Source organism: Hemicordylus capensis, chromosome 6 (genome assembly GCF_027244095.1).
Source record: "Hemicordylus capensis ecotype Gifberg chromosome 6, rHemCap1.1.pri, whole genome shotgun sequence".
In the NCBI taxonomy this organism is placed as follows: domain Eukaryota; kingdom Metazoa; phylum Chordata; class Lepidosauria; order Squamata; family Cordylidae; genus Hemicordylus; species Hemicordylus capensis.
In genome coordinates this window covers 32557837-32619596 of record NC_069662.1, presented here as the reverse complement: position 1 = coordinate 32619596, position 61760 = coordinate 32557837, and the positions used below count along the sequence as shown (strand labels likewise).

The 61760-nt window shown below is 43.2% G+C and overlaps 6 protein-coding genes and 1 pseudogene across 6 annotated transcripts in view; 4 read left to right on the top strand and 3 right to left on the bottom strand.

Annotated features, from left to right (window-relative positions):
• LOC128331258 (vomeronasal type-2 receptor 26-like) overlaps window positions 1–4473 on the top strand; it is a 12361-nt gene extending 7888 nt beyond the window's left edge. Inside the window, exons 4-5 of the mRNA XM_053264611.1 lie at window positions 1141–1267; window positions 3563–4473. Of these exons, the coding sequence (XP_053120586.1) occupies window positions 1141–1267; window positions 3563–4473 (1038 nt within the window). The remainder of the gene's footprint in view (window positions 1–1140; window positions 1268–3562) is intronic.
• Window positions 4474–14529: 10056 nt separating this feature from the next.
• LOC128331257 (vomeronasal type-2 receptor 26-like) lies at window positions 14530–25225 on the top strand. Its single transcript, XM_053264610.1, has 5 exons — window positions 14530–14817; window positions 14981–15697; window positions 21681–21908; window positions 23272–23398; window positions 24258–25225. The coding sequence occupies exons 1-5, from the start codon at window positions 14530–14532 to the stop codon at window positions 25223–25225; spliced, it is 2328 nt and encodes a 775-aa protein (XP_053120585.1).
• Window positions 25226–28184: 2959 nt separating this feature from the next.
• Window positions 28185–29117, top strand: LOC128330159 (olfactory receptor 10C1-like). The gene has a single exon (XM_053262560.1). The coding sequence runs from the start codon at window positions 28185–28187 to the stop codon at window positions 29115–29117; it is 933 nt and encodes a 310-aa protein (XP_053118535.1).
• A 7052-nt stretch (window positions 29118–36169) lies between these two features.
• LOC128331256 (olfactory receptor 6M1-like) lies at window positions 36170–37160 on the top strand (annotated as a pseudogene).
• A 294-nt stretch (window positions 37161–37454) lies between these two features.
• LOC128330160 (olfactory receptor 10A4-like) lies at window positions 37455–38512 on the bottom strand. The gene is made up of 2 exons (XM_053262561.1): window positions 38503–38512; window positions 37455–38386 (listed from the first exon to the last, which is right to left on the bottom strand). Exons 1-2 carry the CDS (start codon window positions 38510–38512, stop codon window positions 37455–37457), a joined length of 942 nt encoding a protein of 313 aa, XP_053118536.1.
• A 5468-nt stretch (window positions 38513–43980) lies between these two features.
• Window positions 43981–46752, bottom strand: LOC128330161 (olfactory receptor 10A7-like). Its single transcript, XM_053262562.1, has 2 exons — window positions 46742–46752; window positions 43981–44938 (listed from the first exon to the last, which is right to left on the bottom strand). Exon 2 carries the CDS (start codon window positions 44923–44925, stop codon window positions 43981–43983), a length of 945 nt encoding a protein of 314 aa, XP_053118537.1. The 5' UTR covers window positions 44926–44938; window positions 46742–46752.
• A 4899-nt stretch (window positions 46753–51651) lies between these two features.
• On the bottom strand, window positions 51652–59184 carry LOC128330331 (olfactory receptor 10A7-like). The gene is made up of 2 exons (XM_053263014.1): window positions 58975–59184; window positions 51652–52386 (listed from the first exon to the last, which is right to left on the bottom strand). Exons 1-2 carry the CDS (start codon window positions 59182–59184, stop codon window positions 51652–51654), a joined length of 945 nt encoding a protein of 314 aa, XP_053118989.1.
• Window positions 59185–61760: the final 2576 nt, after the last annotated feature.

Here is a 61760-nt window from a genome sequence, read left to right as displayed (position 1 = left end):
CTGTTATTCTGCAGAGCAAGAGCTAACATGTGGAGTTCCACAAGGCTCCATACTGTCTCCAATGCTTTTTAACATCTACATGAAACTGCTGGGAGAGATGATCAGGAGGTTTGGTCTGGGATGTTATCCATATGCTGATGACACCCAGATCTATTTCTCCATAACAACTTCAGCAGGAAATGGCATGACCCCCCTAAAAGCCTGCCTGGAGATTATAATGGGCTGGATGAGGGCTAGCGCTCCAACTCAGAGAGGCCCCATGACATCCTCTTTTCAGCAAACTAGAATGTGCTCAGGTCTGGTTGAGTCTGAGGGTGGCTCATGTGGACCTGTGTTCCATCAACGGTGGTGGCACCGATACTACCCATTGCTTGGAGTGCAGCTTTTCTGTGTTGTAATTCTTGCCCTCCATCTTGGCCACAATGTACTAAGCTTGGCATAGGATGGCTGCTGCAGAAGATAGGAGCCATGCTCTGACCAGCAGTGATGGTAGGAAGGAGATTTCCCAGAATTTCCCCCCTCATATTCACCCTCTGAGAAATTTTGGAGAATATTTTGGAGGTATATTCTCCCAAAGGCTCTTCTGCAATGTTGCTAATGTTTCTCATGTCTCCTAACAGCTCATTAGGTATTTTCAACTGTGTCTTGGCTAAAAGGTGCTAACTAACCATCTCCCTTCCTCAACAGCTAAGCATGGCCACTTTGCATAACCAGAATCAAGTCCAGAGTCACTACTGCTTGAAATGGAAAATCTCATACATCAATCCTGCCAACATCCTGGTTACACCACCCTTACATTAGTGTCATGTAGTTGGGACACTCTACCAGTCCAGAACAAAAGGGCAGGAGAAAAGAAGGGCTGAACGATACCTCAGAGAGGTGCAAGCCCTCTAGCCATTGTCCTAGCATCCATATCATGGCGATACATTTCCTATAAAACTAGCCATATATATTTGCTGGGCAGGTTATCAGTATTCTGCTTGGATGCAATGTTGTGTTGCAAAAAGGAAATTATATTTTCATGTATTCTGTATATGTTTTGAAAAAGTTAAAATGTCAGATTTCAGTATAGGATGTATAAAAATGAATTGCTGTTAAACTGAATTAAATTAATCTTCCTTCCCTTTTATTTTTGATTAGATGTTGCCTCAGTCCATCTGTACTGAGAGATGCCACCCTGGATACTATAGAAAAACTCAGGAGGGGAAATTGTCTTGCTGTTATGATTGCTTCCAGTGTCCAGAAGGGACATTTTCGAATGAAACAGGTAGATGATTCGAGCAGCCATTTCAAAGAAGGTGTATGAGGAAATCATAGAATGACTACAGTTCTATTCATCATTATCCTTTTCTCTTTTGTATTATACTTTCTCTTTGCTGTGGAATAATCTCTGACTGACCACACCCTTTTTTTCCCCCAATAGTGCCCACACTCCTCCTTCTATTTCTTCTGCTTGCTCCTTAGAATCTCCATTTTCCACTTTCAATCCATCCTGCCCTTACCCTTATTCCAAAGAAACAAACCCTTGGCCCATCATCCCACTTAAACTCCTGACAATTTAAACTCCCCTTCTATGCTTATCTCCAAAGCCCTGGAGCATGCTGCTTACTCCTGTCTCAACTCTCTCTCCTCCAGTTCTTCCTATGACCCTCTCCAAGTTGGCTTCTTTCTTCAATGCTCCACTGAAACTGTGGAGACTTCTCAGTGGCAATCTAAGCATTTCACAGACCTCATCCTTCCTGACTTTTATGCCATCTTTGATACAGTTGATGATTTATTCTTGCTTAACAACCTCTCTGCTCTAGATCACCATGATTCTGTTCCTTGTGTGCTCTCTTATCCTTTTAATCCTTTTACAATGTTTCCATAGAAGGAAGCTCCTATACTTTTCTTTCTCTTTTGATCCCTTAAGGCACTGTTCTTCACACTCTGCTATTCTTTTCCCAGAAACTATCCCCAGGTAACATCATAACATCCAGTGGTCTTCAGTGCAAACTGATGATTCCCAACCTCGGCTAACTTGGAAAAGAGGCACCTTTTAACATGGTGATTCTCTTTATTTAGCAGGGGGAGAATAACTGGCCCTGTCCACCCCCAGCACAGTACTTCCAGTGTCTGTTGCTGATGTTTATCTTATGTTTCTTTTTAGACTGTGAGCCCTTTGGGGACAAAGTTCCATCTTATTTATTTGTTATTTCTCTATGTAAACCACCCTGAGCCATTTTTGGAAGGGCAGTATAGAAATCGAATAAACAAACAAACAAAAAATAAATAAATCTTAGAAATTGATTTTGATATATATCTTACTAGAAAAGATCTTAATCCCTCCATCCAATACCAGAATTTCAAATGCTTCCCCTCCACCGCCCCACAATTTTCCACTTGCATGCTCCAGCTTGGGCTCAATAGTCTCACACAGCAGTTTCAGTAAGCTAGTCATGACGAGACCTCATTGAAATTACTGGGATTTAGATTAGCCATGACAAATGAGCCTCATTAATTTCAATGGTGCTTAATCATGACTATCTAAGGAGGAGGGGGGGAGGAGGAGGAGGAGGAGGAGGAGGAGGAGGAGGAGGAGGAGGAGGAGGAAGAAGAAGAAGAAGAAGAAGAAGAAGAAGAAGAAGAAGAAGAAGAAGAAGAAGAAGAAGAAGAATGCCAATGGTGCCAGAAGACATTGGCGCTGCCACCACTGTATACTCAGAAGAAGTAGCACTGTTCCCACTGTAGTAAATATGAGAAACAATGGGGATGAAGCTTGTGCAGCTGCCAGTTGCTGTAGTTTCATGTAAAGAGCAGCAGCAGCAGCAGTGTTAACGTCTTCTGGCACTCTTAGACTTGTGCATCATTTCAGCCACATCATGTGATGTGAAGTCAAAATAAGTTGGTTGTTTTATTTTTTCTTTCGGCAGTGGCTGACATTTATCCCCCACAATGCCCCTCAGAAAAAGGCTGCCATTCCCTACCGCCCCCGCAAATACTCCTTGGAAAATGGCATTGTGGAAATCAAAATGGTGTGCAGCAACTGAAGGGAGCTTTGGGAGCTCTGGTAACTTTGCCTAACTGAAAACTAAATCACCCTATCAACCTGAACCCAAAGAACTCCCCTGCCCCCCAATTAAATGGAGTGAAAAAATTCACTTCTGCTTTGCTTTAAATCTGTTTGGCATACAGTAGCACAAGCCAAGAGCCTCATACAATGGCCTGTTTCATGTTTGGAAACCACCCTGTTTTGTTTGTTTCAGCAGAAAGTAAAAATAGCAGTATATTATCATTCTTGCCCAATGAGCTGCATTTGACTATTTGACAAGTGATTACTCACCTAGCAATAACCCATCAATGTGCTGGTATAAGACTGGGATATACCTGAGTTCAAATTCCTTTTCAGCCATGAAACTTCCTGTGTGACTCTGGGCTTCTCTTCTCTCAGCCTAACTCAGCCTAACTGACCACAAAGGGTTGTTGTGAGGATAAACATCACACCACATTGCACTCCTTGGAGCAACAGCAGGATATACACGTAAAAATTAATAATCACAGAAAATCTCTCTGCTCCTTTCAGATGCCTATCAGTGTAAAAAGTGTCCTGAAGATGAAGATCCAAACAAGAATCAAGACTGTTGTATCCCTAAAGCCATAACTTTTCTGGACTACGATGAACCTTTGGGGATCAGTTTGATTACTGCTGCACTTGCTTTTTCTCTACTTACAGCTTTGGTGCTTGGAACTTTTATGAGCTATCAGAACACTCCCATCGTCAGAGCCAACAATCGGGATCTTACCTACCTTCTGCTGATCTCCCTCTTGCTCTGCTTCCTTTGCTCCTTTTTCTTTATTGGACGTCCCAGCAGGATGACCTGCCTCCTTCGACAAACTGCTTTTGGCAATATCTTTTCCCTTGCACTTTCTTGTGTGTTGGCCAAAACCATCACTGTAGTTCTGGCATTCATGGCCACAAGTCCTGGAAACAACATGAGGAAATGGTTAGGGAAGAGGCTGTCTTATTACATTATACTATTTTGCTCTATAATTCAACTTGCCATCTGTGTTATCTGGCTCAGTACAGCTCCCCCATTCCCAGATCTTGACATGTTCTCACAGGCTGGCCAAATCATCATTGAATGTAACGAAGGCTCCAGCACCATGTTTTACCTTGTCCTGGGTTACATGGGCATTCAGGCCAGTGTCAGTCTCACTGTGGCCTTCCTGGCCAGGAAATTGCCTGACAGTTTCAATGAAGCCAAGTTTATCACCTTCAGCATGTTGGTCTTTTGCAGTGTCTGGGTCTCCTTTGTCCCAGCCTATTTAAGCAGCAAGGGCAAATACATGGTGGCTGTGGAGATCTTCTCCATTTTTTCCTCCAGTGCTGGGTTGCTGGGTTGCATTTTTGCCCCTAAAATGTACATCATTTTGCTGAGGCCAGAAGTTAACACAAAAGATCATTTATTTAAGAAAAGGGGCAAAATGAAGTAAATTGCAGGGACATTTGGGATGATACAGGTTCCTTCCTGAGAATTACCTCAAAAGGAAGCAGCACAGGGGCATAACTATGATCGGGCAAGGGGAGGCAGCTGTCTAGGGGCCCTGGCCTCTGGGGGGGCCCTCCAGAGACATGTCACGTGCCTCCCCCCACCCAACGCCTGCCATGCCACAGCTCCGTCAATTTGAATTATTTTATTTTTTAAAAAAAATTCCTTCATGTTCGCGCGAGCGACATATTTCCTTGCCCTCTTTCCCTCCCTCCTCCCCACCCTTTTCCCTTGTCAGCTCATCTTCCTTCCTCATCCATTGGCTGGCAGCACCCCACATGATAAAGAAAGGAAAGGCAGGCACATGATTGGGTGGGTTGGATCAGCTTCCTGGACGCTGATGCACGCCGCCAAGAGCAAGGAAGAGGAGGACAATTGTAGCCTCTCCAGCCACAAGGCTAGCCACTTCTAAAAAATCCAGTTCTTCTGTTATGGAGATGGAGAAGCTCTGGCAGGACTCAGACCCCTCAGGTTAGCTTTAGAGTGCTGCTCGCGCCATTGCTCGTGTTGGCATTGATTCATTTGGGGGCATTATGGCCCACTTTTCCCACCTGCCTGCCCGCTGCATGTCTGGCAGTGGGAGTAGGCATATTGATTCATTATTTGGGGCATTATGGCCACCCGCTCCCCCCGCCTGCCTGCCCAGGCTTTGCTTCGCTTTCCCTAACTGGGGCGGATGGAGGGAAGGGGAAGCAGAGCATCGCAAAGGGCCTTTATTCATGTTTAATTGCGATGCTCCGCTCCCCCTTCCTCCCCCCCATTAGGAAAACAGAAGTGGGGAGGCACAAACAGGGGAAGAGTGACAAGTGTGTGCTTTTCACAGTTCCTAGGCTCTGTTTATCAACCGCCTTTTAACATCCAAGGCTGTTCTTTGACTCTTAATCACTTGCAAAGTTAGGTAAAAGAGTGGAGAAATCACTCAAATATTACAGACCTGTCCTTGGCACTAGGGATGTGCATGGTCCGGACCGGTCCGGACCGGCACCGAGGGGGGGTCTCCCTTTAAGGGCGGGGGGGGTAGAACTTACCCCTCCCGCCGCTTTTCCCCCCTCTGGCGCTGAATTATTTTATGAAGTGTTTGGGGCCCGAACCGGTCCTGAGGCCATGTTGGAGGCCTCCGGACTGGTTCGGAGCTGTTCCGGACCGGACCGGTCCGGCAGTCTGGCACTGAGGGGGGTCTCCCTTTAAGAGCGGGGGGATAGAACTTACCCCTCCTGCCGCTTTCCCCTCTCCGGCGCTGTAGTTAAGTGCGAAGTTTTTTGGGCGGCAGCGTTCTTCGCTGCCGCCCCTACCCCCGTCGTCGCCTGCAAGTCTTTCTAAGAGCAGTACGCATGTGTGCGCGGCGGCGCGCGCACGCCTGTCACCACCATGTGTGCGCACGCCTGTCACCGCCGTGCATGCGCGCTGCCTACGTCACACGCACACTGCGTGTGATGTAGGCAGCGCGCGCACACGGCGGTGACAGTAGCGTGTGCGCCACCACGCGTGCATGCGTACTGCTCTTAGAAAGACTTGCAGGCGACGACGGGAGCAGGGGCGTCTGCGAAGAATGCTGCCGCCCCAAAAACTTCGCATTTAACTACAGCGCCGGAGGGGGGAAAGCGGCGGGAGGGGTAAGTTCTACCCCCCGCCCTTAAAGGGAGACCCCCCCTCGGTGCCGGTCCGGCCCGGTCCGGACCATGCACATCCATACTTGGCACATGAGATCCTATGGGTCTTTTAAAAGTATACATGATCAAGGAGAAGAAGCCTCTCTTCCTAGCTCTCCAAAATTGGAGAAAGGTCAGTGGTTGAAAGGTTCCATTCATGGTCATTTCATTTCCTGCATTATTATAATCTGCCTTCTGCCCATTCTGTATCCCATCCCATCCAGCCTCACATTTATTTGAGATACCTTGCCTCCTGAGATTCCTAATGCCCCTCCCTTCTGTGCTTTAAGAAACTTCTGAAAACTTATCTATTCTGCCAGGCTTTTAGGGGTGTGTGTGTGTGTGTGTGTGTGTGTGTGTGTTTCCCCCCACCCCACCCCACTCTTGTTGTTTTAATTATGTAAACTGCCTCAAGTCTAAGGGAGTCAGGCAGTCAATAAATTTGGTTCTGCTGTGCTGTAATTTACACCTTTTAACTAGTTGTGATAGTTAGCAGAGTCTACATTGGGCCAGGAGAAGGAGAGGAAGGCGGTGACCGGTGGCAGGTGGTGGTGGGGGCCCATTTTAAAAACTTGTCTCTGAGCCCAAGCCAAGCTTGTTACACCCCTGAAGCAGCAACACATATCCAAGGAAAGAACAAAAATTCCCAGTAAACATTTGCAAAGCTCCATTAAAATTCTGCAAAACCACATATTTACTATAGAATTTACTATAGAGATTGAATGAAGGAAATGCAGTCCTTTGGTCATATTCTAGCACTGAGATCTTTTATTGAGTTTTATTACATTTGCAATATTGATATGTGATGTAGTTTTAAAAATGTTGTATGCCTGGAAAGTGAGAGTTATGTCTCTATGTTGTATTTGTGGCCCTATTGTGAAGACAGTCGAAATGACAGTAAAAATTATTTTGAAATGAAAATAAAACAATAATTAAAGATTAAGAATGTTATTCAGGTGTGTACCTATATTTAGAATAGTGTGTGCCCTTCGGTATTATTCCAAAAGTACATTGCATAGCTGGAGGGGTGGTGCAAAAAAGATGACTCAAACGGTGAGGTGGCTAGGGCACCAAGTAATGGTTTGGAAGGCAGGCATTTTCAGTTTAGGGTAGAAGTAGTGTGGCATAGTGGTTAGAGTGCTGGACTAGGAACAGGGAGACCTGAGTTCAAATCCCCACTCAGCCATAAAACACACTGGGTGACTCTGGGCCAGTCACACATCTTGCAGCCTAACCTACCTCACAGGGTTGTTGTGAAGACAAAAATAACTGTGTATACCGCACCGGGCTCTTTGGAGGAAGAGCAGGCTATACATGTAATAAAATAAATAAATAAATAAATAAATAAATTCCAGAGCTGCTCTTGAAATTTCCCGCTGCTTGTCCATAGCACTACATCGAAAGGTCAAAAGTTACCAGCTGTCCTCCCAAATCTTCCTCCCACTTTGCCTCAAAGTCCCTCATGACATTCCACATTTTATTTCCTTTTGTAAAGGGTGTTGTAGGGAGAATTTGTGATGGGCTTGTTGATATGAACTTTAAATGCTGCTACCTAGCTTGTTTTTCACTTGCTTCTCAGTTGGAATTACATCTAGTCAAAATGAGGAGGTCATATCTGGACAAGAAGAAATCTTTAGCTGTCTTTAGATCTACCTTTTTCACCAGACTTTTGCCCTTTAGATTTTTTTTAATTCTTGCTATTGCTATTGTTCACCACCCAGAGTCTTCGGAGGAGGTGGTATACCAGAAATTTTTAATAAATACATAATAAATTAATAAATTAATAACATCAGATAAATATAAAACATGTGCTTACACTTTGTGTGAACTGATAGTAGATCCAACATGAAGCCAGTGTTTGAGTCCCACCCCTGTGTTCCACCCCAATGTCTGAGTGGGCCCTTCTGTGATTCTCCAGAGCTTAACTGACCCTGTTTCCCTTAGTACTCCTTTAGTAAAGAGCAAAGCAATACCTTTTAAAGTAGTGGTTATCTTATATCTCGCACAGGGGGAGCATCTCCAGCACATCATCGCTCCAGTGGCTGTTATTGGTATCTGCAGGGGTGTAACTATAATTGAGCAGATGGGTTCTAAGAACCCAGGTCCCTCAGCTCCTGAGGGGCCCCCCAGCTCTACTACTCCCTATTTTGTTCATTGTCTCCCTCACTCCAAGGGGTTGCTGGGGAGAGGGACGAATTCCTCTCCACTTCCTACACCCCGGGAATCTTCCTTATATTTCTTTTTAGATTGTGAACCCTTTGGGGAGAGGGACCGTATTATTTATGTATTATTTATTTTTCTGTGTAAACCACTTTGTGAACTTGGGTTGAAGAGTGGTACATAAATAGTACGAGTAGGAGTAGGAGTTGCCACCACCCAAATGTTTGCTGTTAGAGACTCATTGAAGTTTTTCACACGGGCCTTTAGAGCGGTTTAGCTTAAATTTCCTTCAGGATGACTTACCCCGAAGTCCCTGCAAGCTATTGGGGAGCACTTCACACACAATTTGGTTTTCTCACTGAATGTTAGAGTGCAGCCTGGTTTATATCTGGGGTTAAAAAAAAATCCACTTTTTGCATCAGGAAGACCAGCATCCTGACGAATTCTGAGCTTGTAGAACAAAATTTCACTATTGTAAGCAGATCATATAGCTGCCCTAAATCACAGGGATTTTTAGAGAATTACAATTGTGTTTCATTGCAGTCTTTCCCCAAAGTCCCCTGAAAAACCTATGAAGCATGCCACAGGTTGCACATCTTCTTGTACAAGTACAAACACATTTGTGCTAGTGCAGCGTGAGTCTAGAACACAAGTTCCTGACCCAGCCAGCGCAACACCCTTGCACTAGCACAACACCCTTACATAAGCACATTTGAGGTTTTACACTGAATGTTAGAATGCAGCCTGATTTATAACCGGGGTAAACAAATTGCACTCTTTGCAATGGGAAGACCAGCATCCTGATGGATGCTGAGCTTGTTGAACAACATTTCACTAGTGTAAGCAGCTCGCATAGCTGACCTAAATCACAGGGGGGCTATTCTCACGATTAACAAAAATCGGGCTAAGAGAGCCTAGCTCGATTTTTAGGCATGTGCCCGAAACATTTTGGAGGCCATTGTAAAGGCCTCCGAAACGTTTCAGGTTTGGGGCCGTTTCGGAGCCAGCGGGGGTAGCGCTTTAAGGATGGGGGAGGGTGTACTCACCCCTCCCGCCGCATTTCCCCCGCCGGCGCGCTGTCGGTTTTAAGCCCCTCGGGGCGGCAGCGTTCCTCCCTGCTGCCCCGTTTCTGCCATCGGCCGGAAGTGGCCGGAAGTCGCGAGTGCATGTGCGCCCATCGTGCGCACGCATGTACGGCAGAGGGGCGCGCGCACACACAACGGGTGAACGCACACTCGCGACTTCTGGCCACTTCCGGCCGATGGCAGAAATGGGGCGGCAGGGAGGAACGCTGCCGCCCTGAGGGGCTTAAAACCGACAGTGTGCCGGCGGGGGAAATGCGGCTGGAGGGGTGAGTACACCCTACCCCGCCCTTAAAGCGCTACCCCCGCGGGCGCCAAGGATCTTCGTGCACATCCCTACCAATTTTTGTTAATCGTTAGAACCACCGGGCTCAGCTGCGAGCCCGGTGGTTCTAGAGTGGGTAACCCACTTGAGAACCCCTCATAAAAAACCAGGTTTGTGGAGCGAGCGCTCCGCAAACCTGGTTTTTAAAATTGTGAGTAGCTGTGGTGTGGCTTTGCGCTGCGCCTACTCTGCGCTGTGCCTACTCATGAGTAGACCCCCAGCCAGGAGGCTTAAAAGCAGCCTCCCGGCTTGGGGGTCTCCTCAGTATGCCCTGCACACTTGTGCAGGGCATACTGGGGCTTGCGGAGGCCGCCCGGCCCCCGAGCTCCCCAGCCCCCATGGGCTCCATCTCAGAGCCGGCAATCATGTGGGCGCCCAATCCGGCTGCCCAGGGCTCCCTCCCCGCTTGTGAGCGGGGAGAGCGGGCTTAGCCCTCTCTTCTCACTCACTTCCTCAAACGGGGTCTCACGGATCATGAGACCGGGTCCAGGGATTTTTTTTAGAGAATTACAATTGTGATTCATTGCAGTCTTGCCCCAAAGTCCCCTGCAAAATCTATGAAGTATGCCACAGGTTGCATATCTTCTTGTACAAGTACAAACACATTTGTGCTAGTACAGTGTGAGTATGGAACGCAAGGTCTGGACCAAGTCAGCGCAACACCCTTGCACTAGCCACTGGTATCCCACTGTTTACAGTAGCCTTAGTTAAGGGTCCAGACTTATGTTATGTGTATCCAGACTAGATGGTGCATGTGCATGGTCAGTGGTTATAGATTCCAGTACTAAAGGCCAAAGAAAAACTTTGGATGTCAGCATTATGGTGAGGATAAAACAGATGAAAATTACTAATTCTGCTAAGAGATCTGAAAGAGAATTTCAAAAGGATCTTCCTAGTGGGAAGTGTCACGTGAAGACAATTTTGAGCTTGCTTTGTGTGCTGCAAGTTGCCATAAGTGCCTTTGGTGAACATCTGCAGCCCACAATTTCTCCAGCTGCTTTACAGTTCAGACAACCACAGAGAGAGCCAAAGACTTGGAAAAGGTGATTATCTTCCCTGTAATTATTTCAAATACTGTGATTGAGTGTTCTCCACTGGACGCCCAAGGGATTATTGGAAGAAACATTTTAAAAAGCATATGGGAGGCAGGAGTGGGTGTGGGGGACAATCAACTGCAAACCCTGGCAAAGACTTCTAAAAGAAATCTGATATAAAAACTGTGCCACTGACAATTATGCATTCAGGAGATGGCATGGATACATCACCATAAGGGTGAATAAATCAGATAAAATGCCTGGGCTGTAGTAAGGATATTTGTAATGTTCAGGGTAACAGACTCTCTTATATGTTTTCAGATACCAGTGTTTCAGGTGTGAATGAAAATTGCAAGCAGTAGAATTGTCTAAGTATGATGTTGCTGCTCTTGCTTCTGTTTCTGTTTATGCCTCAGGTTGTCAGCAAGATCTTGAAGGGAATCTGCAGAGCAACCATTTCCAGATATGAACTTGACTATTATAAATCAGGTGACCATGATATTGGTGGAGTTTTATCTCTGGATTTTGTTATATGTCCAATAGAGACATTCAAAAGCTTACCTCACAGTTTCAATAGATATCTGTTTGAGTAAGTGTCGATGTAATTTCAATACAGTGAAGTGTGTAAAGTGAAGTGTGCCGTCGAGTCGGTGCCGACTTCTGGCGACCACAGAGCCCTGTGGTTGTCTTTGGTAGAATACAGGAGGGGTTTACCATTGCCTCCTCCCACGCAGTATGAGATGATGCCATTCAGCATCTTCCTATATCAATGCTGCCCAATATAGGTGTTCCCTATAGTCTGAGAAACATACCAGCAGGGATTCAAACCGGCAACCCAGTTTCCCCTCTACGCCATTAGGTGGATGATGAAGTGCAATATGATAGAGATTTGCTTTACAAAAAATGGGTTATTTTTATTTCCCTCTTTACACTTAGCAATAGCAATAGCACTTACATTTATATACCGCTCTATAGCTGGAAGCTCTCTAAGCGGTTTACAATGATTTAGCATATTGCCCCCCAACATTCTGGGTACTCATTTTACCGACCTCGGAGGGATGGACGGCTGAGTCAACCTTGAGCCCCTGGTCAGGATCGAACTTGCAACCTTCTGGTTACAGGGCGGCAGTTTTACTACTGCGCCACCAGGGGCTCTTGTCCTAATCTTTCTTCTTCCTCATTCCCAGCACCCTATTTCTCAAATTTGATAGAGATAAGACTTAGGAAAGCCTTTTAGTTGCTAGATTCTCTGTTGTTGACAGACTACATGGCCAGAATTCCCATTGTAGTATGTCTGTGTCTGTCCACGTAGGTCTGGGGAAGCAAAAGATATCGTTTTTATTTATTTATTTGGCTGTTGCTTATGGTTTATGCTGGGAGATCATTGGGCTTCTGTGACATTTTTTAATTAGCTGATACCAGGCCCTAAGTTACAAGAAAAGTAGCCAGCTTTTTAGTTTCTCCCATCAAAGTACCTGGCAAACTGATGCAATTTGTCAGATCATTCTGAATTATTCTGAGACAATATTTTTCTTTTTGAGTGTCCTAAGATTTATCTTTATGTCATTATGTTATCTACTAACTTTACGACTATGTCTAAACAAATACACTGATTGATTGATGTGATTACTTTTTACAAATTTGCACCACATTCAAACATTGCTAATAAATGGAAGAGTAAATATCTTGCTCAGTAGTACATGAGAGTATTAGATATAGCCCTGATCAAAATATTATCCAAGAAAACAGACATGATGGAAAAAATATAATTTCAATTGCTTATTGATTTATGGTTTACACTTATTGTTGTTGTTGTTGTTGTTGTTGAAGTGATTTTGCATTACAAGTTTTCCTCAATCAACACAGATCTCTTTGGAAAGATTTAATTGCTGTATTATATTTCAGTGGTTGTTGTGGCCAGGTTTATTTAACCTTCATCCATATTTTGGGGTAGATTTCCACCCTCCGCTGCATAAAGGAGTGAAAACAGGTAAACCCCTGCATATCCAGCTGTGCTCCTGATGTCAAACTCTTATCTGCAATCTAGGACAAAATATAACCACAATTATGGCCCCTCACCACTATTTATGTTTTTAATAAAAATATGAGACAGGGTGGAGAACACCTTTGGAAATGAATGGACTCCATATAGTGTAGTGGTTTCTCTCCCATCCCCATGTTAAACCATTCCTATCTCCTTCGCCATGAGCCCCATCGTCCACTGAGATCATTGGTAGAAGTTCATCTATGGTTGCCACCAACTTGTCTGGTGACTTCTCCGGGAAGCTTCCCCTGCACTTGGGATGCACTCCTTGTTGAAATAAGAGCCTCCCCATCTCTGGCAACATATAAAAAGGAACTGAAGAAACATTTGTTCATCCAGGCTTTTAATTAGATGCATACTTCTAATACTTTTAAATGGATTTTAAATTATTTTAATGTGTTAATCATATTTAATTTTGTTTAATTTGTATTGTTTTTGTTGTACACTGCCTAGAGATGGAGGTATGGGGAGGTATATAAATATGTCAAATAAATAAGTAAATTTGTGAGGAGAGAGAACACCCTGCCAGTGAACATATTGAGACAATGAAGCTATTCTCATGACCAGCAGAAACTGGGCTACGGAGCCCAGCCTGGTTCCTGCTGGTTGTGAGAACTGCCGGGAGCCAAGTGGTTATGGAGACCATCACTTAAACCAGGTTTTAGCTGCAAGCACACCCCAAAAGTGCATTATCTGATAGTGTGTCTGCCACAGCTGCTTGCAGCCATGGTGGACACAGAGAATCTACTCTCAGAACACCTCAGAAACAACAAAACCCAATGCCCCGTGGGCTTCTGCGTTTGGGGGTGGTTGGCACCCTATGTGCACTACACCACCACTAGATCTGGGCCACCCTGGTTCCTCCCAAGTGGAGTTATGGGGCTGCTGAAATTCCTCATTATTCCCTATGGAGAAAGAGCTTAAAGATGCACAAACTTCAGCAATTCTTTAAAAATCACCCCTTTCACCAATTTCTTTGAAATCTGGGTGGTAGTAGGCACTCATTGGGCACTACCACCTGACCCACTCTTCTGTCCCTGAAACCTCTTTTCTGCCCCAAATATGCTCCAAAGACATGCCAACTTCAAAAATAATTTAAAAATCAGCCCTTGGCCAAATTTCTTTGAATTATGGGTGGTAGCTTCCTTGCACTGATTGGGCACTATCACCCACCACAAACCACTCTGGGCTACCCTGGTGCCCCCCACATGGAGCGATACGGTTGCTCAAATTCCCATTATTCTCTATGGGAAAAGCTTAAAGACGTGCCAAATTCAAAAATTCTTTAAAAACCCCTTTGCCCAATTTCTTTGAAATTTGGGTGGTAGCTTTCACCCATTGGGCACTACCACCCAACCCACTGTGGCCAGAAAATGAAGGTCTGAATCTCCAAATTTTTCAGGTCTGAATCTGGGGTGATTTTTTAAAACCCGAATCTGGGCTATTTGTTTTGTCTACAAATCACCCAAATCTGGTACAAATCATTTTCTAACCGAATTGTTTTGCACATCCCTGCTGAATACACCTGGCCAACAAAATGTGATGCTTTATTCCAAATGATTCTAGGATTTGGTTATTCCCATTTTGCATTATATTATACAAGAAGTTTGAAATATGTTACTGGTCCAGAGCTTTCAGAATGGAGGAAGCTACATTGTAAATAAAGATACAAGAATCTTTAAATACATTATTTTCATTGTAGAGTCATGAGAAAGAACTACCAGAATTCTTTGGCCTTCATTTTTGCTGTGGAGGAGATCAATAAGGATCAACACCTCCTACCTAACATCACCCTGGGCTTCCACATTTATGATAACTTCTTCCACAGAAGTGTGAACTATGATATTACCCTGTCCCTGCTATCTGAACAGAAACAAGGCTTCCCTAATTACAGGTGTGGAAGTCAATACAAGATTTCTGCAGTTGTTGGAGGACTGAGCTCTGAAGCTTCTATCCAGATAGCCACAATCTTAGGCCTCTATAAAACCCCACAGGTAGGTACTGTAGTTGCACAGCAATCCTGCTGTATCCGTAAAATCAACATTCCACTGTGCAGAATGTCTGCCAGAATAGGACTTACCACATGATGAGTACAATGTTTGCCCAAAGTCTTGTCATTTTCATGGTTCTAAAATTCCCCGTGTTCTTTCTCCTCAGATCAGTTATGGAGCAGGTCACGCGGTGCTAAAGGATAAAACTCAGTTTCCCCCTTTTTACCAAATGGTTCCAGATGAAGCCTCTAAGTATGAAGGGATAGTAACTTTGTTAAGGTATTTCAGATGGACATGGGTTGGCCTCACTGTTTCATATGATGACAGCGGAGAAGATTTTGTGCAAGCCCTGCAAACAATGTTCAGTAGGAATGGCATCTGTATTGCTTTCACAGAAAAGGTGCCACTGATCCTTTTTCAAATGAATGGATCTAGGAATCATATATTTTCTATTCAAGATATCCTGGCAGCTCTTACTGTAACTAAAGCCAATGTGATTCTTGTATATGGGGACACTAGTTCCATGCAACATTTAAAATTAGTGCTAAATGCATATGGACCATTGACAAAGACATTCCCAGAGAAGGTTTGGATCACAACAGGCCAGTGGGACTTGACCACATCCATTTTAGTGAACGATTGGTATATCAAACACTTCCACGGTTCCTTATCCATAGCAACCCACAAAAATGATGTGCCAGGATTTTCGACCTTCCTCCAGACCTTTAATCCTTACAAGCACCAACATTATTTTACCCTTCAGCAATTCTGGAGTACTGCATTTGAGTGTTTTATGATGCCAAATCCTTATGGAACTTTAAGCAATCTTACAAAATGTACAGGGGAAGAAAAGTTGGAGAGTCTTCCAGACACTGAGTTTTCAGTGAGGATGTCTGAGGAAAAGCTACAGTATCTACAATGCAGTCCATGCCTTGGCACATGCTTTACACACAATGTATTCACACGGACAGGCGATGGCAGAAAGACACAAAGTGGGCCTTCACAAAATGCAGCCATGGGAGGTGAGACCCTTAGTTTCAATACTGTTGCAAGGGGCTAGCTATACATCCTGGCTGACATCCTAATGAAGCACCAGTACTTCATGACGCTTCATGAAACCAAGGACTAGTGTTCACACAGTGGGGAGAGAGGACCTCCCCTTCACCTTGAAGCATTCTGTGTAACCTAAGAAATAGATACCTGGGGATCATGCAGCCCTCATGAACATATTTTTGAGTGGCACGGGAAGGGGAGGTCATTACAATTCACCTTCCTGCAAAGACCCGTACTGTGTTAGGAGCTCATCTGCAGCACTGACACTTCTCACGAAATATCAGCATTTTGTTAGTCAGGATGTCAGCTACTCTTGGTAAAGCAAAACATGCTGAATATCTGCTTGATTTTACCTCTGCTTTGATATTAGCCTTTAGTAAGTCTCCTTGGGTTATGTATACCATGGTGCCCAAGATTTGCTTTTATTCTTATTGGTATACAATAGGCAGAATCCTCTTCTTATCCACCTTTTATTCACTGCTGAATTTTTAAAGGACTGCAAACGTCAAAAGTTGGAGTCACTGAAGCAACTTTTGTTGGGTAAAGGGACATTGGAAGAAGCCCGTAATGTTTTTTCTTAGCTTTATAGCAAAAGGTGACATAATATAAGTTAAATCATACTTAAGTGCAGACCCATAACTGCTCTTGGTAGCAAATGAGAGTGGATTCATGGTTTGTATTGAAAATCTCATTTGCTACCAAAGAATCTACACTCAGAACACCTCAGAAACAACAGAACCCTGTACCTCATGGGTTAGAAAGCCATGGGGGTGATTGGCACCATATGTGCACAACACCACCACTCACTATGAGCCACCCAAGCACCCCCCAAGTGCAGTTATGGGGCTGCTGAAACCTCCATTATACTTTATGGGGGAAAACCTTAAAGACATGTAAACTTCAACAATTCACCAAAAATCAGCCCTTTGCCCAATCCCTCTGCAATTTGAATGGTAGCCTCCACCCATTAGGCACTACCACCCCACCCCACTCTTTTGGCCCTGAGACCTGAAAATCAAATAGACATCAGATCGGACCTTTTTGCATTGATGTCAATAGGAGGCAAAAAGGCGGGAAATTCAAATAGATGTCAGAACTCAAAATGGAGGAGGAAGAAGAAGGACTTAATCGGCCACAAAATGAAGGGCCAAAACTACAAATAATGCAGAGCCAAAATGGGGGTGATTCGTTTTGGCTCCAAAACATTTCAGGAGGGCAAGAGGACAATTGTTTCAGCAATGAATCACCCGAAACGGGCAGTTTCGGGTACAGAACTTTCTGTACTCGAAACATTTCACACATCCCGAGTAAATATGTTCTATATGGCCAGTACTCCATTTTCACATAAGATCCAGCATTGTACTTTGCCTTTAAGAAAAGGTTGCAAGAGATGTTAATTTTGTCCTGGGCTGCATTTGTACACCTACATTCCAACACACGATGTCAGGCTGTCTCCTAGCTATATGAAACTTTGAGATGGGGCAACCAACTTTATCTTTCAAGATGCTTCAGCTGATAAATTACTATGGATAACATGTTGCTGCATCACAGTGAGTCATGAATATTACTGTAGCTTAGTGGTAGAACATTTGCTTTGCATGCCAAAGACTCCTGCCTTGGAGAAGTTTGGAGAACTTTGGAGAATGTTGGAGAAGCTGGTGCCAGTCAGTGCAGACAGTACTGAGAAGGACCAATAGTCTGTCTTGTTATAAGGCAGCTTCCTATGTTTCTGAATATTGAATATTACTGTACAGTACTGAATATTACTGTAGCTTAGTGGTAGGGGTGTGCACAAAACCAGTTTACCCAGTTCGGACTAGGCATGTTTGGGTTTGTGCATGTCTGAACATCACCCAACATCCCCCAGTTTGATTAGATTTGGGGGTTAATTTTTTAATTTTTTTTAAAAAAACCTTTATTTTTAAGGGGCAAAGGCTCACGGTGATGTCCACGGTCATAGGGGGGTCCCCGGAGGTCCCCCCTCCCCTGCCAGCCTCCAGTTTGCTATAAATACGTGCAGTATGGGTGTTTTTTTGCCTGTTCCAGGTCTCTCCTCCATGGCGGTGGCCATTTTGGAAGCTGTGGCACATGCCCAATGGACTGGTTTGGACCATCGAACCACCCATGTTCAATGCCAAACAGGTTCATATTCGAACTCGTTCGAACTTCCCTACTAGGGATGTGCAAACCAGCTCAACGTCGAGCCAGTTCAACGTTGAACCAGTTCGGTTCAATGGTCCAGGGTTGAACAGAAGCACCCCCTGTTTGATCCGACCTCAGACTGAACACCCCCCAAATGTTTGGGGAGTTCGCGAACATTTTGCAGTTTAAAAAATAATAATAATAATAAATTTTTTATCTTACTCCCAGGGAGTTGCTGGAGGTGGTGTGTGTGTGTGTGGGTGTCTGCAGAGATCACCCCTCCCCCTGCCGGCTTTACTTATGCCCCCCTCCAGCCAGTTCGGCCAGCTGTTTGACTGGTTTTCGGCCTTCTCCTGGTGGCATTTTGGAGACCGCGCCTGTGCGATTGGCCTCTGCTTGGCTCTCTCTTATGGTTCTCAGACTTTAAGGGAGTCCTCACCTTGTTTGCTTTGTAGAAACACAGAGTGGTTGGAGCTGCCTAAAAGAGACAGACAGCAAGATATGTGGGAAACAGAAGGCATTAGGTAGCTAGACTGATAGGCAGACACAATCCTGACTAAAAGAGGCACTATCCAATCCGACATAGAACCCAATAGACCAGGATATGTGCTGATGAGCAGGCTAGCTCACCACAGCAACAAAAAAACCCCACTTCGCATGTACTCAGTGGCATTTTCTGCTCTCATGAGCCGGACATTCAGAACAGGTTCTAGGAAGAAACTCTGGCGAGCCTTTGATCAAATTAAGCCATTACAGGTCCCGTGCATATTTCTTTTCATTCTCCCTTATCTTCATTGGACAGGAGGCAGGGTGACTGCGAAGTGATCTCTGAGTGTTTTCTTCAGAATGTGCCAGAGGAAAGAGTTTCTGAAATCATTAGGGAAAGTTGCGAATTCGCCAACTCAGTTACTGTTAAGGCGCTCTCTCTCTCTCTCTCTCTCCCACCCCTCGCATCTTTCCCTCTCCCAAGCAGTTGATGTGGTAATTAGAATTCAGTAAGAGCCCTGGTCAGGTCACCTATTTTCTCAGAACAGACATTCTTTCAAGTGTCCTTCTGCGTCACCAAAGATAACAACAGCAAATCAATAAGTGCTTGAAATGAAAGGGAGATGCTGCATGGCTCTAAAGGCAACAGCTTTTCACACCGCCAGCACCCCCTGTCGCCTTCCCTTTCTTCTCCCCCTGAAACTGTAGCATTACTTTGCACTGCCTTGCCTCCTCACCGGAGAAGCGCTCCCCTTTCATGCCTGTTCTCAGGATGAAGGTTAGTGTGTTTCCTTAGCAAATCCATTGCCTTGCAGGGATGAATTTATTTCAGGAGGCCAGTAGGTGTCTGGAAGTTGCTGACAGGCAAACAAAAGGATTTCTTGCTAAGATACACACAGCCAATTTGAGGTTAACCCGGGTGGGTTTTTTATTTTATTTATTTATTTATTTATTTTATTTTATTTTATTTTATTTTATTTTATTTCTTTATTCCAAGAGAATAAGTCGATTGAATTTAACTCGCCCCACCTTTCAAAAAGGCAGAAATACATTTGTCTGGAACTGTTTTCATGGTGCATACATCAATGTATGTGTGAACGCTTTGGTAGGACTGGGGTTTCTCTCTCTCTCTCTCTCTCTCTCTCTCTCTCTCTCTCTCTCTCTCTCTCTCTCTTTCTGATTTCTTATGCCCCAAGGTAGAATGTGTGTGTGTGCAAGGTTAGGCGGGTATTACAAGCAGGAAAGATTTCCATAATCAAAGATTGGTGTGTTGAAACATAATCACACTTCTTCTAAGGAGATTCAAACACTCCTTTAACGTGATGTAGTCCCACCATTGGAAAACGCCAGTTCAAAGTAGCCTGTGAATGCTAATCCTATATTTGATGCTGACATTTTAAGCTCTCGGCAATATTAAAACTAAGTATGGATGGAAAAGTAGTTTCCCTCTCCCCAAAGTAATTGAACTGCTTTCGCAACTCAAGCCTATACATACACACTGAGAAGTAAGTTCCACCGATTCTAGGAAGACTTACTTCCAAGTAAATGTACAAAAGAATGCTATAGGAACATGTTTACCATTAACAAAAGTGTGTGTGTGTGTGTGTGTGTGTGTGTGTGTGTCTCTGTCGGTCTGTCTGTCTCGGAGCCCACTCTTAGCCTGGTATACTGGGAAGTTAGTCACGTGTTCTTAAGATTGTAACGTTAGTCCCAGAAGAAATGGTTTCCATTTATTTACATGAGGAAATGTGATGCATTTCCCCCCTCTGAATAAATGAACTTCTTGTTTGTCCTAAAATAGCTTTTTTATTTTTGTAAAGTTAGGTTGAGGCATATAGAATTCAGGCGTGCTTTGTTTTTTACACCCCAAATGCAATAAGATCAAATTTAAATTGCACATGAAAGTAAAACTTTTTTTTAACCATTTTAAGATGGGAGTTTTACTTTGAGCAATGCGTTGTGAGTAGTAAACACAAGTAAGAAACACAAGTAAGAAAATACTGTTGTCAGTATTTTCATAGCTAATATATAAAAGCTAGTTTTTGTTTTAAATATTCACCAAAGAGTTTGTAAAAAGCACACCTTTCTGTCTTAATCTTTACTTAGTATTTCTGTCCAGCACATTAAAATAAATCATGTTTATTGTATTAAATCATGATAAACTTTTTTTAAAATGAAAAGTGTATATTCTTAGGAGGGAAGGGGGGGACATTGTGCAATCCAAGCCTATGGATGTTTACTCGGATGTAAATCACGAGTTCAAACAGGGCTGATCCCAAGTACGTGTGGGCTGGAGCCAAAATCAGCCTTGCAGTTGTCTAGGCCATAAAATTGGGGCCCCAGTGGCAATTCTTCTGGAAACGCTGCTTTGCTGAGCAGGACCCTCATGCTTTCCTCCTTGCCCCTCCCCAAACCATCACCTCCTCATTTTAAAAAATGAGTTATCAGTGACCCCACATGAAGCTGTTGGGTGCCTAGACACCAAAGGAAACTCTACACTTATTGTCTGCCACAAACTGTATGATGATTTTTTATCTGGTCGATAACCATAATGAAGGATATCTATCTATCACCCATTTCTATGTTTTTTTGTAAAGATTTTTACAAAACATTAAACAATTGCGGGGAAAGAAAGTGTTTCTTATTAATCCAAAAAAGAGAAGGCTGACAGTGCACTGGAGGGGCGGGGTATAAATATTTTAAATAAATAAATAAATAAGAAACTACAGGCAGGAGGACCATATGTTAGCTCAAAGTAGTTGTGCTAGCTAGTTGCATTCAGTCTGGATTTTGCATTCCAGACTAGGGTTGTTCATTTGCAGTGCATGTTATTCATTTCAATGTGAATTTTTCCATAAGAACACAGTTTTTCAAATCCCCAACCCTTTAATGCAACTAGGTCACCTCTGGTGCTACCACAACTTTGCTAGTTGTGCATGCACTTGGTTGTTCTAACACAGTCATAGTCACCTTTATAATCTAGAGAAAAGTCCAACTGAAATATTTAGAGAGCTCCAATGCAAAAACTAGTGGTGTCCATAGCATGTAGTTCATATAATAGCACCACAGAAAGAGAAAATTAAGCCAAGTCAGTGTAACAATTTCCACATTCCATAAGAAATTCCTTATGAATCCACCATTTTTACTCTGTTGTCTGAATCTTGGGGTTTTACTTTCCCATGTAGCTTCATCCATTTCTGAGGAACATCCATTTCAACAACAGTGCCGGGGACGAGATATTTTTAAATGAGAACATGGAATTGTCTGTTGGGTATGACATTGTTAACTGGATCATTTTTCCAAATAAATCTTTCACACAAGTGAGGGTTGGAATGATAGATTCCCAGGCTGCCTTAGATGAAAAGTTTATCATTGAGAAAAATGCCATTATATGGCCAGAGAAATTCAACCAGGTGAGTATTCCAGAGGTGTTTAGGACACTGATGTAACTTTCCCAGTATCCTACAGGATGAAACCTCCAAATGCATATTAAAGGTTGCTGATTATTTCTAGTGCATGGAGTAGAAAATGCCATTTTTAATGTCTGCTTGAAATGATTTATCCCCGGATAACTGTATTTATGGAATAATCCTATATTTTAAAAGGGGAAATTGAGTGGCATAGAATTTGTTGTATATCCTCTTCCACTGGTGGAAATCAAGATATTCCTCTGTGTTAACCAGTATGCCAACAGAGCAGAACAGCAGAATGCTTCACTGGCATACCTTCACCATCAACAGAAGAGCTGCCAATGGAGGCCCAAACCAAGGAGGGATGTAGGGATATTGTGTGGGAGACAGGGAGAACCTGACATGCCAAATCCTATACTACCTCCAGGCCTAAGCCATGTCCCTGAGAGCAGTATAATGCACCAACTGAAGAGATGTGCAGTTTAAAAAGCGTCTACTCAAATCAATAGAGAGCCAAAAACCAAAAACCCACCCACTTTTAGATGAGATGACTTCTAAATCAAATCACTGTAATGCCCAAATACATAAACTGCTAATAGGATGAGGTGGCATTTAGCTTGTCTCTCTTGCATTATGCTGTACTCACTTAAAGCAGACAACAATTAACATTAGTGAAGGGAACAATGGGGGAAAATGTTTTGTACAAGAAGAAAACATTTTGAGCAGTGTACTAATACCTCAGAACAGATATGGAAAGAATAATTTGCCATTGTGTGTCTTACTCAAAATCCTTACTCTATCTGAGGGGGCTCCCCATATAAATACCCAATTGGATGATCCACTTCAGCACTTCAATAAGGGGTGGCAATGCACTCCACATAGATAAGTAAAGGGGATTGCTACTATGCTGCAATGTTGCAAATATTTATTGTCTTTCCCCACCTCATTTAGTGTGATCAGCTGTGTCTTGGTTAAACTGTGCTAGCTAACAATTTCTTCCTACCCCAACCACTAAGCATGCCCACTTTGAATAACCAGGATCAAGTCCATAGTCATTACTGCTCTAACTGAGGAATCCTATATGCCAGTCATGCAAACATTCTGGTTACATAGCTGAAAGGTGAAACCCACCAGACACTAGTACGCCGGCATGCAACCAAGGAACACATTTCCTGTTCACTTAGCCACATGTATTTGTTAGGCAGGTTATAAATATTGTGTCGGGATGGGATGTTGTATAATAGATAGATAGATAGATAGATAGATAGATAGATAGATAGATAGATAGATAGATATTGTTTCAGTATAGGATATGTAAAGCACTAAAGCATTGAATTAATCTGCCATCCTTCTTGTTTATGGTTAGACGTTGCCACATTCTGTTTGTACTAAGAGATGTCATCCTGGATACTACAGAAAAACTCATGAAGGAAAGCCATCTTGCTGCTATGATTGCTTCCAGTGTCCAGAAGGGACAATTTCAGACAAAACAGGTAGATAATTCTATTAAACCGTTTCAAAGAAGGGGAAGGGAATCCTATGATTCTTACCATCTTTCCCTTCCCAACCTCCAAAAAACAACAAAACACCACACCCCAAAGTATTGTCCAACCCATTAAATGGCTTGCAAATTGGGCAGTAAAAGTGGGGAGAGCATTTTCAGGTCAGCTTTACTTGAAATCTATCCAGCAGAACACACCTCAAGAGCCACATGCAACAGCCTGCCACCAGTTTAGAGACACTAAGGCTCTTCTCACGATTACTGAGAAGAGCCTCTAGGGGGGTTGCAGGGAGAGCTCTCCTCACAGATGAGCAGACAGTCTGCTCTGGGCAGCTGCAGCAGCCACCCACATGATTGCCTGCTCCGTCATGGAGCTGGTGGGGGGCTGGGGAGTTCGGGGGCCGTGTGGCCCCAGGAAGCTCCAGCATGCCCTGCTCCAGCATGGTCTGCTGCTTTTGAGCCTCCCAGTCAGGGGTCTACTCATGAGTTGCCATGGCATGGAGCCACGCCATGACAACACACGAGTGAAAAACCAGGTTTGCAGAGCGCTCACAAACCTGGTTTAAGGGCAGGGGTTCTTTGGTGGGTTACCCGCTTAGGGACCACCGGGCTTGCAGCCGAGCCCTGTGGTTCATATGATGGGAGGAAATGGAGCTAGCCTCCACTAGCCCGATTTCCTCCCATTGTGTGAATAGCCTCACTCTGTTTTGTTTTGTTTTTCTTTGTTTCAGTCAAAGCAGAAAGTAAAAATAGATGTACACTACCATAGCTGCATTTGACTAGATGAGTTACAAATCATGAGTGTATGAGTGTTGGACCTGATATATAGAAAATCTCTCTGCTTCTTTCAGATGCCTATCAATGTGAAAGGTGTGCTGAAGATAAATATCCAAACAAGCATCAAAACCAATGTATCCTTAAAGGCATAACTTTTCTAGCCTATGATGAATTACTAGGGATAGGTTTGGCTTCTGCTGCACTTTCTTTTTCTCTACTCACGGCCCTGGTGCTAGGAACTTTTAAGCATCATCAGAACACCCCCATCGTCAGAGCCAACAATCGGGATCTTACCTACCTTCTGCTGATCTCCCTCTTGTTCTGCTTCCTTTGTTCTTTGTTGTTTATTGGTCGTCCCAGTAGGATGACCTGCCTTCTTCGACAAACTGCTTTCGGAATAATCTTTTCTCTTGCACTTTCTTGTGTGTTGGCCAAAACAATCACAGTGGTCCTGGCATTCTTGGCCACAAACCCAGGGAACAAGATGAAAAAATGGTTGAGCCAAAGACTGTCTTATTACATTATAGTGTTTTGCTCTATGATTCAGCTTATTATCTGTAGTATCTGGCTCAGCACAACTCCTCCATTCCCAGACCTTGACATGTTCTCACACGTCGGAAGAATCCTAGTGAAATGTAATGAGGGCTCAGGCACCATGTTTTACATTGTCCTGGGTTATATGGGCTTTCAGGCCAGCATAGGCTTCATGGTGGCTTTCCTAGCCAGGAAGCTGCCTGATCATTTCAATGAAGCCAAGTTTATCACCTTCAGCATGTTGATTTTTTGCAGTGTCTGGGTCTCCTTTGTTCCAATCCACCTGAGCACCAAGGAAAAATACATGGTGGCTGTGGAGATCTTCTCTATTTTGGCCTCCAGCTCTGGGTTGTTGGGTTGCATTTTTGCTCCGAAAATGTACATTATTTTGCTGAGGCCAAAAATGAACACAAAGGACCACTTTAAGAAAAAAAAATTATACAATGACTCACAGGGATATTTTTGCAATGATACAAATTTCTCCAACAGTTCCAGGGATCTTGGATAGATGAGAATATTTGAATTAAGATTAAGGGGATGCTTAATGTCAGGGGTGCAATCCTGACAGTTTTCATTCAAATGCCTTACTGTATATAGATATTGGGAAGGAGAAGCCCCATGGGCTCTGCTTCCTGCAGAAGAGGCCCTCCCAGCATCAGGAATGTAATGAACTGCACTAGAGATGAACATGGTGGAAGCAGCACCTGGGGGATGCTACACATTCATTGGATTGAAGTGCCGATTTAGGGATCTGCATGCCGGCAATGAGCCCACCACCTTGACCAAATCGGTGAGTGGGCAGGGTCAAGGGGTACACATATAAAGGTTTTAAAGGTTTTACTAGTGAAGGGAATCACCTAGTAATGTGGGGGGGGGGGGAGAGAAAGGCTGCATTTGCCCCCATGCCACATTACTGGGGAATTTCATTTACAAGTATACCTGAGGCAATCTGAAAGGCAGTTCTTAGAACCAGGGGTCGGTCCAGTTTGAACTCGGACCAGCCCCCTCCCCATGCCTCTCTAGACTAATAGCATTACAGCCCTCAATATGTTGGGAATTCTCTCCAGTAGAGAAACCTTTTTTCATTATAGCAGAGTGCACAGAGGCACAACACAGCGGAATTTAGTAGGCATGTGTGTATGCTGAGAGTAAAGTAACTTGAAGCCAGTTCATAGTTTCAAATCAATATATATGGCATTTATTAGAGAACTCCATTCTAGATAGGAAAGTGAGGAGTTAGGATCTCTAATCTATCTATCTAGCTGGATGCAGATGGATTCTGCATCTCTGCACACATGGTGCAGGGAGAGGAGCTTGTTTGCATGTTGCAAGGTAGAAGGAACAGGAAGAGAAGAGCAGAAGGAAGTGGCTGGAAGGAAGGAACTCCCTAAGATTAGTAATCTACATTCCAGAGGGATCGTGTCAGAACAGTAGAGAAGGGATGACCAATGTCTTGACCCTCTAGCCCTCTGACTCACTAGTCTGTCCTCCACTGTCTTTGAGACAGCGCATAGTCCTTCACTTCCAACAAATAACTTGGCTGGGCACAAAACTGAACTTCAAACTCATAGAATAGCACTCTAACCTTAGTAGCACAGACCCCTGCAGTGGTGACACAGCTCCAGCACTCACCTGACCTCCATAGTGCTGCCCTCACCACCCCTTGAACCACTGGACCAGTTCGAGGTTGGGTTGAACCAGATCAAAGCAGTTTGTGGAACCACAGTTCAATCAAAATTTGGACCGGACCACCAATCTCAGACTGCGTACACTTCTACTTTAGATTCTGTATCCAAAACTAGAGATTCTCTTCCCAGAAATTTTCCACAAACCTCACAGTTCTTCAAGAGCTTTTCTAGACAGCAGGCTTTACCACCGGTTTACTGTGAGGATTTACTGTAGGTTTGGGGCATATTAGAAACTCTGGTGTAACAAGTGGTTTTTTTTCACCCCGGACATAAATCAGACTCCAATATGCAGCGGGAAACCTGAATAAAAAATGGAGTGCCCTCCAGGAATTCCTTGATATAAATTCCTTCAGGATGCTATTATCAGCTGTGCTGTCTCCTGAAATAATGGTAGGCCTTAAGCCAATCTAACTGCAATAGAACTAGTAGTCCTTAATCCTCTGAACCTACTATGAATGACTATGGCGGAATTAAAGGAAGCTGTATGAGATAGGATGTCATGGAGTGCATTGATCCATAGAGTGACCGAGAGTTGGACATGACTGAACGGATAGATAGAGAATCCTCTGAACTGTGCCTCTTTATCATGTATTGTGACTCATACTCTGATTTATAACCCTCCCGATAACAAAAGCCCCCCATTTTTGAAACCCCAACTCTTTTAAGGGATGAAAACCTATATGGGCCCTTTTATCTTAATCATTTTCTCCTTCTTTCACTCAGGACTCAGCTGTCCATTCCATGTCCCCCCTCCCCCACCTTCCCTGAGAATTCACCTTCAATCACTAAAGAGGTATTGCACTTCCAATAGAATCCAATGGTTGGCTCCCCCTGATGTCACACTACTAGTAAACTTTGGCTTCATCATCAAAACAGTCTTGCTCTGCATAACCTTGCCAGCACCTATTTCCCATTGGCTTTAATGGGGCAGAAAAACCTCAATATCATTTGAACCCTGGTCAAAACTTCAGCAAATCAGCAAAGGATTACCTTCCTAGACATGCTTGTCAAAGTACATTGGTCATTTCCCCCCAAATTTGCAAGAATGTTATGGGACACTGTTGTAATATTTGGGGGAAGGACCAAAGTGTCAATTTTCATCACTTTTTAACCTACTGTAGCTGTGATATTTTTTGTGAGATCTCATTGAAATCTGGCAGATTTGTAAACCTCATCAAGTAGATCACACCTGCCAAGTTTCAAGTTATTAGCTCAACAGTTGTCTTCTTTATTAGGAATAGAATGTTGTGGCTAACTATAGCAGAACCTTTTCTTTGCTACTCATCTTAACTAAAGTGGCACTTCTGTGCCGCTTTAATTAATTTGTAATATACCATGTGAGCCATGTTCTAACTAACTGAAGCTTAGCATATCCATCCTAAATAACAACACTGGCAAAAAAAAGTCATCAGTTTGTGTACCAGTTTGTGTATCTTTAAAAAACACACACATTTTGATTTGCCCCTAATGTAATCAACAAGACAGTTGGGACATTTAGCCCACATGATAATCAAGTACACAAAGGATCTGGCCCCAAAGGTGCCTCAAGGAGTTGTTAAAATAGCTTCCTTCAAACCCTGATTAGATTTACTGTAAGGAGCAGAAGAAACCCACGTTTATTTCAGAGGTATGTGAGACATTGTTTGATATTCATCACAGGATCCCGCTCCTTTGGATTCCTCGACAAGATACAAATCATTTTGTTTTTACATTAATTCTGACATTCAGTTTTTTCCCCATCTTCTCACCCACACAGACAAAATATGTCAGAATGAGACAATGGAAAATGACACCTCAGTGAATAAATTCATTTTACTGGGCTTTGCTAATGATCCAGGTGTTAAACTCCTTCTCTTTGTTGTGTTCCTTTTCATTTATATTGCAACTGTCTTTGGCAATATTACCATTCTGGTCATCATTACCGTGGATACTGCCCTTCATACACCTATGTACTTCTTTCTCAGGAACTTGTCTTTCCTGGAGATCTGCTACACTTCGGTCACTATCCCCAAGTTGCTTCAGAACATACTTGCTGTGGACAAAACCATCTCACTGATTGCATGTGCCACTCAAATGTATTTCTTTCTCTTTTTCGGTGCCACCGAATGTTGTCTCCTAGCTTTCATGGCATATGATCGTTACATAGCAATATGCAACCCACTGCGCTACCTAGTCATCATGAGAAAGAGTGTGTGTGTCCAGCTCACTGCTGTTTCATGGGTCTGCGGCAGCCTGGTGGCTATGGGCCACACCATGTTCATTTTTAACTTGCCCTTCTGTGATTCCAATGTCGTCAACCATTTCTTCTGCGAAATCCAGCCAGTGCTAAAGCTGGTGTGTGGGGACACGTACTGGAATGAGATCCAGATTATTGCAGCTGCTGCATTTGTCATCCTGATGCCCTTCATGCTGATCCTCATGTCCTATTTCCATATCATCTCTACCATCTTAAGGATGCAATCAGCCAAGAGCCGGCAGAAGGCTTTCTCCACCTGCTCCTCACATCTTGTAGTTGTGTCCTTATTCTATGGGGCGGCCATTTTTATATACATTCGCCCCAAATCTAGCTACTCCCTGAATGTGGACAAACTCCTCTCTCTCTTCTATGCAGTAATTACACCGATACTGAACCCCATTATCTACAGTCTGAGGAATAAAGAAGTCAAGCAAGCTCTCAGAAAAATAGTGATGAAGTTGATACCTTCAAAATAAGAACTATGATAAAAAGGAAGCCCTCTGAAATCATTTCACTCTGCATATAAACTGAAGACTCATTATGTTTCATCAAGGCAATTTCTGTAGCTGACTGTTTAAATGCAATGTTCTTGTTATGCTTTTATGACAGCCTAGGAAACTGAATAGAAGGAAAGTAATAATTTGTCTTTGATATGCAGTTTTTAGAAATAAAGCTACATGTTGAAACACGCTCAACAATATGAATGACGTATTAACATGATTAAAATGTTTTAATGGCCTTAGTCTTAAAGATCCTATTTGTTTCTGGATATTGTATTATGGACTTAGGAACAAAGGAACATAGGAAGTTGCCATATACTGATTCAGACCATTGGTCTATCTAGCTGAGTATTGTTTTCACAGACTAGCAGTGGCTTCTCCAAGGTTGCAGGCAGGAATCTTTCTCAGCCCTATCTTTGGCAACATACTGTATGCTTTGGTAGTTTGTTGGTTCAATTAAAAAATCTTGTCTTATCTTGGAGAAGCCAGGGAGGGAACTTGTGAATGGCTCCATCCCCTGAGGGGAATATCTTACAGTGCTCACACTTCTTGTCTCCCTTTCATATGCAACCAGGGCAGATCCTGCTTAGCTAAGGAGACAAGTCATGCTTGCTACCACAAGACCAGCTCTCCTCACCCAATACTTGAGCCACATAGTATTAGGAAGTTTCAGCATCAGAAAGCACAGGTCTGGGGAGGAAAGAATTTCATTCCTCCTACCCAGTATTCCAAGGGGAAATGACTAATTCTGAGCTCAAGTAGCTGTCTGTCATTCATGTTGGAGTAATGCCACTGGAGTTCATGCTCTTACAGCCCAAACTCATTCTTCAGTACAGAAGAAAGTTCATCTATCAAAACCTTTATGTTCAATGCTTTTGTATTAAAACTTGTCATGCAAAGCCATGACTATTTTCCTACTTGTGATATTATATTGGATGTCTGACAGGACTAGCAGTGTGTGATCAGAAAGTTTGAAAATCCACATTTCTGCTTGTTGGGTAGAGAAGCAGCCATTTGATCACACCATTAATCTCTTATCTTGTTTCTGCACCAGTTCTGTTGTATGAGCAACACTCAAATCCATGATTTCTTCTATAGACACACATTAACAGAGCAGCATCACCTTGAGCCAGATGAAGCAATTAAAAGCCTTATCAAATGTGATTTGGCTTTATGTCAAGACACAGTCTGGGAATCGGGCTTCAATGTACATTTTCAATGATCTGAAAATGTTAAGTAGAGGTCCAACAACAATTCTTAGGGTTTTATTTTCAGTTTGAAAATAATTATTTTGGAGAGGTAGACATATCTCAGGCCCCTCAACCTGGACAATGCACAATGTACAAGCTGATAATTTTCTCATGTTGCCTTTGAACCTTTTGTGTGCTCTATAGGGATGTGCAAACAGGTTCAAATTTGAACCGGTTTGAATTCAAACAGGTTTGGTTCGAAGGTTTGAACTCAAACCAAACAGGGCATTGAATTGGCAATGTCGGTCCAAGTTTGAACCAAACAGAGCCTGGTTCTATTTGAACGGGTTTGAACTGGTTTGAGCCTCCAAAACTGGGTTGGGTGGTAGGCAACCATGGGTGCCAGCTACCACCCAAACCTCAAAGCAGTCAGACACTCCTACGATTATTAATGATTTTTTGAACGTTTTTATTATTTTTCTCATAGGGTGTAATGGGGACTCAAACCAGCCCATTATTCCTTATGTGGAGTACCTAGGGGCACAAAACTGGGGTGAGTAGTAGGCACCCAGAGGTGCCTACCACCCACTGAATGTCAAAGCAATCAGACACTCCTGTGTTTGTTAATGATTTTCTGAAGTTTTTTTTCAATTTTTGCATTTCTCTCATAGGGAATAATGGGAATTTGAGGATGCCCCATTACCCACCTTTTGGTGGTAATGCCATGGCACCCCAAAGTGGGTGTTGGGGTGCAGCAGGTCTGGTCTCAACTCTCCCCAGGCAGCCCCAAGTTTGTAGGATTTATTGTTTTTTAATATATATATATTTTTTAATTTTTCCCCTTTCATTGCAATGCATAGGAGTCTCTCCCCATTCATATAAGTAGAACAGTGACCTTATTTGCTGTGAACTCTGTATTTTTGCAAAACGCATGTCCAAAGAGAAGAGCAGAAAAAATGGTTCATGTGTGTTACTTTATGTTCTTTTCCTTCACTGTGGTGTGTCTTTGCCTTGCCCCTCTTTCTTTGCAGTTTGCGTGATGCTGGATTGGTTTCACTGCCTTGCGCTGCTGTCTTGATAGGTCTTTTGTCGGTTTTGTGTGGCTGTTGTGTAGGCTGTGCTGTTTGGTTTGGTTCCCTTGGCTTTGCAGTTGTGCAGGCACTGCAGCAGCAGGTCAGTTTCTGTGGTGGGTTTTTTGGTTCTTAGCTGAGTGTCTTTTTAGTTGTGTCACTGTGTGTTGGTAGTGTGGCCTGCTAGGGGCAGAAACCTGGGGCGAGTGGTAGGCACTCTTGGGTGCATACCACCCACCGAACCCTTAAGCAATGGAAATTGTATGTGTGTGTTTTTTAATTGATCCCCCCCCATTTCTCCCATTGGGAACAATGGGGGTTTGAGGTGGCCCATCTGGCCCACTTCCCCACCTTTTTTTTGGGGGGGGCAGCACCTCCAAGTGGGTCTGGTGGCATTGCAGGTTGTGCCACAATTTCCCCCAGGCAACCTTTCTGAAGAGCTTTTCATAATATTATATACAAACCAGAGAATCACCTCCTGTCACCGCAGACACCGGTGGAGTTCTTGCACAACCTGCTATACCCCCAGACCCAATTTGGAGTGCCCAGGCACCCCTCAAAGGGGGAATGGGTCATCCTCAAATCCCCATTATTCCCTTTGGGAGAAATGCAAAAACTGAAAATATCTTCAAAAATTCATTTATAATCACAGGAGTATCCAATTGCTTTGGAGTTTGGTGGGTGGGAGGCACCCTTGGGTGCCTACCACCAACTCTGTTTTTGTTCCCCTAAGTGCTTCACATAGGGAATAATGGGCTGGTTCATGTTCCCATTATACCCTATGTAGAACCAAACTGGGGGGGGGCGGGGTTCGAGCAAAACCAAAACCAAACCTATCTACCCTGGTTCGAAGCTGGTTCAAATTTGAACCAAACAGGCTAAGCCAGTTTTGTGCACATTCCTAGTGCTCTGTGCAAAATGTGAATGGTGGCACAGTTGAGGCAGTGGGCCCATTTCTTATTATGGGACCATAGAAAATGTGCGGCCTCACCACATTCTGGAGCCAGCCTTCCATTATTGGTAGCTTACTCTCATCTGTGGTGTTGCCTGCTTCCCATTGTAGATCTATTACTTTTTCAGTGTTTTCACCCTAATAGACCTCATTCTCACTAGGGGTTCAATCAGTACAAACCCAAGAGACATACTAGCATCTCAGAGATACTACTACTAATTTCAAATTGTATCAGAGGTGCTGCTTCCTTTATGGGGAAAATAAAAGGATGTCCAAGATGAATTTTTTAAAAAATCTGTCTCCTCTATTATATGTTAGTTAATTAATCTGGTGACTTTTTAAATATCTATTTTACCATGACTGGTCACATTGATTGTGGGTCTTCCTTATGGGTTAGTACTTCTGCAACCTACATAAAAGATAAAAATAAAAGACCAGACAGCCCCAAGTGGCCATTTTGTTTTGGGCCAGTAAGGTAAGTTATGAGATTTTGATTTTCATGCTTTTTATTTTGTATATAGTGAATAAGAATACTTTCACCCTCTTGTTTTTTATTTTCTTTTGTTCTAGCTGCTTAATTTGTTTAATTCTTTTCCTTTGTAGTTCAGAGGGAGGGATTTATGTTTTAACTACATCTGCATTTTTAATCTAAAATTAGACAAAGAATTATAGGTCCCAGGCATTGCCACGGACAAGGAAATTCAGAGTACAATCTAAGCCAAAGTAAGCATTTCTGAGGCCCATTGATGAGAGAGTTAATCATGCACACTATTATTCCCTCTTGAAACAAATGAGAATTGATGTGTTTAATGTTGGTTGGATTGAGCTCTCAGTTCTTTTTTGTTTTCCGTTTAACTATTGTAAGGTTGCACTGAATTTTTTTTTTTAAAACATCCAGCTTCTGTTGATACTAATCATTCTTGTCTCCAAGTAGACATGTTCAGAAAGAAACCTGGAGAGTCTTTTAAAACAAACAAACAAACAAACAAACAAACAAACAAACAAAGGGGCCACTTCAGATGATATGGCCTGTCCTAAATCCATGGGAGAGGCCTGCGGATGTGCACATCTGGACCCCTTCCTGGCATCTTCTGCTAATAGAGCAGGGCAGGCGATGTTAATCCAAACTGCCCTTAAATAAGAATTGAATGCTAATTAATCAGACCCAAGTTCAAATCCCTGGTCAGCCATGAAACCCTGGGCCAGTCACTTATCTCTCAGCTAAACCTGTCTCACCGGGTTGTTGTGAGGATAGACATAACAACGTACACTGGTCTTGGCTGCTTGGAGGAAAAGCGATATATGAATGCAGAAATATATACATATCTAGCACTTATGAGCTATGTGTATAATATATCATACATATACTTGTATTCTACCTAGTAATATTTTGTGTTTTGTTGTTTGGATGTTTGCCTCATTGGGGAACCGGTAGAGCAGGCCTGCACAACATACTGCCCGTGGGCCGCATGCGGCCTGCAAGGCCTTTTTTCTTGGCCCCTGCCCTGCTCCTCGTCGTCCTCCTCCTCCTGGTCGGGCGGCGGCGGCCTCCCGCGTCGTCGTCATCCTCCCCTCACGGCAGGCCGCCTGGCTCCTTTTCCGTCTTCCGTCTTCCGTCACACAGGAGGGCCCAGCGACAGCAGGCATGCACAGAGTGGAGAGGCTAATGGATGCGCATGCGCAGAACGGCGCGCAGCTGCCCTCTCGCCTCTTTGTGGCCGCCCGCCGGGGTGCTGTTGCCAATGGCCGCTCCGGCGACGGCGTCTGCTTCTGTGTGTTCCCCACCCACCAAAAACAAACACAGAAGAACACTCAGCCACATTCCTGCAGCAGCACCTCTGCTGCATGCAGCTGAACTTGAAAAAAACTACCACCGCCATAGCCATAAGTAAGCCGGCTTGCTGGGTCTGGGCACATAGCCAATCAGAGCAAGCCTGGGAAACAGAGCTAGAGACGTTGTCTCCTCATCATTTTGCTGCTTCTCCCTGGCTTTCTTGACTTCCCTCTCTTTTCCCTCCCACCTCTCAACTCACTCTCTTTCTCTCTCAAGCTCTCTCTCTCAAGCCAAGCCTCCTTTCACTTTTCCCTCCTCCATTCTCTCTCTCTCTCTCTCTCCAATCCCCCCTTTCCCTCCATTCTCTCTCTCTCTCCTTTCCCTCTTTCTCTCCCACTCCTTCTTCTGATCAAAGTGTAATCTTCTTATCCAAAACTATGAGAAAACCTTCTCTAATTTTTTTCCTTACAAGTGCTTCATGTTAAGTGTGATGATTTGGCAGAGGTGGAAAGGAAGAGCAATGCATTTTATTGTTATGCATTTTGTACAGATTGCATTGTGTTTATTTTATTAGAAATTTTAATTCAGTTTATTTTATTTTAATTTAAATTAATCTTGGCCTGCCAGAACTTCAAAAGTTAAATTTTGATTAAATTCATTTTCATTAATTTCACTTTAATTTGATTTAATTGATTGATATTAAGTGTTACTTTAATAATCAGCACCCTAAAAATAGACTTCGGCCCCAATGATCCAAGTCACGGTCAGTTTTGGCCCACCAGGTCATTTGAGTTGTGCACGCCTGCTGTAGAGTGTGTGTGGGGTGTGGGGTGGGGTAGTGGTGGTTGGAATCAGAAAGGAAGAGAGAGGAAAAGGAGAAGGAGGAAATGGAGTTGTTGCTGAATAAACCTTTAGTTAAATTTGCAGAAGCTTTCCTTGAATGTATGAAGGAAGCAGCTATAAAACAATAGAATAATAATAATTTTTATGAGCATAATCATAGTGTGCAATTAGAAGGTTCCCTCTCCAGCCAGCCTCCAGTCAGCAGGCTGAGTGGAGAGGGAGACATGTGTACCCACACTAGCCCCAACATGCAAGATGGATAACTTGCAGTATCAACTGAACTGGTCTAAACAAAATAACAAAAATACTTGTAGAACCAGATCGCATGAATGCTCCCCACCCCCCAAGTAAGCTCTTCAGAGTGCAATAATGCTTACTAGTCATTGTGAATATACTTGCAGCCTTAAACTCTTCCTTCTTCATTTTCTATTTATTGGAAATATAGCTACCCACATTGTACCCCAGGCCAGGGGCGTAGCAAGGGTGGAGTGGGCCCAGAGACAAGATTTTAAAATGCCCCCCCCCTCACTGAAGCTCAGCTCATGAAGTAAAGAAATTTTAAAGGAGGCTGAATAGTGGTAACAAAAAGCATAGTAAAATTTATATAAACTTATGTGCCACAACAGAACATCATCCTAAATTATTTTTTAAAAGGTTTTGTAAATTGTGGATGATGCAAGTCATTTAATGGTACTAAAGAAAGACATGCTGTTCTGGTAGCTCCAGGTCTTAACACTCACGTCAATTTCAGAGGATGAATACCACTGAAGGAAGCCCAGAATGCGGATGCACAGCTGGGGGAGTCAGTCATGTGACTTGCCTCTGGGGGCCCCCCAAGGCAATGGGCCCCCAGACAACTGTCTCCCCTTGCCCTATTATAGTTACGCCCCTGCCCCAGGCCTTGATTGTGGATATAATGCCTGCTTTGGGACAGCAAGATAAATATATAGTCCAATAGGTAGATGAATGAATGAACAAAGGGACAAAGGAAAGAAACCCAAAGGTTTTTTGTTTTTTAACTACATCTATCTATCTATCTATCTATCTATCTATCTATCTATTCATTTAACATGTTTCTATACCACCCAAAACTTAGGTCTCTGGGTGGTTTACAATAAATTTCATTTCTTATCTAGGTTTTTTAAAAAACAAAATGAAAAGAAGCCAGTCACTGCAGTACTATTTTCTGCCTCCTGTAGATGCCAGAAGAGTGGTTTGCAAAACCTCTGAATCATACCGTGGTAACAACCTTCATCATTCTGGGCTTCCCAAATACACGAAAGATAGAAAATGTCACTCTTCTTTCTCTTCCTTGCGATGTACCTTCTTACTATGACTGGCAACATACTCATAATCGTCATGGTTAAGACAGAAAGCCGTCTCCAAACTCCCATGTACTTTTTTTTAGAAAACCTTTCTATCTTGGATTTGGGCTATACATCTTCAACTGTCCCCAAACTGCTGTCCATCTTGTTGATGGAGGTCCACACAATTACCTTTGCTGGCTGCTTGCTACAGTCCTACTTTTTCTTTTTCCTTGGGACAGCTGAATGTTTTCTTCTTGCGGTGATGGCCTATGACCGGTATGTGGCCATCTGCTACCCTCTCAGATACTCAACTATCATGAATAAAAAAGTATGTGTGTTTCTTGTGATAGGCTGCTGGGCAGGTGGCTGCATGGCCCCTTTGGTAGCTGCCACCATAGTGGTGAATTTACCCTTTTGTGGGCCTAATGTAATAAATCATTTCTTTTGTGATATCCCACCACTATTGAAACTGGCTTGTGTAGACACATCTCTCACACAGAAGATTGTATTCCTGCTATCTGCTTTGGTGATTCTGAGCACATTTGTGTCTACCATGGTCTCCTACATCTACATTAGTATAACTATACTGAAAATACCCTCCTCTCATGGACGTCACAAGGCTTTCTCCACTTGTGCTTCTCATCTGACTGTTCTCACTCTCTACTACAGAACAGTGATTTTCATGTATGTAAGCCCAACCACACGCTCATCCTTTGACCTGAATAAAATGATAGCTGTTGTGTACAGTGTGGTCACCCCAATGCTCAACCCAATGATCTACACCTTGAGGAACCAGGATATCAAAACAGCCTTGAAGAAACTAATGTTCAGAATGCAAATTAGTAGAAAAGAATTTGAACTATCCAAGGAATTCCATCTGTGATAACATTTGATCTATGAGAAAGAAGCAGCACAGTGTGTGGAGATGGAATTGTATTTCATTGACTTCATTCCATTTAATAATAATAATAATAATAATAATAATGTGTGAGGGCTTGGCTGCTGCTGGTCCTCAGTCTAGCCATCCACTGCCACTGAAATAAGATCTTTAGCTAGTGTGACTGGTTGCACTCCTAGTCACTGAACCTCTGCCTTTCAAAAACAATATCAAAAACAATATCAAGAGGCAGCCACCAACTCTGCCCACTACACTGGGTCAACCACAATTTTTTTATTATTATTTCTGAGCAAATATTCTTCTGCCTAATGTTCTCTTCAAGGCACCTTTTACCTCCTTGTTTCTCAGGCTGTAGATAATGGGGTTTAACATGGGGGTGAAGACTGTGTAGGAGAGGGAGAGGATTTTCTTTGTATCTGGTGAGTAGCTGGACTTAGGTCTGAAGTAGGTAGATGTGGCTGTGCCATAAAACAGAGTAACCACCAAAAGATGAGAGGAACATGTAGAGAAGGCTTTATGCCTCCCCTCTGCTGAGGACATGCTTAAGATAGTAGTGATGATGCGGACATATGTGAGGAGAATCAACAGGAAAGGGAACATGATGAATAGCACAGTGGCTGTGAGAGCCTCAATTTCAAACATGTAGGTGTCAGCACAGGCTAATTCTAGCACTGGGGGACTGTCACAAAAGAAATGATTGACTCTGTTGGGCCCACAAAATGGCAAGCTGAATATCCATGTTGTCTGCACAGTAGAAACAGGGAAACCTGAGAACCATGATGCACCAGCTAGCTGGAAGCAAGCTCTTCTGTTCATAATGTCTGGATATCGTAATGGGTTGCAGATGGCAACATAACGGTCATACGCCATGGCAGCAAGAAGACAGCACTCAGCTGCACCAAAGAAGAAGAAGAAATACATCTGTGCAGCACAGCCAGCATAGGAGATGGTCTTGTTCTCTGTTAGAAAGTTGACCAGCATCTTTGGGACAATGACCAAATTGAAACAGATCTCCAAGGAAGACAGGTGCCGGAGAAAAAAATACATGGGGCTATGAAGGGCGGTGTCCATTGTTGTGGCAAGAATGATGAGGAGATTTCCAGTCAGAGTTATGATGTAAACAATGAAGAAGACAATGAAAAGGGGTATCTGAAGCTCAGGGTGATTGCTAAATCCAATAAGAATGAATTCTGTGACACTGGTCTGATTCTCTTTGGTTGTTACCTTTTTCTCAGTCTGCATCATACTGTCCAGAAGTCCATCAAATAAAGCTAGTAAAAGGATTTATATTACAGGAAATGTTCTGAAAACCACAAAAAGTGGCCACTTCTCTTCATCCGCTGAACTGTTACATTTCTTATGGCAAATGTTTCAGGAAGAAACAAATGATTATTGCAAATATGGACAGTTTGGAAGGATCTAATAATTTCTCTTGAACCTCCAATCTTAAGTAATTAAATTATTCCATCTACTTCCCCCCTCTGAATATTTTTATTCTTCAAAATTCCTTTCTTTCATATTGTCTTTCCCTCTTCTTTTGTACCCAGCGACTTATATGGCACAATAATCCCTTACAAGTAACCTGCACATAACATAAAATACTACATTATACTGTGAGATAGAGAGATAGAGAATTGTTCATTCCCTAATTGTTAGATGAGATGCATTAAATTTTAACAGCAGCAGAAAATGCCAATTTTGGTGCTTTAAATGTGAATTGATGGATGATGCTTATTGAAGTGCTTCACTTCAAAATCCATAGTATCATAACACTCATTCTTCAGTATCTGCTACAGCAACACAGAGTAGCTTCTTATCATTTTGTTCTCCTTTAGGTGAGATATCCCTTAGGTGAGGTAGTTCTGGATGGAATGCACAACTTTTAATTTCCAGATACTGGTCCAAATTCAGAACAATATGCACAGTAAAGTCAGCTGAGGAAGGAGAATAGAACACAGTTTGCTTAGAAGACTACTAGTCTTAATCAAAAAATTACACACAATACCATCATCATGTTTGTAAAGCAAGAACAGAAGAATCAGATCACTGAGGGTGATTTTAGACAATCAGTTTGTATGCTTATTCGTGATGGGCAACATTTATCTGCTTGATTTATACCTGGGATCAACTAATTTTTCTAAAATTGTTTGTGATTATAAGTATTTATCGTTTGCTTGTTTTTTAAAACCTAACATTATTTTTAGTCAGAAAATGACTTGATTATTTCCACACCCAAGTCCAAACTTTCTTTTAGACTCTGAGGTGCTCCTGTTGACAGCACTGGGCATGTGAGAGGGTTCAGATCTTTCACTTTCACAAGGAGCTTCCATAGCCCTATTCAAATTGTCTGTTCAACACTTGTACAATCTATGTACAGTTACATAGGTAAAATCTGAATGCAGACTAATCAAGTCATTTCCCTGCTGAGCCATTAGGTGGCTACATTTAACTTACAGTAAGTGCCATTAATTTCAGTGGGAACTATCTTAGGATCTTGTCCATATAGCCAATTGTCTGACTTGCATATTCTTGAAATGTTCATTATTACTTTGATTATTATTACACCTTTCTAGGTTTTCCTCACCACTAGATTTGGTAATAGGGGATGGAATTGGAATTGGAATTCCAAACCCCTGCTAACTTGGTAAAGAGGCACCTTTTAATGTGGTGGTTCTCTTTATTTAGCAGGGGGAGAGTAACTGGCCCTATCCACCCCCAGCACAGTGACTGTTGCTGGTGTCTATCTTATGTTTCTTTTTAGACTGTGAGCCCTTTGGGGACAGGGATCCATCTTATTTATTTATTATTTCTCTGTGTAAACTGCCCTGAGCCATTTTTGGAAGGGCCAGATAGAAATCAAATAAATAAATAAATAAATAAATAAATAAATAAATAAATAAGTGTGAATTTGCCTTAACAACAGATATCTCCACCATTATGATCAAAGGTGTGTGTGTGTGTGTGTGTGTGTGTGTGTGTGTGTGTGTGTGTGTGTTTCTCTCGCACATTTACTGTCTTTTTGCGACATCCTCATATTTTGGTAAACTTCAAACATGTCTGTCAAAACCCAGAAGATTTCTGTCAAAACCATTCTTACTTCTCTTGGAAGGATTCTGCTCTGGCTCCCTGCTTCTATCTCTATATTCCTGACTACACATGCTCTTCATTGCCAAAACCTTCCTCAAAGAGATCCATTTATTAACCAATTCCTTTCCTGAGCTTTCCTTGCTTCACTTTATTAGCACTTCTACAATCACATTACTCTTCTTAACGTATTCTTAATGAAGAATACTTCTTCTTAATGAAGGGTATCTGTTTGCCCTTCTTTTTCTCTTTCTCTTCTCTGAGCCCTTTCTCACGACCAGTGAGAAGGGCTTGAGAGCTGCTGGTGGGGAAGGCTGCTGAAACTTACCTACCCTGCAGATGACCACTCCTCCATTGCTGGGCATGCTCACCCCAAGCAGCGCAGGGGGCCGGAGACTGGGATACATCATCCTGGACCCTAGAAATCCCACAATACTCCCCGCAGTCCCCCAGCCCCGGCTGGAGCCGCACATGATTTTAAAAACTGGGGCTCATTCCCTTAACCTTATTTAAGTGGCTGGCTCTGCAGGTGGGTTTGTCGCTGAATCACTTCTGGGATCAGGTGCGATCTCACTGGAGCAGCCAAGACTGAGCTTTTCCTCCTTAGCCAGTCTTGGCTGTGCATGAGAACAGCCTCTCTGTCTGCGCCAGACTAATGTAGATTGGCCCTTTGGGCAGAATTGAAGTTGCAACTGAAATGAAGCTGTTTCTAAATTAATGTTAAGTCATATGAATTATGGTGATGAAGTCCTCAACCATTGTTAAACTGGAGTAAGTGATGGCAAACACAGACATACAAGAAAACACACATTTGTGAGAACATGGATTGGAAGTATTGGCATATCCTGAAACTGCTTATAAGATTTGCATTTCCATATATTCCATTTAAGTCAATGCAGCTGCCTGGCAAAGTTTTGATAGATAAAAATGAATAAATTATTCGCCTACCTCTGAAAAGACTGATGAGCCATTCTGGATGTGGAATATCTGCCTATTGACAACACAGTTTGATTATATGAGTCTCTGTTAGTAACCTCTGGGATTTGATTGTCTTCTGATCAATCTCCTTGGAGCAATTAATGATAATTGTGCAATATTTCATTAAATCATTATTTGCTTTTTGAGAAGTATAGAAATAAACATGAAAGCAGTATGGCTATTTTGAGTGTCGAATTCCCTGTCCATGGCAGAGAATTTCCTGCACTGAGCCCCAAAGTCCCTTTCAACTTCAGAATTCTATGATTCTATGTCTAGGAATTCCATCTAACTTTTACCATGATACAGACTTAGTCTTCTAGCAGTTGTAGCCTATACATGTTGTCAGCTCTGTTTATAGCTGTGGATGAGGCAAAGAGCTGTACAAAGTGCCAACACCAAGCAGTAGAGAAGAGACAAACTCAATCCATATGGTGATTCCTACTCAAAGACTTCTGTAATGGGTCTATGAAACCAATGCAGGCTACTCTCAGTCTCTCTGTAGGTGTAGCATGTTCATTTTAAGTGGCCTCCCTACTGGGGTGTGTGCACAGAACCGGCTGGCCCAGTTCGATTCAAGTCTATACTATTATTCTATTATTAAAACTTTTATACCACCCTTCCAAAAGGCTCAGGGCAGTTTACATTAAAACAGAACTGGACTGAAACCATACAGGGCCAGTTCAGTCTGGCACCCCCTTGAACCCCCCTGGTTTGGTTCATTATGGGGGGGGTTCACGGACCAATTTTGTGTGTGTGTGTGTGTGTGTGTGTATATATATATATATATATAGAGAGAGAGAGAGAGAGAGAGAGAGAGAGAGAATTTTCAACTTACCCCCTCTCCAAGGTAGCGGGGGGGGGGGGGGTCTGCAAAGGTTCCCCCTCCCCCTGCTGGCCTCTGTTACTGCAGCCATGTCCTGGTTCGGGTGGTCTTTGGCCCTTTCCGGGTCTTTCCCCCAGCGTGGTGGCCATTTTGGAGGTCACCGTGCATGCACAAATGCCCCCTGTGTGGCCTGGATCATGACCTGGCCTTCAACATGACAAAGCTCACTTATGCACATCCACCACAGTGGCTCCTTTGTTATTCCAGTATGAAATATTATTATGAGGCGGCAACTTTTAATATCACATATCACAGAATAATTATTTTCTGAAGTAGACTAAGGCCCACTTACCAGCATTCTGTTTCTGACTGGCTAAGGTTATGATATAATAAGTAGCACCACCTATGTGTATGCCCTTTTATAGAAAAATGCACAAGACAGGTTCACAGTTTGAAGATTGTATATGCCTCCAGAAATATTAAAACCAAGACATAACACTTCTTTCCTGTTATTATACCTCACATGTGGCATTCAGAAGCAGCTAGGTTGCTTCTGTACATGGAAGTTCTATTTTGATAACATGGCCAGTGGACATCGATAGACCTATCTTCCCTTTTCACTCATCTTCTAGAAGCCCCTGATAACTAAGCAAAGAGGCACCTTTTAAACTGGCAATTCTGTTTATTTAGCAGGCGGAGAGCAACTGACCTTATCCAACCCCAACAGAGCATTCCTCCAGTGGCTGTTGCTGGTGTCTATCTTATCTTTCTTTTTAGGTTGTTAGCCCTTTGGGGATAGGGTACCATTTTTTGTTTTTGTTTATATCTATGCAAACCACTGTGCGAACTTTTGTTGAAAAGCAGTATATAAATATTTGTTGTATCTCATCTAGGGACCACCGCCACATCTTCTGTGAATAATTTCATGAATAAAAATGACTTCTGTGTGAGAAAATGTGTATGTCCTGCTTGGAACAGAGCATCACATTATGATACCAATTAAAGCTTAAAGCATTTATACACATGCCATTTTTTTTTTTAGACTGATACATGCACTGTTATAACACACACACAAATCAAGTGTGGTTATCACAATAAGTGTGGATTACAAACACCAAAATTGGTGGAAAATGTGAGGGTGTGTTGATTAACTGAAAGAACATTTAGTCGAAAGAATAATAGGGATGTGTTCCAGCCATCCTTCACATCCCCAACAATGATCCTGCTCTCCTCCTTGGAGTGGTGTGCTGCATTAACAGGACAGCAGGACAGACTGTGAAGCTGGGAACCATCACTCCTGATGGAGTTGATGTCTACTCATATGACGAGGACGACGTGGTGCTGGACCCCAACCTGGCTAAGTATCTGGCTCATTTTGGGATTGAGATGCTTAAAATGCAGAAGACTGACAAGACCATGACAGAACTCGAGATTCATGTGGACAAGCGGATTGGTGAATGGGAGCTGATCCAGGAGTCCGGAGTGCAGCTCAAGCCTCTCTACGGCCCTGGCTGCACAGGCATTCACAACTTGGGAAACAGCTGCTACCTGAATTTGGCAGTGCAGGTGCTCTTCAGCATACCAGATTTCCAGAGGAAGTATGTAGACCGGATAGATAAAATATTACACAATGCACCAGCAGATCCGACACAGGACACAAAAGGGACAGATTGGATGCAGTCTTAAAATTAAGACATTCCCAATAGTACAGCTTTTTACATACAGATATTCAGTCACAGACAAGAAAAAAATGATCAGTTGCAATGTTTTTTCTCATTTCCAAAATAGAGACAGAAAAAGGAAAACTTATTCTTATTTTTAAAAGAAAAGAAAAATAGATTAAAGGAATACTTCATTGTAATTCCATTGTAGGGCAGATGCAGGGAGATTATAGCAGAGCCCTTCTGGACTTTCATATGATTACAACTTCAGTTGCAATGTTTTTCTACTCAACAGTCTCCTCATGGCCCCTTTCACTTCTTTATTCCTCAGGCTGTAGATGATGGGATTCAGCATGGGGGTGAAGACTGTGTAAGATAAGGATAACAGTTTCTTGGTGTCTGGAGAATAACTGGATCTCGGTCGGAAGTACGTGAGTCCAGCTGTTCCATAGAACAAAGTCACCACAATAAGATGTGAGGAACAAGTGGAGAAGGCTTTGTGTCTGCCTGCAGCAGATGGTATCCTCAAGATGGTGGTGATGATGCGAACGTAAGAGACCAGGATTAAGAGAAATGGGGATAGTACAATTAAAATAGTCCCTGTGATAGCATACATCTCAAACAGATAAGTGTCTACACAGACCAATTTTAACACTGGAGGGCTGTCACAGAAAAAGTGATTGACCTTATTAAGACCACAGAATGGGAAACTAAAGAGCCATGCTGTCTGGACGATCCCCACCGGAATTCCTGAAAACCATGAAAACAGGGCCAGTTGGATACAAATCCTCTTCTTCATAGTCATAGAGTAGTGTAAAGGGTCGCATATAGCTACATAGCGGTCATAAGCCATCATCGCCAGGAGAAAGCACTCTGTACTTCCAAAAAAGAAGAAGAAACACATCTGAATCACACACCCAGGGAAAGATATGGCTTTCTTCTCTGAAATGAGGTTCACCAACATTTTAGGGACTATAACTGATGTGAAACAAATCTCTAAGAAGGACAAATTTCTGAGAAAGAAATACATGGGGCTTTGAAGTGCTGGATCTGTTGTTGTGAGCAAGATGATGAGGAGATTTCCCAACAAGGTTATGATATACATAATGAGGAATATCATAAAGAGCAATATCTGTAGCTGAAGGAGATCAGAAAACCCTAACAAAATAAACTCTGTGACATCACTATAGTTTGCCCAAGTCATTCTTTGTTCATCACTGAAAAAGCAAGAAAGCAGGTGATTAAATTTTTGCTGCTAAATTGTTTTGATGACACTAGCCAGATGGAAGGAATGATAATAGAAGCAAGATCATTCAGTTCAGAAAGCTAGCCATCTACTAAGTATATCTACAGTTTCCTAGTAGCCCAGCAATGAGCAACTGTTTGTGTGCAGGGAGAACGGGCTAAGCCCACTCTCTCCACCAGACCCCTTGATGCTCTACACCTTGATCGTGTGCAGAGGACTCAGTCTGAGTCCTTCAAGTGGATATCTTGAGAAGGTTTATGGTGCAAACAATAATGATGGGCAATCATGTCAACTTCCAGATTATGGGCCAGAGAGAATGATATATTCAAACGTAACTCAATAAGCCCTTTCTCATAAGCAGTGAGCCCATTCTCATGTGCAGGCTGCTCATCTGCAGGGAGAACGGGCTAAGGTACCTTTCCTTGACTTTCCTTGGCTTTCCTTTTCCCCCTTTCCTTGACTTTTCCCCTTTCCTTTCCTTGCATGCAGAAGGTTCCAAGTTCCCTCCCTGGCATCTCCAAGATAGGGCTTAGAGAGATTATGGTCTGACTCAGTATATGGCAGATTCCTATGTTCCCACATCTCTATTCATGTAGAACAGAACAGTATGGTTCTACAATACTATTAGAGCTGTTATGTAGACACAGCAGTATTGCAGTAATCCAACCATTTAGGTTCCTGGTGTAATATGTCAGCTATCAACCCTCATACCATCTGTGTAGAGTGCACACAGGTATACATTTGCACTCAGGTATAATTATTCACATTTTAAGTGTATAGCACTATACTTCTTATCTGAATCCTGTATTTCAGGGGGCCAGAATCAAGGTTCATTTTAAAAATGAATACAGGTACCGTCATTCACACAACTGGCTGCAGCCTCCCAGTCAGAGGTCTACTCGTGTGTCGCTGCACACCACAGTGACACAGGCACAAAAAACCCCCCTCCTCATTTAAGGGGAGGGGGAATTAGGCGTGCTAGCCGCCTCCGGAGCACTGGGCTCGCTTGCGAACCCAGTAGTTCCCACAATCACTGGGAAACCGGCTAAGCTCCCTTAGTCCGCTTCCCAGTGATCATGGGAATAGCCTCAAAAACTACTTTAAATACAGCCTGATTAGGCAGCAGATGGATAGAATACTAGAGGGAGACATTTGTGCCTATGTTTGTCCCCCACATAAACAGGACAGGCTGATCAGAGTATTGCCCAAACTGGCCCATTCCAATTTGTGATCCCTTAGAAAGGTAGAATGTCTGCACTCTGGCAATACATTGAGGCTATTCTCATGATGGGGGAAACCGGGCTAAGGGAGTCCAGCGCAGTTATCCCCCATCGTGAGAACCTCCAGGCTCACGGGTGAGCCCGGTGGTTCAACGGCGGGGTTAGCAGATCAAGCTGTTTTCTCGATTGTGAGATGCCATAACGTGACTCATGAGGATACCCCCGACTGGGAGGCTATAGCAAGCCTCCTGGCATTGGGGGTCTCCCCAGAATGTCCCGTACATTTGCATGAGGCATCATGGGACTTCCAGGGGATCCCCTGATCCCCACCTCCCCTACCGGCTCCGTGTCAGAGCCAGTAATTGTGTGGGTGGCTGCCCAGGGAGGGCGGAATGCTCATGTGGAATGCTCAAGCACACTCTCGCCGCACAAGCCCTGCAGGCTCTCCACAATGCTCATGTGGAGAGCCTCATTATATGTCTGGTTTATTTAACTCATCAGATTCAGAACTCCTATAAAGTGTATTAAATGCTCCTGAAGTTTAGGTCAATTGCATAAATAAGAGGTGGAAATATTAAATAGGAAGAACTAGGCAGTCAGAATCAATCTTATATTTGGAGTGACATTGGAGAACAAAATGGGATATCATGGCATTACTAGTTAGCAGATATTCATTCCTACTAAAATCTCTCTAATTTGGGGGACCTTCCAGAATTTCTGGTCCTTGACACACACTCACATCATAGGGCAGGGGTTTAATAAATTGTAGCTGGGAGTGATGGGAGTTAATCAATGTTTGGAGTACCACAGGTTGGGAAAACCCTTTCATAGAGAACAACAACAAAAAACAACAACAACCAACAACTTGGTTGTGAAGAGTTGGAATGAGAAAAAAAAATGAGATCTCAAAACAGTGTTCTCTGCTCCTCCTGAACACTTTCTGGTGCAGCACTAGCTGGATTTAGCTTTCTTTGGATAATGGTGCACTGGAGACATAAGGTGCCTTTGAATTATTGGTTTAGTTACAACTATACAAGCAGGGCATAAGTGGAGGCAAACAGCACTATATGGCTGAAGACCCACTACCCTGCATCAGATTCTGAGCCAAAGGCCCTGCACCCTTAAAGTGACTTCAGCCAATGAACAGCATTCCCTCTGCTCCTTTTTCTGTCTGAAAACCCTCATTTCTTCCTACACACAAAAACACTTGCCCCCTCCCCTTACCTGAAAGGGTGAGTCACCTTCCCAATTACCCACAGGTATTTCATTCAAACACACACATGCAGATCCCCAACAGATCCCCAAGCATTTAATTTCTGTTGAGGAAATAGCAGCCTATCGTGTCTGGGCAATTAACCAGCAAACTACCTAATAAAGGAATGGTTCATCCATTGGCAACCCAAAACAACAGAATATAACTTGGAATTTCCAGGTGGGGGGGGGGGGCTTCAAGAATCAAAAGCATTTCAGTTGGCTAGTGTTGATGTTTCCTAAACTACATGGATGAAATTCACAAGTAAATTGACATCAGGGAAGCTAGTAAGTGGGTTGTTTGGATGAATTTATATGCCTAACCCTTCTGCTGGGTTGTAATCAACAGGTTTTGTGTCATGTCAGTGATACAGAGGTGTTAGTCATGTAAATCTGTCTAAGATGCTGATACTGGCTGACATAATGAGCAATGAACCATTGATGGACTCAGTTGCCTCGAGGCAGGTAGCCTTCAGAGTAGTTGCCCTGAAGGCTAGATGGGCAGGGCAGGTCACGAGGAAGGAGACTAGAAATGAACTTGTTGCTTCCTTGCCCTCCTTGCAAAAGCACTGCACAACCCTCATGGACATAGTTCTGTCAGCAAAAAGTACTCCTCCAAAGGCTCTCTGCCCTGAGGCAGCTCTGACAGATTACTGGCTTTTTTGGCAAGTCAATAGAATGCTAAATGCTTACCTGTTGCAGCAATGAGAGAAGATATAACAGCAATTGAAAAGTACATGGGGAAATGTGCTTATTTGAGCCATCTCTAGTCACTGGGGGAAAATGGTAAATACCATTAGGGAATGTTTGCTCATTGCCTACCTTTAAGCTGTGGAATAGGCAGGGGCAGGACACAGCACAAAGGGAGTCGGATAGAAGGACAAGGGCAGTGGCTGGTGTGCTGCAACAAAAACATCTTTTGGGGGGAGCTGCAGTGGCAGGTTTAGCTGGAATGAGGTGGCCAAAGGCAGCAGCAAGTAAATGGAGGCAGGCAATCTGCCTCCTCCACCCAACACCACTTGAGGTGATTGCAATTTGCCTTACCGCATCTCATTAATGGAGACAACACTAGCTGTCCAGAGACAGCACTAGCTAGGTCAAAGGGGGATTTTTTTGGTATAGCCATTTAGGACTTTTAGGAGAGAGCAGCTAGGAATGGAATTCCTTTTGAGTTTTCCTGTTTCATTCACTCAAGGCCCTGTTACAAGGACTACTGACTTATGAAATACCTCTCTTACTGCCTCCTGTGTGGCAGTAAAGAGGCACAAACAGTCTAATATGTGATCCTAGACTTGAAGCTCAGGTAACTCACCTGAGGGTAGGTGAATAACAGTTATGTAGCAGATGGTGCCTCAGCTCAAGTGTTCTACTTCCACTATTGCTTAGTTCAGGAGTGGGCAGACCTGGGCCTCCAGGTGCAACTCGCTTCATCCCCAGACACAATTTTGCCCACCTTTGGCTTAGATGATACATTGAAGATGTCTGCTGAAGTTAATACTAAGCTCACTAGCTTATCTTTTGACTGGTTATTTTGGGGTGTTGCACAAATCTCGGTAAGAGATATCGTGTTGGGCTGTACAAAGGAAGGGGGAGGGGAGGAGAGGAGTTCATAGTGTTCACAACAATTGAGGTAACACACTGTTCTTTTTCTGTATGTGGGATGGATTCCTATTCATTGCGTTGAAACAGGCTACAATTTTATATATATATATATATATATACACACATACACACATTTATATATACATACACACACACACACACACACACATACATGAACCCCACTGGCTTGGGGCTTCAAGGGTAAGTTGTGGCCATACCTGCCTTGCACTGGTATGATGTGCAACACCTCAAAATAACCTTGCACTCTCAGAGGAGTTAAGGTGATCCAGGTGATGCAGTTGCATGTGTCACCACATGGAGGTCATCCCCAGATGCATAGCATCCTTGCCTTGGCTGAACTGTGCCCTGCGGTGAACAAAGCACATTTCAAAATGATGCCAAACAATGCTTCTCTGGGTAGTCTCAGATGTCCTAGATGCCTTCTTGGGCCTCTTGTGTGACAGCTGCACTAGGGGGGCTGCCGGTGGTTGCCCACAAGCATCACCCATCTCCCTTCTGCCCTGTGCATCAGAAGAAGAGCCCAGATTCAGATGATGGGGCACCTCTGCCTCCGCAACAGACCCTTCCTCCTTGGAGCCAGACTGGGAGGACCCAGAATTGGACTCTGCCATGACCTGGGCATCATTGGGGGGCCCCATTGAGTGGCAAGAAGAGCACTGGGGGGTGCAAGAGGGAGGGAAAATCTGGCTATACTGCTAGACATCAAGCCCCTACCCTCCACCCCCTCCACAGAAGCAGCTTCCTTGGCAGGAGAGCCCCCCACATTGGCAGGCTGTGCACGGGGTTGCAGCACTGGTGGTGCATCCAAAGCACCTGCCACTGGTCCTGGACCTGGATCCATGGCAGCAGGCTCCTCTGGATAGGAGAGCCTACATGCCACCACCTCACTTGGGCAAAGAACTTGCCAATGGGTACCTGTGGGACCCCATGCTAGAGTCTGCTCTGCCCCCCACCCCGGCCTCCCACACCAGCTTGGGGACCCCTCCCGCCTCTGCCTGTCACCCTGCTGCGAGCACGGCTCACCACATGGTGCTCAAACACGACCCCTTTGGGTGTGGGCTTTTAAAAAAAATGTAGGGAGGGGCAACCCCCCCAAAAAAACCCTAAATTAGTTTTTAATTTACCTACCCACCCACTCCACTCCACCCATCCACTCCACCCACAACACAACACAAAACAATAGGGGACAACTAAGGGGGGACCTGTAAAAACAAGAAACAACCTGTAAAAGAAAGAGGCAGGTCTCATGATCCGTGAGACCCGCTTTTGTTAAAACTGTGGGGAGAGCAGGCTAAGCCTGCTCTCCCTGCAGACGAGGGGGCAGGGAGCCCTGGGCAGCCAGATCGGCCACCCACACGATGGCTGGTTCTGAGATGGAGACGGCAGGGGCTGGGGAGCTTTGGGGCCGCGCGGCCCCCGGAAGCCCCAGTATGCCCTGCACGAGCACGCAGGGCATACTGGGTAGACCCCTGAGCTGGAAGGCTGCTTTTAAGCCTCCCGGCCAGGGGTCTACTTGCGAGTAGCTGCAGCATGGAGCCACAGCGCGGCTGCTCATGAGCAGATAGCCCGGGTTTGCAGAGCGCTCGCTCCACAAACCCAGGCTAAGGGGTGGGCTACAGGAGTGGGTTAGCTGCTCCAGAACCACCGGGCTTGGCTGCGAGCCCGGTGGTTCTGATGATCACAAAAATCGGGCTAGGATTTTCCTAGCCCTATTTTTGTGATCGTATGAATAGCCCCGAAGACACAGAAAAAAAACCAATTCAAACCAGTTCAAACCGAACCAGGTTCAATTGTTGCAAGGATATCATGCTAACTAGTTCCACTAAGTCTTGGGTTCCAGGCTAGTGTTGTGCTGGTGTAACAGGGGCCGCGTACATAACTAGAGGCATGACTTTTGCTATGAAACCATCTTCCTCATGCAACTATGCAAAGCTATCCTCTCTCATTGCTGTGCAAGAGCAACTTGTGCAGGCAGATTGAGACTGCAACTTTGAGCCTGCACTCAGCAACATGACCTTCTTGTGCGTGTGTCATTGTTGCACTAGTGCAGCATTAATCTGGATACCAGTCTTCATCTGAGAAAAAGTGTGTGTTCCCAAATGTGTACATTATGCTCCAGACTAATTTTGGCACATATACTTATATATACAATCACTTTGGTGTATATGCAAGCAGGAGTGCACAATATATACGTGTTCACCATATATATATACACATCAAAGATAAATTACACATTTTGCACAGTATCAGAAAAAGTATATAATCTGTAATAAGTTTGGTGGGGGGGGGCTTTAGATACAAAATACACAGCTGTATGATAAACTATAATAAATTAGTGTGTAAGCAAGGCTGATGTCAACACAAGGTTCAGTTACTGCTGAAGCCTTAGAAAGTCACTTTTCCCCCTCCCCTTATAACCAGCTTCATCATCAACATCATTGTTTCTTTGAATTATTACAAATATTTATATTCTTTTCCCCTTACACCAGTTTTAATGCATATATAGGTACTTTATAAATCTTTTCCAATGTCGATGATTCAATGAATTGCTCACTGACAAAAGGAAATCTCCATATTGTCCATAAAACATCTATGTCACCTGTGAGAAGATTTTCCGGCCTAGAGTTCTCTTCAGGGCTTCCTTTACTTCATAGTTCCTCAGAGTGTAGACAATAGGATTTAGCATGGGTGTGAGAACTGTGTAGAACAGAGACAGAATTTTTTTCACTTCTGGTGAATAGTTGGACTTTGGCCTCAGATAGACAATGCTTCCACTTCCATAGAACAAAGTGACCACAATGAGATGGGATGAGCAAGTGGAGAAGGCTTTGTGTCTGCCTTCTGCTGAAGACATTCTGAGGATTGTGATAATGATTCGGACATAGGATATCAGGATGAGCACAAAAGGGAACATGAGGAACAGGAGAGTAGAAGCAATGGACTGCATCTCATATAGGTATGTATCTGTACAAACCAACTTTAGTACCGGTGGTGCATCACAGAAGAAGTGATTGACCTCATTTGCACCACAAAATGGGAGATTGAAGATCCAAGCTGCTTGAAGCAGTGACACAGGGATGCCAATCACCCAAACCCCACCAACCAGTTTGTGGCAGAAGGTCCTGTTCATGACAGTGGTATAGCGCAGGGGATTGCAGATAGCAACAAAGCGGTCATAAGACATAGCAGCTAAGAGGAAACACTCAGCACATCCAAAGTAGAAGAAGCAATACATTTGAATGGCACAGCCAGCATAAGAAATACTTTTGTCCTTCAGCAGTAGATTGATTAGCATTTTGGGGATTGTGTCTAAAGTGAAGCAGATCTCAATGAAGGACAAATTCCTCAAGAAGAAATACATGGGTGATTGAAGGGCTGGGTCTGTCATGACAATGACAATGATGAGGACATTCCCAGTTACTGTCACAACATACATCACCAGGACTAAAGGGAACAGAAGAACCTCTACATTTGGCATGCTGGAAAACCCAACTAGGATGAAGTCTATCACAGACGTTTGGTTTTTCCACATGGTTTTCCCCAGGTGGTTTTCTTGAGTTTATGCACTGCTGGAAATGGAATAAATATGTGAATATTTTTAGTGTTCAATAGATTTTCAGTAATGTTTGCCCCTTTAATGCAATAAGCATATCAGGAGCCTCTTGCAGATCGCCACTATATGGTCCCCAGCCCCCATGAATAAAGGAATTCGTGTATTGTGATATTGACTGTGAACTCGAAGGATAGTATTTAGAAAGTTCAGCTGCTTCTAATTTTGATCATTCATGTCCTTCCTCTCTAGAGGTATGCACAGAACCAGTTTGGCCAGTTCAGTTCAAATCCAAACCAGATTCGAACCAACCCGGCTTGGTCCGGATCCAGGTCTGGCCAAACCGGGTTGAACCAATTTGGAGGATATACTTGTAACGTGGAATCTGGAAAGGATTCCCCTTTACAAGTACAGGAGTGCGGGATTGTAAGGGGAGGCTGAGCGTGGGCGGTGAGAGAGGGGGAAAGCTACATATCCAGTCTGGTGTGGCTGTCCATTCGCCACCACTCGCCCTCCCAGCATGGCCCCAAGCATGTTTCTCCTTCCTTTATCAAACTGCCAGATCAGCAGTGACTCAGTTCTGGCTTCTATGCATGCATGGAGGCCAGAAACGAGCTGCTGCCAAGCTAGTGGCTTGTTAAAGGAGTGGGGAGCATGCTTGGGGCTGTATTGGGGTGGCGAGTGGCACCAAGCCTGGCCATCCATTATTGTGCACAACTGGTTCACCTGAGCTGGGCCTGGTTTGGTTAGTATCAATTAAAGCAAACTTCAACACAAAACTATTATTAATATCATATCTTAAATGCAAAGAAGTCAGCAATAAGAGCATCATTGTACAAACACAAATAATTTCTCTCAGCATAAAACTGCTGAACACATTTTGACTCTATAGTCCTCTCTGATAGCTTGTGTAATATGAATCTTTGGAGAGTTTCATAACTTCAGACCACATTGTCGGAGGTCACGTCTTCCCATATCATAAATTCACTTCCAAGTGTCAAAACTTAAATAAATGGCATACACCTCTGAGAGTCACTATAACCATTCATTTACATGTTGTAGTTTAAAACCTGCAAATAAAGCCACGACATATATACATTTTTAAAAAATTATTCAAAATTCCTGCAAAATTAGTTTGCTAACTGGTTAAGGTATAATGTGGCAGTATACACAGCATACCATCAATTTAATAGCAAATTCTTCTTGTCCTTAGTACATATACATATAACTACACTCAATTAAATTCCAACCTGACAATTCAGACAGTAACAGCAACAATTTTAATAAATCTCCAGCCTTTAGCAATCAAAAATGCGTCCAGTCGCTGAAATATTGCCTGGTAGCTTTGCTGTATAAAAATAGCCCTATGCAATGCATGTGATAAATGCATCCTGCATGCTGTCTCTTCTATTGACCTAAATGTACTAAATGTACTAAATAATAATAGTGGAATGTCTGCATACAGTAGAACCTATATTGACGTCTCTCAGTGTTATCAGGTACTTGGAAAACAAGAATCATTGACTACATGGAGAGTGCCATATGCACTTGGAATTGCATACATAAAGGCACTATGCAGCTCTTCAGCAGAATATATGAAGAACTGGAGTGGGGACAATACATGCAATCCTATTCTCTCCCACCACACACGGTTGTCATATCTACACAGTGTTAATGCTTTATTTACTTATGGTTAAAGGCCAGAACTATGTTAACTATGGTTTTACTCTTAACTGGTGCTCCGTGTATTTCTAGGTTAGACTTGAACTGTTTTTAGATGTTATATTTATTCTGATTTTTCAATATAGGTTTTTTCGAGATAGGATTGAGGCCGTAATAGTCAATCTTCTGCATCAATAATCTTTTAAAACAATTTTACTCATTATTCTGCCAAAAAAATAACAATTAAGAGACTGCTAAGACTCAGTCCAATTTTTATTTTGTGAAGTGAAAATGCAACGGGATCAAATATCTCCTGTAATCTAGAACAAAATGAAAAATTTGTTGCTTTTGCTCATAAAATAAATGTTCTTTACTAAAATATATTTTTAAAAAATAAGAAATGAACTCTAACTTCTAAGCAAAAATGTTAGTATTTGTTTTTTTTTAGAATTAACTCCCTTTTTTGTTCCTTGAGTTCTTAACTCATCACGTGCTGCAGGCTGAATATATGTAACAATTTTTAAAATAAGAACAACAAAACCCAAAACATAATGCCTGTAATTTAGAATGTCATGAAAAATTGTAGTCTAACATTATATAAAAATGCCTGTACACTATTTGCCTGTACATCTCCCTCCGAAGTAATTAATACAGCTTCAGCTTCTATCATGATAGAATTTTAGCAGGACAGGACTAATCTTCAAGAAGTTCCTCACCTACCTCATGAATGTGGAAAGAACCTGCTCCAGAAAAATCTTTGATGATTACACAGACTACGTGTGGCGACTTATTTTATAGTGATTCGAAACTGTTTTTCAAGCTATTCTGCAATGATTAAGATAAAGATAATAGTACTAATAAAGCTCTTTACAGCTCTTAATATGTATTATTTTTAGATGTATAAATCTTCTCCATGCTTGGTCTGCTGGTTCCAAAAAATTGTTTATGGCTTAAAGAAGAATCAATTTCTTGCTGCCATAAAAACTTCTCATATTATCACTAGGTTCAGTATATGTCAAAGCTTGCTTTTTCTTCTTTGTCTTTAATTGGAAATTTGTGCTATACTTTTAAAAAGAAGATGGTATTAAGTCTTCTTAATCCCAAAAGGTCTTTATATCTTTAGAGAATACATTTCTCCCCTAGTGGATTAATCAGAGCTGGTATGAATAGCATCCACCTTCTATGTCTATATCATGTCATTCCTTTATCCACGGCACTAAAACAGGGATAGGTGTCCGATTTGGCAATGCACCAAATGAAAGAAAACATGTATATAGGTTATTGCCAAAGAAAATGATTCATGACTATGTAGCTTGAAATTAATGGGGTTTTTGCCATGACTAATTTGATTAGTCATGCCTCACTGAGATCAATGGTGCTTAGTCATGAACAGTGCATAACTTTCTTTGCATACAACCCCATGAAAATGAAGCTACTATGTTATAAAGTAATCTCTCACCAACCGCGGTTTTTACCAACCGCAGTTTTGAGTATCCATGAATGGGAAATTGTGTCCGGTCTCACCAATTGCAACTGGAGTGTCCGTGGCTGGCATTTTTAGTGATGGGGGTGGGGTTTGTGTGTGTGATTTGGGGGGATTCAGAGATTCAATCAGCTCATTCCTTTTAAAGTGTCTTTGAGAGATTTTGTGAGGGAGGGGTTCAAAAAATTTCCAGAGCTTCAATAGGCTCATTCCTCTTGGTGACTCTTGACAATATTCAGGGATTTGGGGGGATTTTTGCAAATCTTTTTCCATGATCTCAGATCCCCTAACCCCCTGATTCCCATTCATTTCAATGGCTCACCAACTGCAAATTTGCCAACCATGGGGTTTTGTTGGAATGGAACCCTTGTGGTTGGCAAGGGATGAATGTAATGGAGAAGATTATGGACCTGGGTCAGAGAAACCTGGGATCAAATCTCTAGTCAGCCATGAAACTAGTCATGTAATCTTAACTGTATCTTTCTCAAGGGGGTTATGAGGAGAGGCCTCTTTATTCCTTACCATGAACTCCTTAAAGGTAGACTGGAATTGTAGTATTAATTGAAATAATAAAAAGAACATGTACATACTCAGGAAAATGTAGATGAGAAATAACTCAATCATCAATTTCAGCCCAAAACTGCGATTGGGGATGGTCAGCAGAAAAATAAATGCACAATTAAATACAATGGCAATGGCAGAAATTCAAACTAAAGCTGTGCTAGCACCATGTTACATTAGCTTGTTTCACTAGTTGAGAGCTTGCATTTCAGACTTCTGTTGTGCTGGTACAAGAGGGTATGCAATCTTCTCCATGTGTTTATGTTGCAGGGAATGATGCTAAGCTATCTGCTATCCTTGTTGAGCAAGCAGACTGGGAGTGCAAGAGCTTGCCCAGCTTTGAGCATTTGCACAGCTATGTGACCTTCTTGCATGTGCACATCAGCATTAATTTCACTAGCATAGACATGGAGGCTGTTATCACATGTACCTTAACCCATCCTAGGGAAGCCCAGCCTGGGTTAGGCTACACATGAGAACTGCCGGGACAGTGGGCCCAATCCCAGTGGGGCAGCACCACCTAGCCCTACTTTGAAACCCAGCTCTTAGCCAGGGTTGAGGATTCAAGCGATCCCTTAACCCAGGCTCTTGGATCATGTGTTCACTGGGATATGAGCTTAGCCCCAGAGGACACAGAGATGGGCTGTTAGAGTGCCCATCTCTAGGGATGTGCATGAACCTGTTCAGAGGTCCTTTTACAGGGCTCCAAACAGGTTTGAACACTGCCCCCCCCCCAAGTTTGAAGGTAGGGGTTCTCACTTTAAGGGTCGGGGAGGGTGCACATATCCCTCCCCCTGGTCCCCCCCACCGGCGCTCGGTGTTGGTAAAAGCCTTTGGGATCCATTGATTTCTGGTGAACTCCAGGGAAAAAAGGGAGGCCTTCAGATCATGGAAAGGGAGTACTTTGCCTCCCCTTCATTTCTTGGAGGCCTTACAGCCTGTGAGATGGAGGTCTGGTGCAGCCTGCTGGGCTGCATTGGGTGCCTTGAAGATTAGACTGGGTAGCTGTATTCTTGATTGAAGCCCTCAGAATGCAGTGAAACACCACCCCCACCCTTGGTGAATTTGGACTTTGGGGTGTAAGAGAGAATACAACTGACATTGTGTACCCCCACATACCTGAAGTACCTATTCTAGCAGGGAAGGGATGTGTCCCCCCCCCCCATGTTTACCCTTGTTTAATCATTACATTTCCATTGTGGGATGTCGAAACCTCAAAAGAATCACTAGCTGCACTAGACCTCTCCATACACCCAAAATTCTAGGTTGAAAAGATCCTTGTATTTTTTAAAAACAAAAACAAAAACAAATGTTGGATTCATGAGCAGTTCCTGATGAATCCAGCATTTGTAAATTCAAAGACCTTCCTACCTACAGTACATCTAGTAACTACTTAAAAAATTATTCTTAATCTAATTACTCCTCAGTACTTCCAACCACTTCATTGGGTTCCAAACCTCAAGATATAAAAAATGATTTCCCCCTAAACCTGCTCTATATATGGACGTGTGCTACATGTCAATATCATCTAAACTCCTTAATGCTGAGAAGCTGATGCCACAGAAATAATAAATAATGTGGGTGAATCGACTTCTGAATTTTATTTTGTTACTTGGGAAAAACCTAAAAAGAGACACCTATGTTTGGTCCTTTTCAAAATAAATCAGCTTTATCTCCAGATGTGGATAATACACTGAGCATAGGAGAATTGTCCAGTGGCAAGATGAAAGTCCCCCCAATTCCATTTACTTAACTATTCAAGAGAAAATGGTAAAAATGAAACAAACACATTTCACAGATATGAATAATTTAATACAGTGGCATGCAATGAGACTTGATGAGAACCTGGAAACTCCTGAGAAAGATCTTCTGTGATTTACCTGATCTTAAGATTTGGCAGCAACAACCTAGGGGAATAATCTTGTGTACGTTTCAGAGCTGGTGATAGAATTCTGGATAGTCACAATGTTCCCAATCACATGAAGGATCTCTCTCTTTGCCGACAAATGCTGTATACATGGACCCAAAGATTGGGACTAAGGAATCAATTGATGCACAGGGTAGGTCTTACCAGCATGCTTCTGTTGATATTATAACTAGGCTAAAATTCAGTACTAACACTACACTAGGACAAAGAGCAAAGATGCACACCCACAAGAAGGACACACAGCTGAGCAGATGCTCATAGTCGTTAAATCTCTTGCGGACTCTCTCTGCTTGTACAACCATTGCACTTGCACAGTTTGGATACCTTTGCATCATTGCCTGCAACATATATGGGCTAAGAAAGAGGTTTTACAGCAGGAAGAACTCCACATGTTGCACAAGCACATCACTACTCTTGAATTAATGGAACTAGTTAGCGCAACACTCTTGCACTTGATTGATTGATTGATTGATTAAGTGCCATCAAGTTGGTGTCAACTCTTAGGGACCACATAGATAGATTTGCTCCAGGATGATCTGTCTTCAACTTGGCCTTGGGTTGCATATGGCAACAAAACGATTGTATGCCATTACACTTAAAAGGAGGCACTCCATGGTTCCAAAGAAAAAGACAAAATACATTTGTGTCCTGCATTCTGATAAAGAGATGGTCTTTTTGCCGAAAGCAAGTTCACCAGCATCTTAGGGACAATCGTTGATGTAAAGCCAACTTCTGCAAAGGACAGGTTTTGGAGGAAGAAGTACATAGGGCTGTGTAAGGTGGTGTCAATTTTTGTTAGGAAGATGATGAAGATGTTTCCCATCAAAGTCAGCATGTAGACAACCAGAAACATAACAAAGAGGAGAAACTGGCGCTGGCCATGTTCAGAAAATCCCAACAGAACGAACTCACTGAACATAGTCTGGTTGGGCCAGGTCATTATTTATTATGCAGATTTAAAGTGCAATACTGAAGCACTGGAAGCACTGAGATCAGTAATTCCAGATTTTGATTACAAGATAGTTCCCTTAAAATTGTTGGTTCTGGAGAAAACCTGTAATGTTTCCATGGTAGCACAGTATTAATAATTCCTTGACCAAAATAAGCAAATTAAATACAATCTCTGTTACTGCACTGGTGGTAATATTATCATAGTGGTAGTAGCCAGAAGAATCTGGAAAACAAAATAATCAAAGAAATAATATTCCATACAAATTTCTGATATGCAGAAATATGGCCTTTCATATGAAAGCTGACTTTGGAATACATTCTATAACTGTTTATTTGTAACTTCCCTACTCCCATGGGAAAGACGATAAAGCAGATTTTGGATTTTAATGAGTAGAAGCAAAATAGCAAGGGTATAATCAGCAGAGACCACAGAACATACCCATCCCCTTACTAATTAGTTATTTCCATGGAGTATTTTAACAAGGATGTTCTCATGAGCAGCCTAACTCAAGCAAGGGCAGCCCACAGGGCTCATGTGTCCACAGTTGCACAAATGAAGCCTAAAATCAACGGCAGCTCTGGAGTGTTACACAGCCCCCCTGCCCCCCCACTGGACACAAAGCTTGTATCTGAATTAAATGGTGCCTTGCATTATTTTATAGCAAACATGTTACGTAAAGAAATATTCACTTAGTAGTACTGGGAAATAAATCTTGGGGGCAGTATCATAGAGTAGATGGTTAACTTAATTAAAACCTGCTCTGCTAAAGCAAATCATAAAACTTAAATTAGATGTATGCACAGCAGAGCACGAATGCACAGTTATCAAGGGTTGTAGCCATAACTTTGGGTGACAGTGGAAACTTAAACGTAAAGGTACATTGCAACCCCAAGCTCCAATAAAGACAAGACACGTATAGTTGGATGAACTAGAGCCACTTTTATTAATTTAGATAACATAAATCTGCAGCGAGGCATAACAATTCAGCATGTGAGTACCCCAACTAAGGATCAGTCTCATAAGGAGGACCTCCCAACCCCGGGCAACAGACTGGGTGTTAGTGCCACCCGGACAGAATCCAAACATCATAAGACCCACCTACCCAGGCCTCAAAACTCTGAGTGGTGGGTGCCGGCCTGCCCATGAGTAGGGGCGGCTCCCAGCCTGCAAGGGCTGTTCCTCGGGTTACCTACTCAACTTAAACGGTCCTCCAGTCAAACACCAATTGATACACTTAAACTAATCCACACTCATCAGCAAGTGACCGATCAAAAGGTGACAACCCTAAATCAGTTTCTGTTAGAAGTAGGTGAAAAAAGGCGACACCAAGGCCAATCAGGTGCGAGCCAAAAAATTCATACTTGGCCCTGAATAGTGATTGGAGTTCCCTCACTGAAATGGGTGGGAGGGAGGGCTGCTGAGTCCAAGCAACTGAGAAGGAGCTCTAAAGAGCTGGCGTCTTAAAATGCTGCTCCTAGCATCTGATTGGCTGGCCCACATCACGTGATGAACTCCAAAATGGAGGACTCTGTGCTTGCCTCAAGGGGGCCAAGAGCACAACCCTGCCCCCTGCAGTCACATGAGAGTGGCGGGGAGCGGCAAATGTTACATATATTTGGAATAATTTGGCAGTTTTGCTGTGTACTGAAGATTTGATCTTCAAATAAGATTCCTACCCAAAGTGGAACCAAGACATAACTCATATCCAAATGGGTTTTGCAGTCTTCTAATAAGTCCTAGGCATTGATCTCACAGAGTAGAATTTACAAGGTGTGTGCACGGAACCGTCTGGCCCGATTTGGTTTGAGGCCGGAATGGCCTTGAACAGGCCCATTCAGTCTAGCCCCCATCGACCCACCCACCAGGCCCATTCGGTCTAGCCCCCATAGACCCACCCACCCGGTCCAGTCCGGCCGGTCCGTGAACTTTTTTTTAAAAAATTAAATTAAAAGAAAGTACCTGTAGCCCCTTCGGGGGGCTTGCTGTAGCTGTGTGTGTGTGTGGGGGGGTCCACGAGGGTTCCCTCTCCCCCCGCCTGCATCCCTCATCACCGCCATGACCGGTTAAATTTAGCCCTTTTTGCCCTTTTGGGCCTCCGTAAAGGAGAGCAGCCGCCATTTTGGCTGCCGCCGCCGCACATGTGCAAATGCCCTCTGTGAGGCCGTAGGCCATCAACAGCAAGCCCCCTGAAGGGGCTACAGGTACTTACTTTTAATTAAAAAAAATTTTTTAAAGTTCGCGGACCTGCCAGACCGGACCGGCGGTTCAGTTCCGGTCCAGACAGAACCGGGGGTGGTTCAGTTCAATCACGAACCCACGAACCCCTGGACCAAACTGTCGGACCACGGACCACTGGACCTGTTCTGCACATCCCTATAATTCACTGTTTTTTTTCTGATGGTTCCAGCATGGTGTAGAATCAAAAAGATCACCAACTCCACAACACATGAATCTTTACTTTGCATATAGAGTATGGAGGCCATTCAGTGCTTCATTTCAGCATTCATTTCAGCACCTGGCTGAACTAGGGATGTGCACAAACAGCTCGTACAGATGTAGGTGGG

Bases quoted from the DNA above. Each gene is read 5' to 3' on its own strand.
- LOC128331257 (XM_053264610.1), top strand. From the start codon at position 14,530: ATGAGAAAGAACTACCAGAATTCTTTGGCCTTCATTTTTGCTGTGGAG. The intron at 14,818-14,980 runs GTAGGTACTGTA...CTTTCTCCTCAG, and splicing joins GCCTCTATAAAACCCCACAG to ATCAGTTATGGAGCAGGTCA. The intron at 15,698-21,680 runs GTGAGGATGTCT...TTTCCCATGTAG, and splicing joins TTCCAGACACTGAGTTTTCA to CTTCATCCATTTCTGAGGAA.
- LOC128330159 (XM_053262560.1), top strand. From the start codon at position 28,185: ATGGAAAATGACACCTCAGTGAATAAATTCATTTTACTGGGCTTTGCT.
- LOC128330331 (XM_053263014.1), bottom strand. From the start codon at position 59,184: ATGACCTGGCCCAACCAGACTATGTTCAGTGAGTTCGTTCTGTTGGGA. The intron at 52,387-58,974 runs GTTGGCTTTACA...TCCTTCATTGAG, and splicing joins AAAACCTGTCCTTTGCAGAA to ATCTGCTTCACTTTAGACAC.
- LOC128330161 (XM_053262562.1), bottom strand. From the start codon at position 44,925: ATGACTTGGGCAAACTATAGTGATGTCACAGAGTTTATTTTGTTAGGG.